General features: G+C 35.8%; 1 protein-coding gene across 1 annotated transcript; it reads left to right on the forward strand.

The window, feature by feature from the left end:
* The first annotated feature begins 42,772 nt into the window (after positions 1-42,772).
* LOC107932184 (uncharacterized) lies at positions 42,773-47,732 on the forward strand. The gene is made up of 5 exons (XM_016864137.2): positions 42,773-43,220; positions 46,210-46,604; positions 46,728-46,921; positions 47,026-47,456; positions 47,531-47,732. Exons 1-4 carry the CDS (start codon positions 42,928-42,930, stop codon positions 47,422-47,424), a joined length of 1,281 nt encoding a protein of 426 aa, XP_016719626.1. The 5' UTR covers positions 42,773-42,927; the 3' UTR covers positions 47,425-47,456; positions 47,531-47,732.
* The last annotated feature ends 24,357 nt before the right edge of the window (positions 47,733-72,089 follow it).

Genomic DNA, 72,089 nt, shown 5'->3' on the forward strand with positions numbered 1-72,089 from the left:
GGCTAGGAGACATGCACGTGCCTTAGGTTGTGTAGACATTCGATTTGAGGCACACGGTTGTGTCCCAGCCTATGTCCAATTTAGGATGCTTACTAACTTGGGTCACACAGCCAAGCTACACGCCCCTGTGCTATGTGCAAAAACCTAGTTATTGTGTTTCTCAATTTTAAAGATGTAGGGGCACACAGTCGAAAAACACGCCTGTGTCTCTGCCCGTGTGGACGAAAATAGTTCATTTTAAGGATACTTTTCTCACCCATTTTGATATCAACCTATACACAACATTTTAATATATGAATATATCCCAAACAAGCAATCAACACAAGCCAAAATCATGTTTTAAGCATGACATAATATCACAAATTTTCAAATACTTAAACTTACCTATTTAATCCATCTCATTCATTTATTAAATTCTACTACTAATTACATACATACAAGCATATATCATTCACAACCACATTTCAATTCATTTCATTTCCAAACCAGCCCTATACATGCCATATAAACCATAATATACATTGCAAAAAGTACCAAACTGAGTTGGATAGCGTGGCTTGATGTGTTCATCCGATCTCCCTACCTCAAGTTAATCTACAAGAACATTAAACAACACAAATAAGCTTAATGAAGCTTAGTAAGTTTGATAGGTTAAACATAAATCTTACCGAACTTAATATAAAATTTAAATAGTAAATTATTCATGCACTCTCCCTGTCAAATCACAACATAAATCAATAAACACACTTCTTTCAAATCAATATCAATAATAAACGATAAATATTTCAATTTCAATCACATAAGTCATTTAACAAATCTTACCGAATCAAAGAACGACTTACAAATATAAGTACATCATTTTCAGAAGTCCGAAGACTAAACAGAAGCATATAAGTGCTAAACAGAAACCCATAAGGGTTGAACGGAAGCTCATAAGAGCTAAACAGAAACCCATAAAGGTTAAACAAAAGCTCAAAAGAGCTGAACGAAAACCCATTAGGGTTGAACTGAAACTCATATAAGTTAAGCAGAAGCTCATGAGAGTTAAATGGAAAGTAAACACGAAAGTTCGGAACAAATGCTGAACCTCAATTTACTTGGGTAATTTTCCGTCAATTTTTCCTTTGCTGTCTTTCGCCACACAATGATTATACTCAATCCCGCGTTCCATTTAAATCGGATATTCACTTCAAATTTATAATATAAAAATATTTCATTGTTCAACAATATACTAAATACATAATATCATTCATCAATTCAATATAATTATTGAAGTTTAACTGTACAACTTACCTGGGTTAAATTGTAAAATTTGTAGAAGTTCAGAGACTATTCTTAATTTCCCTTTTTCACGATTGTCTACTGGCTCTTGATCTAAAATATAAAATTATTCATTAATTAGCATATATTTCAGTTTCAATTCACTTCACAATTAATACCCTTAAATTTTTGAAATTACATATTTACCCTAACTTTTTCAATTTTTACAATTTAGTCCCTTACTAATTAATCTATCAAATGAGATAAATTTTCTCAATTGACAATTTATCTAAGTATCCTAGGCTATCTTGCAGCCCTTGATGCATAAAAATTTAATAGCAAACCCTAACTCTTTAATTCTTCACAATTTAGTCCTAAAATCAATATCTATCAAATTCTCTTTATAAAATTGTCATATAACAAAATTAAAGTTCTAAAACCATGTTATTTCATCAAAATCATCTAGCATTCATCAATGGTAACTTTCAAAATTTCCAATAAAATCAAAAACTAATGAAATAAATAGTCGAACCTAATTGTTAAAGTCTTAAAAACACAAGAATTATAAGAAAAAGCAAGAATTAAACTTACATGAAGCTAATATATGAAAAACCAGCTTAAGAAACTCTTTTATGGCTGTTTTTGGCTGAAGATTGTTGAAGAAATGTCTAGAAAATATTTTAATTGCTATTTTATTTGTTTAATTTTACAAAATTTACCATTTTGCCCTTAGTTCACACTAATTTTGTTATTTCTTCTACGCTTATGCCACCCCAGCCAATTTAATTAGGCTAAATTACTCCTTAAGTCCTCCCTATTTACCCATTAAGTCATTTAATTACTATTTCTTTTAATTAGAAAGTTTTACACCTTTTTCAATTTAGTCCTTTTTAATTAATTAACTATCAAAACGTTAAAATTTTCTGACAAAAATTTCATACTAACTTAATGGAAGTCCGTAAATATTTATAAAAATATTTACGGCTCAGTTTATAAAATTGAGGTCTCGATACCTCGTTTTTTGAATCATTTAACCTAATAAATCATTATAACACAAAAATTACTAATTCAAAAATTCTTCTAAAATCACATTTGGCTTATACTAAATAATAAAATTTATGAGCTCACTTGTCGGATTTGGTGGTCTGGAACCACTGTTTTCGACATCACTAAAAATCAGACTGTTACAGGAATATTGTGGTCGAGCCACCAAATAATTGCAAATATACTGCTAGATACAGAATATTGCTTGTATACTGCTAATTGAGCCATCTCGAGTTGCCAGAAAATGATGACCTGCCACCCCAGGTTGCCAAGCAACGATGGCTTACTAATATCAATATGTAGTTAAATTGCCAGATACTTCCTTCGTACACATTATCCCAACCCTATGCATGTGATATGATATTAAAATAGATTTTCAGTAGGCATACTTTACATGCGAATCAAATTTCATTACGGTTTAACATAGTGGCATGCTTAACATGTGAACTAGAATCAGAAATAATGGCATGCTTAACATGCAAGTCAAAATCAGAAGAATAGCATGCTTAACTTGCGAATCAGAATAAAAAATATTAACATATTTAATATGCAAATCAAAATATCGATAACTCAATATCATGTTTATTATTCATACATAATCAGATCGCCATATATCACATTATTATCACATTTAACAGAAAAATCACCAAATCACATATCAATCAACATAGATCTGAAATTTTGGAAACTCTTACTTGGAATCCTCTTTTATCGAATTTTACCAATCCTTATGAATACATAACGTATTCGCCCAATATCACATTTTAGAATCTTATTTAAACATCAATTAAATATTTCTTAAATATAAACATTTTATGATGATTAATTATATTTTTATTTAGTTAAATCAATTAGGTCCCCACATCTTATAGATTTGATTGCACAAATCTCATTCCACTTTGAAAGGGGAGAGTTTGATTCTTGAGTCACTACGATTTCAACCAACACATGTGTTAGTATGGATTAATAAATAAATAATCCTTGATTTAAAGATTCGGCGAAGTGCTTATACTATTATTCGTCAGAACGCACCCTTTTAAAAATCGGAATACGATTTCAGGATTTTGAATAACACTTCATGAAGTTACGATAAACAAATCATTAGAATCATATTAACCAAAATAATAATACGAAAGAGAGAGTTATGAACAAAGGATTTTCCAAGAGTAATGAAGGAAGGATTTTCCATACTTACGTATTAACAAAGAAAAAGGGTTCGACAATATGTCCTAAAAAGTCGACTATAGTGGAGGATTTGACACTGAAATAATAAATTAAAGTTAGAAAAATTGGTTGGGAATAATCCCTAAAACAAATATGAAAAATCAGATTTGGGATGAAGAGTAATTGATTATGAGAAGAGAAAAAGAAAAGAAGAAAAATCAGAGTTTTGGGTGATGACTGGTGGCGGTGATGTGGTGGCATGATGGCGGCGGTGTGGCAGCAATGGGAAGAAGTGGTGGTACGATGATGGTGCGGTGGTCTTGTGTGGTGGAGGAGTGGAAAAGAAATGAGGAGAAATGTGTGTCTTAGATGGTGAAATGGAAGAATAATGAGAAAAAGGGGGGAAGAGCAAGGTGGTAGATAGTAAGAGAGTAGATGAGAGAAAAAATGAAAAAAAAATTAAAAAGTGAAGAATATGTTTAGATACATGACTGGCCAAAGTAAGGTAAGGAGGAGGTTTTGGCAAGTTGAGGGGAAAATAGCACCAAAAGTGGATCATGGGAGTGAAAATGGGAGAACTTTGGTAAGGTTGACCTTGTAATCAAGGAAAGAATCTTCCCTAGTATGGCAACAAATGGTGGACGGAAAGGGTGTTCACACTAGCTTAAAATTGTCAAAATTTTAATTAAAAAGATGTGCATGTGGGGGCTTGAACTTGGAACACTATAAAAATAATTAACACACTTAACCACTAGGCTACTAACTCCCTTATGTCATAAACTTGTACACAATAATAAATAAAAATTAGTGCGTGACAACTCTACCCCCCTTAAAATAAATTTTGTGCTTAAAATTTACCTGATCCAAACAAGTGAGGGTATTGGCAATGCATCGACTCTTCAGGTTCCCAAGTGGCTTCACTAACACCATAATTCTTTTACAAGACTTTCACAAGTGGAATCTGTTTCTTCCTCAATCTCTTTACTTCACAGTCCAAAATCTGTATTGGCTCTTACTCATAATTTAAATTGGCACATTGACCTCTTCTATCAGAATCACAAGAGATAGATCAGGCTGATATCTCCTCAATATAAAAACATGGAACACATCATGAATGCGATCCAGTTCCTGAGGTAACTCTGACAGGTAAGCCACTAGTCTAACCCTCTTAAGAACTCTTTATGGCCCAATGTAACTCAGGCTCAACTTGCCGTTGTGTCCAAACCTCAATAATTTCTTCCTCGGTGAAACTTTTTGGAAGACTTGATCCCAAATATTGAACTCAATATCTCTTCGCCTTAAGTCAGTGTAAGACTTCTGTCAATCAGCTATTGCTCTCAATCAATCTTGAATCAGTTTTATGACATTCTTTGTTTCTTACACCAAATCTGGACCAAATACTTTATTTTCCTCTAACCTAGTCCAACATAGAGGTGTATGACATTTACGACCAAATTTTGCTTCATATGGAGCCATTTGGATGCTTGATTGAAAACTATTGTTGTATGAAAATTCGGCTAATGGCAAGTTTTCCTCCCAACTACCACTGAAGTTAATTACATAACATCTGAACATGCCCTCCAAAATTTGTATATCTCGCCCAGATTGCCCATCAGACTATGGGTGAAAAGTTGTACTAAAGTGCAATCAAGTTCCAAAAGCCTCGTGCAACATTTTCCAAAACTGAGATGTAAACCGGGGGCCTCGATCGAAAATGATGGACAACAGTACACCATGAAGTCTTACAATCTCAGAAATGTACAATCTCGCCAACTTTTGCAATGAATAATCAGTACAGACAGGTAGAAAATGTGCTGGCTTGGTCAGTCAATCCACAATAACCCAGACTATATCTTTCTTAGTAGGTGTGACACCCTAAACCCGACCAGAATGGACTGACCCGAATTTGAAGTATTACATTAGCCACCTAAGTGAATCTCCAGCTAACGACCACTTAAGACACACCCCAACCTTATAACACCTCAATCTTATCTAATTATTAGTTATTTATTAATGCGGAAACAAATTATGAGCCAATTTTAAACTTTTCCTAGGTAATTTAACCTAAGGGCATTTTCGACATTTTACCACCTATGGTAAACTAACCCAATTTTAAATCTAAGTGTTTACAGACCTTTTTTAGTCAAATTATGCAAGCCTAAAAATTTCAAGTTCATTTGAGTTCGTTTACTATGTCTAATTAAACTTTTATTATTATGGGCTAAATTGTAACTTAAACAAATTAGAATACCAATTTAAAGAGACAAAAATTCAAACTTCAAAACCCACATAGCTGTGTCGCCCAGACCGTGTGTCATTAAACAACCGTGCTTACATCATGAAAAGCTTTTAGATTGATCGCACATGCTCGTATAGAAATCTCACATGCCCGTGTGTGATAACTCCAGTCTCCACACGCTCGTGTCATTTACCCACACGCTCGTATGCAACCATTCACATACTTGTGTGGACAAGCAAACACCCGTGTGAAAATCACTGCACCTATTTTTGCAAAAAAACTCATTTTAAACCCGATTTTGCATATTTTAATGGCCAATTGAACTTGATTTAACTACGATTAATTAACATACATATACATACACCTTCAATTGAATTTATTGACATCAATAAAGCCTTAATTATATAGAATCAGATAATCAATTTCATACATAACAAACACCGAATAAATCAAACAAGTGGTGTACCTTAGTTGCTAGTAAACCATTCTATAGAAGCTTCATTTAAACAATCGTTAGTACAAATTCCATACCTCACACACCGTGTTATCAATCATCGTGTTATCAAGAAATAATTCATCGTAAATCATTAAACAATTAAACTTAAACATGCCTCAAAATCATTATAAAACCATCCAAAATAAAATTTCCAATGTCCAATTACAAGCAAAATTAAACTAATTCTTGGGAGTTCCACAATGCCCTATTATAGTCTCTAAAACATGTAATAAAGTCTCTACCAAGCCTAAATCTCTTGAAACTCTTTTGCTCGACTCTTCAGCTCCTCAAGCCTAATAATTATCTGCACAAATTGTGAGGGTGTGAGCTTTAAAAAGCTCAGTGAATGTTAATAAAAACAGCTAGTAAATCAACATCTAATCATACTTAAATCACATCCAATCAATCACCAATTATCAGCCATAATAATGAAACATTTCAATTTAATTTCCATATACTTTATGAATATCACCAAGGAACTCGTTGGTCATCTCCATACTTAAAAGGGTTGGGAATCCTGATGACCAACATACCATCCTATATGGCCTTTGAGGTAGAATAGGGGTTTTCTTTCCATATATGATGGTGACAAGTTTCACGTTTAATGTGTTTATCTCATTGGTCTTAACACCCTCCCATATCTCAAGCTGGAAAGAATCCAAGAGACATTGTATATGTTCCCTAAATGTTGGGCAAACTTGGATAGAATGTCCTTAAGCTCCTTAGTGGAATTTGTAAGTTTGATCCATATCAATTCCTATTATATATCTGGGTAGCTCGGCGTGAATAAGATTTGACTTTCTCAAGATGTCGAAAAGTCATTTGAGTGGCGTTGTAATTTCTTCCACTTTTCTCCTTTGAAGGCTATTTTATTTAGTTATAACATTAATTGTTTGGTCGTGGTTTGGTAACGGATTCGTGTTAACATCCAGTGTATTCTTTCACTAGAAATTTATCTTTCTCGCCCTTATATTTTAGCGCTAAGTAGTTCTCGATGGTATGACCTAGATTGCCAGAGTGATACTCACATCGAGCATTGGCATCATACCGCTTTGAAAATGGTGGTTGCGTTGGTTCCTTATGTACAGGTATAGAGAGGTGCTTCTTCAATAGAATCGAAAAAAGTTCCGTGTAAGAGATGGGAATTGGATCAAACATAAGCCTCTCCCGTGGTGGCATTATTAAAGGTTGGGTCTATGGGGACCAAGTTGGCATAGTTAACATGGGGGATTTGTAACGGGTATAGGTGGACAATACATAAACAATAAAGTATTGGTAGCATTTACATCTGGGTATTAGGGGCATGGAGGTATTGGGCTCGGGTACAAAAAGTAAGAGTATGGGAATTCGCTCGGTAGGATTGTTTGCATTTTTGTTTCCATTTTCTTCCCAACGACACATCACTTTGTGCTTAAAAGGTCATCTATTTTTCCTGACTTCAATGCATTCTCTATCATCTCTCCAAATAATACCATATACACGAAAGTCTTAGAGGCATTTCCTACCATCCTGTCATAGTATAGGCCTTTTAGCGTACCAACGAACAAAACAATGGTCTCATTTTTCTGTGAGAGAGGGTTGTACTTGCGATGCCAAGTCCCTCCACTGTTGTGCGCATTCCTTAAAACTCTTATTTGACCTTTTTTTATGTTCTGTAGAGTCAGGCGGTCTAGGGCCATGTCTATAATATGTTTGTATTGAGCAATAAATGCGTACGAGCTCTCTCTAAGTTCGAATTTGGCTCTTGTCCAACTTTACATACCAGCAAGCCGTAGATCTGATCAAACTGTCTTGAAATATGTGCATTAGCAATTTCTCATCTTTGGAGTAAGCAACCATTTTCCTACAATACATGGCGATGTGTGTAATGGATCAATTACTACCATTGAATTTTTCAAAGTTAGGAACTTTTCATTTTGGTGGGACGACCACATCGAGTACCAAACATAGGTCTTCTGCTTCTACAAATCCAAAGGTGTCTAATCTTTCGGTGGCTTTCAAGTGTTCCTCAAATAGGTTGAATTTATGAACTTCTTCATTCATTATTGACTTTCCCTTGTCCATTTCTCTCGGGTCCTTGCTTGCAGGTAACTCGTTTACTCCTGGGATTTGAATGGTCACACCTAGCGCTTGAAGCGGTAAATCTTCACGATATACCCCTGTATCATCATAAAGAGGGATTGGATTGTCCAAAGTGCCGCTTCCTTCTCCTACCTTGGCCTTTCCTTCGACCATTGTAGTCATCATTTTTATCATCTGTTCCATATGTTCCTCAAGTTTGGCCATGCATGTTAATTCTTCTTTCATCATCTTCTTGGCTTTTAAGTGGGTGTTATACCAGTGAGCTATCATTGGTCCTTTTTCAAATGGCATTTATTTCCAAATTTAAAAATTATTTGGATTTTTAATTAAAAATGTTCTTCTTTTCTTTTTCTTTTTTAAATAATATTCCTAAATAAACAAATGAGTGAATGAATAGATGAATGAATGATTGAAATTAGAGCATATTGTCGTAAATATACTCAAATATAAGCATTTTATTTCATGGAAGGTTTAAAAACTGTTCGGCTTACAAAGGTTTTTCCCTTTTTTTATTCACACTTAAAGAAAATCCTAATCGATCCTATTGCCATAGGGCAAATCTCTACTCATTGCTCTTCTTCCTCCTCCTCATGAGCTTGATGAACTTTTGGTAATGTGCTTGAGCCACCTCCAGAAGTTTCATTACAGGGTCGTTCCTAGTCACATAAGGGGCAGTTTCTTTTTTGAGTTCTTCAATATGTTCACATATGTCTCCGGTTTGCGGAGCGAAAACTTGACCTTCCCTATGCATTGTTGCAAACACCTCTTGTCAGCTTACATCCATTTGTTCCACTGCAATAAAATGCTTCGCAAGCTCTGTATATTCTCTTACGACCTATTTGTTTTGCTCTTCTTTTTTCTTTAATTCTTTAGTTAGACGAAAGTTTCCTCTTCTATCACTTCTATTTCAATAGTTTTCTTGTAACGCCTCGTACTTTATAAATTTGTTTTGTAATTATTTGACACAACTGCGTATCTACTTTAGTGGTTAAGTGTTCTGGGTGTGTGTGTGAGGTCCCAAGTTCAAGCCTTAGCTTGGAAAAAATTTTGGTTTTTATTTGAATAAAGCATTACCTTTGGTTAGTAGACTTATAAGTATTGGTTTATTAAAATATGCAAGAATAGGCCTGCTGGTCTAGTGGTTAAGTGGAGTGTTAAGTGCCTGAAGGTCTGGAGTTCGACTCTCTGCACGAGCAAGGGATTTATTTTACTGCTTGTACCGTGTGAGAGTTTGAGATGGACTAAAATTCTGATAGTGAAGAGGTTGAGGGAGAAAATTAAGGAGACTGGGATAGGGAGGTTATCAAATTTTTAGTTCTTTTTCCTATTCCTAAAAAGTTTTAATCTAAATTATTGATCAGAGGTTCTTTATATTGTTGACAGCAAGGGATCGGTTGGAGTAGGCTTTCCCATCAGTGAAATTTTAGTCTAATGCGTCGAGGTTTCAAGGTAAGTGTTGTTTGCGCGAAATTGAGGTATTGACGGTTTTAAGGTTTATGTGAATCATGGATTAAGGATAATATTGAGGTTTAACTGTTCAATCTTTAGGTTCTGATCATCTTGGGAGTGCGAACCAAGTGTGTACTCCGAACGCACTGAAAATGAGAATCGGTAAAAGTCGAAAATGATTTTATCGATGCTACACGAGCGTATGGTCACCTGTGTGGTAGGCCATGTGGTAGCACATGGGCGTGTGGTTGAAAACCAAGCCGTGCGCTCGTGACACGGGTGCGACAAACACGACCGTGTGATGGCTGGCGAGGCCGTGTACGAGACATAGGCTTGGCCAATTGGGCTGTGTAGGCCACACGGGCATGTAAAAATTTAAGCCAGGCTGTGTGATGTACACAGCCAAGGCCAATTTGAGTGGTGTGGGCCACACGGACAGGCCACATTGGCGTGTGAGCCTATTTTTCTGAAATGTATTGTAAGGTTGCACGAGTCACCCAAGATGATAAGAATTACTTAGACCCTTATTCTGCAATATGATATTGTGATGTGTGAGATAAGATGTTATACTTGGTATGTAAATATATGTTCTGTCCTGATTATGAGTATATGTCTATTAATCTGCATTATAGCATGTCATTCTTGGATGATGTATTGCATCAGGGTGGGTTTGATAAAGTGAATGAAGTATTAAAGAGCTTCATAAGCCCGTTATCTGGCAGCTAAGCTTCATATTTATGATATGTGCCGCATTACGAAACTCTACGGGTTGATTTTATCCCCATATTTGGTGTGTAGGGATGGGTGGGTCAATTTTATCCCCACATGGTGTGTTGGGTTGGACGGAGTTGCTGTGCAGGGTTGGTGGGCATGTTTCTGTTATTCTGATATGTTATGCATGCTACATCTGAGATGGGCTAAGGTCCTAAGTTGTAACTGGTTCTGTTTCTGAGTTGGCTAAGGCCTACATCGATTCTATAAGGGCTCAGGCCCGAACTATGATTGTAATCTGTTATCTATTTGTATGCATTGCTGGACTGTGGGGTTGTACACACTGAGTTGCGAAAACTCACCCCTTTATTTGATTATCTGTTCAGGTAATCCCCAGCAGTAGGCGGATCGGTGCAGTGGAAGACTCGACGGTGACCACGACCACATATGTTCTGGTTTATGAACTTTCTACTTTTACTTATTCTTTACTTGTTTGGTAATTTTGATGTGATTTTGGACTCGGACTTTTGGTTTTTAATTTGGGTTTTTGAACTGTGAACATGGATTATAAATGGTAACGTCAAATTGTAGTTTTCCTTAAATAAGCTAAAAGTTTTTCAAAAATAGAAACGGTTTCTTAAAATGTTAACAATAAATGGGTTTTAAAAGCTTTCGCGATAAGGAAATGTTTTCAAAACAATTCGACTATTTCACATTTTTAGACTAAGTAAAAGATAACAATTGGAGCGGGTTTATGAAGCGATACTATTTGTTTAAAAACTCTCTCATGTGATATCGTCAGATTCAGACATAACGTCCAAGATGGGTTTGGAGTGTTACATTTAGTGGTATCAGAGTCAGGTTGTAAAACTCAACTGTGGATTTGGGTTTCTTCTAAAACTTAGAATTTTCAAAAAGAACTATTCCAAATGATTTGGAGGTATTGAAATGTTTTTATTGAATATGTGGTACCTGAGTCTCCGCGCCGATCCTGTAAGTTCTCTTTGAAAATTGTATTTTGATTTTGACTGAAACTGCTATAGGTAGGATTGCTGAGACTACTGTAGGTAGTATACTGTACTGTAAACTCTATAGTAGTGTTCACTGAAACTGTAGTAAAACCTGTAGACACCGACAGACACTGCGTTGTGCGGAAATAAAACTCTATACTTTTGATACAGTCTCCATAAAATATCTGTTAATAAACAACTAGAACTGTAAACTGATTTGTATAAAAATTTTAATACAGATTAATTCGAAATTACAATGAGCTCATGTGATACTCGTGGACGGGGTACTAGAGGTCGAGGTAGAGGTTGTAGAAGGCCTCGAGCTGAGTCCTTAGCATCAGATACGATTTTGAATCTAGATACTAGCAAGACACCGGTACTGCCCGCTATATAGATTGGGCCAGGGTCTCATGATCATATGGCTGGGACGACGCACTGTCCCAAGCTATGTTACGAATTTTAGAGAGGGTCGCTGGGCCCAAAACTAGTTTAGGGGGCCGTGGGTCGGTTACAGAATGACTCCGGGCCAATAGGGCTGAGGTATTTAGGGGCATCGCTGGAGTTGCCCCTAATGTGGCCGAGTATTGGATGGAGGCCATAGAACACATTACGGACGATCTAGATTTTCTGTTAAGTAGAAGCTCAAGGGGGCTGTTTCACTACTTCGCGATAAAACGTACCAGTGGTGGTTGATGGTTAAGGAGGGCACTCAGCCCGACAGACTGACATGGGATCTATTTAAGATGGCTTTCCAAAGCAAATATGTAGGGGCTAGTTATATCGATGCTAGGAGGCGTGAGTTCCTGAATCTCACCCAAGGTGATTATTCGGTGGCCGAGTATGAGGCCGAGTTCTTGAGGTTGAGCCGTTATGAGTGAGGCATGGTGACGACAGAGTATGAGTACTGTGTTCGTTTTTTGGATGGCCTTAGGGATAACTTAAGGGTGTTGATAGCTCAATAAAGGAAGCGTGAGTTTGCTGTGTTGGTCGAGAAGGCCAAGATTGTTGAAGAAGTAAAGCGTGATGAGCGCCAAAATTGAGACAGGGTGAAGGCTAAGAGGGATGCAGAGCCTTTGAACTATGGGATGAGGCCTAGGAAAAAGGCCAGGTCTAATGGACCCGTGAGAGTTGGGCCTACTGTTGCACTTACTACGGTGATAATTTGTCAGCACTGTAATAGACACCATCCGGACGAGTGTTGGAGGGCTACTGGAGCCTATCTTAGATGTGGATCTATTGAGCACCATGTCAAGGACTGTTCAATGAGGAGTAATCAAATGTAAGCTCTGACTATTGAGACTACACAACAGCTGAGGCTAGTCCAGCAGCCACCTAGGGGCCGAGGTCAGGCTAGGGGTGGTAACGGTATGGGCCGAGGGCAGAGAACAACGGGTAGAGGTGCTGGATCGAATTAGGCGAGGCAGCCTGCATTGGTTTATGTTGCACATTATTGTGATGACCGAGATGCTCCAGATATCATCACGGGTACATTCTTCATTTTTAATGTACCTTACTTTGCATTGATAAATATAGGCTCTATACATTCTTACGTAGCTAGTACGGTGTCTAAGACCTTAGGGTTACCGTTTGAGAGCACTTCTAGTGAAATAACAGTGATGAACCCGTTGGGGCAGTCAGTTGCAATTAATAAACTATTTAGAGACGTACCGTTAGAGGTCCAAGGGATTGTATTTCTGGCTAATCTGATAGAGCTTCCATTTGGGGAGTTCGATCTGATTTTGGGTATGGACTAGTTGGTTAAACACTGAGTGAGTCTGGATTGTGCTACAAAAAAGATTGTTCTGAGAATCGAGGAGGGTATTGTGGTAGTGGTAATTTGGGAACGGCGAGATTATCTAACTAATGTGATATCTGCATTAGTGGCAGAGAAGTTAGTAAGGAAGGGGTGTGAGGCATACTTGGCTTATATTAGTATTACTGATTCTGGGGACTCTTCGGTTAAGGACATCCAAATGATGATGGACTTTTCAGATGTTTTTCGAGAGGAACTACTAGGGTTACCTCTGAATCGTGACATAGAATTTGGGATTGAGTTGTTTCCGAGCACAGCTCTGGTGTCTATAGCCCCTTATCGAATGTCACCGAAAAACCTGACTAAACTCAAGGCTTAGATTCAGGAGTAGTTGGATCGGGGATTCATTCTCCCTAGTGTGCCTCCGTGGGGAGCACGTGTTCTGTTCGTAAAGAAGAAGGATAGTACAATAAGGATGTGTATCGACTATCTTTAGTTGAACAAGTTGACGATCAAGAATAAGTACTCACTTTCGAGGATAGACAACTTGTTTGATTAGTTCAGAGAGTCTTCAGTATTCTCTAAGATCGATTTGCGATCAAGATATCATCAGTTGAGAGTAAAAGAGGCTGATGTGCATAAGATGTCATTTAGGACTCGTTATGGACATTACAAGTTCCTAGTTATGCCCTTTGGCTTGACTAATGCACCAGCGGCATTTATGGACTTGATGAATCGCGTGTTTTAGCCCTACTTAGATCAGTTTGTGGTGGTTTTCATCGATGATATCTTGGTGTATTCTAAGACAGAGGATTAGCACGATGAGCATTTAAGAGTGGTTTTACAAATTCTTCGTGAGAAACAGTTGTATGGAAAGTTCAGTAAGTGTGAGTTCTGGCTTCGCGAAGTGAGATTTCTGGGTCATGTAGTTTCTGCAGAGGGGATTCAAGTGGATCCTCGTAAGATTGAGGCTGTGTTGGATTGGAAACAGCCAAAAAGTGTATCGAAAATCAGCAGTTTTCTAGGGTTAGCAGGATATTATCGACGTTTTGTAGAGGGGTTCTCTTTGATTGCTACCCGATGACTAAGTAACTACGTAAGGGACTTCCTTTTATGTGGACTGATGCATAGCAGGAGAGCTTTGAGAAGCTCAAGACCGTGTTAACTCAAGCACCTATTCTGGTTTAGCTTGAACCTGGTAAAGACTTCGTAGTATACAGTAATACGTCTCATATGGGTTTGGATTATGTTCTGGTACAAGATGGTAAGGTTTTTGCGTATGCGTCTCGTCAACTTAAGACTCCTGAGGTTAATTATCCGACGCATGATTTGGAGTTGGCTGCAGTAGTCTTTTCTCTTAAGATCTGGAGGCATTATTTGTATGGAGAGAAGTGTACTATTTACACTGATCACAGAAGCCTCAACTATCTCCTCACCCAGAAGGATTTAAACCTTAAGCAGCATCGATGGGTTGAACTGCTTAAGGATTATGACTGCAGTATTGAGTACCATCCTGGTAAGGCCAATGCAGTGGTCGATGCGTTAAGCCGTAGGTCTATGACCGATCTGAGAGCGATGTTCACTCGACTGAGTCTTTTTGATGATGGGAGTCTCTTGGAAGAACTTCAGGTTAAACCAACATAGATTGATTAGATCAGAGATAAGAAGAAAGAAGATAAGTCTCTAGAGTTGCGTTTCTGTCAAGTAGAGGATGGTGTTACGACTAATTTTGGAATTAATAGTGATGGGGTATTATGTTTCCGTGGCCAAATTTATTTACCAAATGATGAAGATTTGAGACAGTCGACTTTGAGGGAGGTGCATAGTAGCTCTTATGCTATGCATCCCAGTAGGAACAAGATGTACCGAGATCTTCGAGAGTTGTACTGATGGCCAGGGTTGAAACGTGAGGTCACCGACTTCATTGCTAATTGTTTGACTTGTCAGCAGGTTAAGGCTGAGCATCAGTTACCTTCGAGTCTGCTGCAGCCGGTTAAGATACCGATGTAGAAATGTGAGCGAGTAACGATGGACTTCTCCTTACAGACTTCACACTTCATTCTTGTTAGGTAGACTTCTCCCTACAGAAGTTGGCCAAACTTTACATTTCTGAGATTGTGAGGCTACATTAGGTACCTGTCTCGATAATTTCTGATAGGGATCCTCATTTTACGTCTCAGTTCTAGTAGAAACTTCGTGAGGCTTTAGGGTCGAGGTTAGACTTCAGTACTGTATTCCATCCGCAGACATATGGTCAGGCAGAAAGGTGATTCAGATACTGGAGGACATGTTGAGGAGTTGTGTAATAGACTTCCGAGGCAATTGGGAAGAGTACTTGCCATTGGCAGAGTTCACTTACAACAATAGCTATCAGTCTAGTTTACAGATGGCACCTTACTAGGCACTATATGGTTGTAAGTGTCGTACTCCCTTATGCTGGACTGAGTTGGGTAAGCGACGAGTTTTGGGTCCGAAGTTGGTATTAGAAACTGAGCTTGATTCGAGATCAACTGAAAGCAGCTTCGGACAGACAGAAGTCCTATGCTGATTTGAAGAGGAAGGACATCGAGTATTCTGTGAGGGATATGGTTTTCCTTAAGGTCTCACCTTGGAAGAAGATTTTGAGATTCGTCGCAAGGGTAAGCTGAGCCCTTGGTTTATTGGGCCGTATCAGATTCTAAAACGAGTAGAGCCAGTCGCATATCAGTTGGAGCTACCTTCAGAGTTAGATCGTATTTATGATATGTTTTACGTCTCGATGTTGAAACGCTATCGCTCTGATCCCACGTACATTGTGCATGTGGAGGAGATTAAGGTTAGACCAGATCTAACTTTTAAGGAGGAGCATGTTCAGATCCTAGATCGTGATGTTAAGGTTCTGCGTAGGAAATCTACCCCTTTAGTGAAGGTGTTGTGGTGGAATCATAGCACTGAGGAGGCCACTTGGGAACCGGAGGATTCGATGCGTTAGCAGTATACTCACCTTTTTTGATCAGGTAAAATTTTGAGCACAAAAGTTTCTTTAAGGGGTTAGAGTTGTAACGCCCCACATTTTATAAATTTGTTTCCGTAATTATTTGACACAACTGCGTATCTGCTTCAGTGGTTAAGTGTTCTGGGTGTGTCTGTGAGGTCCCAAGTTCAAGCCTTAGCTTGGGAAAAATTTTGGTTTTTATTTGAATAAAGTCTTACCTTTGGTTAGTAGACTTATAAGTATTGGTTTATTAAAATATGCAAGAATGGTCCTGCTAGTCTAGTGGTTGAGTGAAGTGTTAAGTGACTGGAGGTCTGGAGTACGAATCCCTGCGTGAGCAAGGGATTTATTTTGCTGCTTGTGCCATGTGAAAGTTTGAGATTGACTAAAATTCTGACAGTGAAGAGGTTGAAGGAGAAAATTAAGGAGACTGGGATAGGGAGGTGATCAGATTTTCAGTTCTTTTTCTTGTTCCCAAAAATTTTTGACTCTCTGCCGAATTTTCTTCCTTCCTGCCCCTTTTGTTGCCATTTTTTCTTTCTCTTTTTACCTCTTTGCAAATTCGGCTACTCCTCCTTTTCAGTTTCTTTGTTTTTTCTTTATGGAATCGCACTCGGCTCTGTTGCTTTGGTAAGTGTGTTAAGCATGATTGTAGCTTTGGTCCTAAATTATTGATCCGAGGTTCTTTATGTTGTTGACAGCAAGGGATCGGTTGGAGTAGGCTTTCCCTTCGGTGAAATTTTAGTCTAGTGCGTTGGGGTTTCAAGGTAAGTGTTGTTTGCACGAAATTGAGGTATTGATGTTTTTAAGGTTTACGTGAATCATGGATTAAGGCTAATAATGAGGTTTGACTGTTCAATCTTTAGGTTCTGATTGTCTCGGGAGTACGGACTAGGTGTGTACTCCGAACGCACTAAAAACGAGAATCAGCGAAAGTCGAAAACAATTTTGTTGATGTTACACGGTATGTGGTCGCTCGTGTGGTAGGCCATGTGGCAACACAAGGGCGTGTGGTCGATGAACCAGGCTGTGCGCGCGTGACACATGCGCGACGGACAAGACCGTATGATGGCTAGCGAGGTCGAGTGCAAGACACAGGCTTGGCCAATTGGGTCGTGTGGGCCCACACGGGTGAACCACGCAGGCATTTGGAAATTTAGGCCAGGGCGTGTGGTCCACACGGCCAAGGCCAATTTAGGCCGTGTAGGCCACACGGGCATGTGAGCCCACACAGGCAAGACACATGGGCGTGTTAGCCCATTTTTCTGAAATGTACTGTTTGGTTGCACGGGTCACCCAAGACGACTGTAACCTATCGTAGGGTCAGTAAGCATTACTTAGACCCCAATTCTGCGATATGATATTGTGATGTGTGAGATAACATGTTATACTTGGTATGTAAATATATGTTCTATTCTGATTATGAGTATATGTCTGTTAATCTGCATTATAGCATGTGATTCTTGGATGATGCATTGCATTGGGGTGGGTTTGATGAAGTGAAGGAAGTACTAAAGGGCTTCATAAGCCCGTTATCTGGCAGCTAAGCTGAATATTTCTGATATGTGCTGCATTACGGTACTCTATGGTGTGTAGGGTTGGATGGGTTGATTTTATCCCCATATTTGGTGTGTAGGGATGGGTGGGTCGATTTTATCCCCACATGGTGTGTTGGGTTGGACGAAGTTGGTGTGCAGGGTTGGTGGGCATGTTTCTGTTATTCTGATGTGTTATGCACGCTACATCTGAGATGGGCTAAGGCCCTAAGTTGTAACTGGTTCTGTTTCTGAGTAGGCTAAGGCCCACATCGATTCTTTAAGGCCTCAGGGCTGAACTATATGCATTCTGAACTGTGGGGATGTACACACTGAGTTGCAAAAACTTACCCCTTTTATTTGTTTATCTGTTCAGGTAATCCCCAGCAGTAGGCGGATTGGTACAGTAGAGGACTCGACGGTGACCACGACCACATATGTTCTAGTTTATGAACTTTCTACTTTTGCTTATTCTTTACTTGTTTGGGAATTTTAATGTAATTTTGGACTTGGACTTCTGGTTTTTAATTTGGGTTTTTGAGCTGTGAACATGGATTATAAACTGCAACATCAAATTATAGTTTTCCTTAAATAAGCTAAGAGTTTTTCAAAAATAGAAACAATTTCTTAAAATGATAACAGTAAATAGGTTTTAAAAGCTTTCGCGATAAAGAAATGCTTTCAAAACAATTTGACTATTTCACGTTTTTCGACTAAGTAAAAGATAACAATTGGAACGGTTTTATGAATCGATACAGTTTGTTTAAAAACACTCTCATGTGACATCGTCAGATTCGGCCTTAATATTCAGGCCGGGTTTGGGGTGTTACATTTCTCATTCGACACCCTCCTCCAAGTTTGCTCTTGTTCTTGCACTTTCTAACGTTCATTAGCCCCCAGACTTAGATTTGCGTCCAACCTCTGAATCTGAGTGAACAAGTTAGATCTTTCTCATTAGTGTCGTTCTAACTGTATTCTTAGTTCTTCCTTTCTTCCCTTCATGTTTGATCGGTGTTGCTGTTATTGTCTCATAATTTCTTCCACATTTTCCTTTACATATGATTGATGCTACTCTCACTGCCATTTGGCCTCTTTATCTCTCCCCTTTAGACGCAGATCTAAATCAAATATCTTTTTTATTAGTTCAGCTATGTTATTTGGGACCTTCCTCTTTCCCTTGAATTACACTGACACAGAGATTTTGCTTCTTTTTAGGCGCCACTAGATATACGTTTCCAAGGGTGAATGGTTGAAAAAGGTTCCTGATTGAAAGCTCAAGGTTTGACCCCACTTGATTCATATCTCTTCCAATTTCTTCCAAAATCCTGGTTCTTGAACTGAAGCTTCCACCCTGTTTAAACCAACTATAGCAGGTACGTATTGATCATACCCGTATTGGCTCAGAATCATCAACAAGGAATAACTGAATGCTCCTCATATGCCAATTAAGGGAACTGATAAATATATTAATTTACATGATTCTTGTGCTTAATTTGGTTTATTTCTGAATTGATCCCTGCTTAATTGGTGTTCTTATGATTTAATCTTGTCAAGGATGCAATTAGTCAAAAAGGAGCAAAAATGGTCCAAATTGAAAGACAATTTGTTGAATTGGGGCCAAATTAAAAGGATGGAGAATGCTAAGGATTTATTATATATTTTGACTTTGTAAAAAGCTAAAAATAGGATGATATTATTTTATTTTATTATTTATCTTTATCTTTATCTTTATTTTATTTTATTTTATTAATTTAGGTTAGGCTATTTTTAGTAAACCCCATGTATATAAATAGGGGTTTTTAGTTCTTAGGAAATCATCCCTTGTCTTTACATTCCTATTTCATTTTGGAATTGAATTACTTTCCTTCTTGTATTTCCTTTTCAATTTGGAGTTGGAATATCATTTTTTTCTCTTCAATTTGACGTTGCATTTTGTAGCTTTGTCTCCAATTTTTGCTTTTTTTCCATAATTGGGCGAATTGCTCTCCAAGTCCTTACCATTCATTTCTTCACCAGAACCATCAACCTTCTTTCTAAGCTCACAAAGCATGAACAATTTCATGCTTAACTAAATTCCATCTTAGCTTTAGGTCGGTGTTCTTTCCAGTCAAGAATCGGAAGATACGAATTTGTGCTAAAAATTCATCCCATCGGTATTTATTTTTTTCCTAAGTATCGGGAGAGACCAATCATCCCTTAAAGTTAAATTCGATTTCAAGTCAAAGTGCACATTGGGTTGGAGTCGTGTTTTCTTACAGTTGGATATTCGAGTCAGTCGTGCTATATTTGGATTTTTGAGAACAAATCGAGGAAGAAGTGATCGGGTTTAAACGACCCACGCGGTTGAGGCCGTTAATTCGAGTTGGGTTCTTCAGAATGCAAGGCTGCCAGAATCTTGAATCGGGAACACGTGTATCCCGGTTAGATAATCGTTAAGGGTTGGTTTGCAGGTCGTACCGGAACCAACTACTAGAGGAAGAATTGGTGGTTAGGACGTTCTTAACTGCTATAACCAGCTTATCGATTGGAGGAGAAGATTAATTTTTGAGGATCGATTCTTGATACGAAATTACCGAGTCTAAGGCTAAGGCTTATTTTATCTATTACGAAATTCTGAATTTATTTTCTAATTTATTTAATTTATGCTATTTTAATTATCTCAATTCTAAACATTTCAAAAATCCCTAATTTACTTTAATTTCTAATTTTTGCAGGTACGATTGGAGTCGTGGGCATGACTATTGCCACGACCTTTGACACGACAGACAATCTGATTATAAGCTATACACGGAAGTTGATTATCACATCCAATCCTTGTGAACTCGACCCTACTACCACTCTACTACTAATTAGAGTTATTTTGTAGGAATTATATTTGGTGGATTCGACGCCCATCAGGAACCCACAAATGACCACAACACCTGATGAGTACTGTGCTCTGAATAATCCATGGAGCCCTCTATTCTATTTCTTAGTATGTCAATGTACTAAGGTTCTGAACTCACTCCTCAATCGATTGATTTGGAGGCCATTCACTTTCCAGAAATTTCTCTATAAGCCTGGTCGAAGGAACAAACACCTAAGGAAAGTGCTTATAGAGACACCTAAAATGGCTTTTCATCCATACAAACAACAACTATACGCATCCTAAGAAATGTCTATCTTCTTTCCTTTTGATTAAATTGAGTGAAATGATGGTTTCAGCTAAGACTGTTGGAGTAGGATTCACCCTTTTTTTCAATCTAAAATAGAAAGTCAGCTAGCTCGACACTCACATATCCCAAATCATTTGGGAACACAATCAACCCGTATACAAAAAACGCGAATTGTGCCAAACGTTTATCACTGCTGGCCTTTCCTATAGCATCCCTAATGTTAGACCAGGAAATGCAGAGACCATTTTTATCTTTTAATCTTGCTTTCACCATATCTACAGGTATCCATCAGATTGGTTAAAGGTCCCCAAAAATCGACGTTCTGCTTCCAATATATCCTGAGTGGATCTCTAAAGTCATAGTGGAAAAAGGTAGAATATTCATCGATAGTCGGTATCATATCCACTTCATTGAACGTAAAACACCTATAAGTGGGATCCCAAAAACGTACCATGGCCTTCAACAGGGCATCATTTGGTTTAAAGAACAGAAGTTGTGCTACATTGCCATACTTGTCCCGAAAGTGCATTTTCTTAGCTTTGTCCCATGATTGACATATTCCCTTTAACTCATCTTTGCGATTCCTCCTACAATCCATGCGGGTTATCTGAGGCAAGCTCGAGTCAAAACTAGCTATCTGGCAATCGCCTTCTTTACTCTAAGTATCTTTAGACATTCTCACTATTATCCCTATATTTTCTACCCCATGCCGCATAACTAGATCTTCTCGAAGTGTGTTCATGTCAAATATAGATGCGACACTGTGCCCTAAATATTTAAATGATGCATGAATTATGCCATGAAGAGACACAGACACAAGAAAAACAAAGTCAGTAAAAAAACAATTAAGTCAAATGAAAAAAATATGAAATTCAATCATAAAACATTACAAACTAATTCAAATACAAAACATATGAATAAATGCTTATGAGGTCCTATAGAATATTGTTATAAGGGGTAAGAAATGGCTTTTATGTCTAGGCTTCACATTTAAAATGGTCATTACATGCTGGCTTACGGCTGACTCTAATGCACAGGGAACCCAAGGCTTAAATATGACATCCATAGGGATACGTTCCCCTTTAAAAAGGGTTGGACCTTGGGTGGTAAGACTTTCATAGTGTACATGGTAGCATTTACTACACGAACATCTATGTACATCTTAACCATGGAGTAGTCCTTAAACTTATACGGTGACATATTGCCATAAGAAAGCCTAAGGTTACTCTTCCTAAACGGGATGGGCCCCGACATAGGATAGAAAGCAAGAAGCAACATGAATGACAATTATAGCTGCCCCACGATGGTAGAGTCGGCATACACATTAATCAATTTCATCGATGAAAGAATAAACAAACACATTATTATAGATATCAAAATAGGATAAATAAATTAAATGAACAAATAAATCAATATTTAACACATATTCAACAATTTAAAACGACATTAGACAATTAAATAAATTAATGCATGAATAAATAAATCTAATATGCACAAATACTAAAAAACTAGCTCTTAAACCTAAGTAAGTGGACTCACTAAAGTCCCTAGTGGATTCGCCAAGCTGTCATAACGTTGCCTACATAAGAGTACGGGGGCCTAGTAAGCAAAGCTAGACACGGAGGGCCTAAATTAACGTAGAGTCTCCACTAACCAATTAGGACTAGATTGGTTAGCCACCTATCATCTAGAAGTCTAGAATTAATACTATGAAAAAATCCTAAAAGTCTAGATTTGATCTCATTACAAAATTTTGGGTTCGGGAGTACGTTTACGTGTTGGGAAGGTTATAGCACCCCCACAATGCTTATCCAAGGATAGTCCTACGGAGTCTTAGGAGCTAGGTTTTTTCCATTTAAGCATATTAATGTCTTAATATAGGCTAAAATCTTATAAAAATTTAAAATAAAAACTCTAAAGAAAATGTCTACGATTTACTTGTAACTCGATTAAGATGTGTTCACCAAACTTATCTAATTTGAAACTTAAATTAGAGATTTTTACTTTCAACGGGAACCTTAAAGAATACCTAAATAATTCTAGTAAAATACCTTAAATTCCTAAAATTAATTATATTTTAGAATTCTAAAAAAAACCTAGAAATTACCAATGAATTAAGATAAATATTAAAATACATCTACAACCTATTTAATCTTTTATTATTATTATTTAAAATATTTAATTAATAATGTCGAACTTATCAAGATCTTACGAAAGTAGCCTATGCTGGGTTTATGATTTTATCTTACTTTAAAATTCTTGACCTAATGTTTATATTCGTTAAAATCCTAAAATAATATATCTTAAATAATATTTATTAACTTTATTAAAAAGTTTCTAAAATAAAATACTTAGAAAGACCTACTCATTATTTACAATTTACCTACAACAATCTTTAGTTTTAATCTTAAACAAAGTTCTAAAAAATATTTACATATTAATTTAAGATTCTAAAGATGAATCCTATACTATATTTAAAATTAGTTTAAGACCCTAAAAAAAATCCTACATATTATTTATAATTGTCTAGGGTAAATGATAGATAAGATCTTAAAGACTAACCTAAATTCAAATGTAAAAACCTTATGGTTTTATTAAAATGTAACACCTACTTAACTAACTTCATGCCAATATTTTTAGGATGGAAAAATGACCTAAAATTCCCTATTTTAAAACGAATAGTAATAAAATAGGAAAATTAATTAAATTGATTAAAGTTAATGAAAAGTTAAAACACTTTAAAAAAGCGCAATAATAAAAAGAAAACTTAAATAAATGAAATAAATAAGACCTTGACATGATGATGATAATAATAATAACAATAATACACCTTATTCATAATACAATAAAAGAACCAAAACAACATAAACAAATAATAAAATGTATGTAAGGGAAATGTGTAAAAAATAAATATAAATATAAATAGACATGAAAATAAATAAAGACGAAATAAGAGTGAATAAAAAACTATACAAGTGTGAATAAATATAAAACATTAAAAATAAAGTGCATATTTAGCATTAAATATATAAGGTATAAATGCAAATGAAAGGGAAAATATAAGTGTAAATAATTTATTAAAGATGAAAACAAAATGACATAGTTTGATTTTGGGACTAAAAGATAAAAAATGTGGAAGAAGAGGACTGATGTAAAAAATGATTTTCTTTTAATTTTCAAATTTTGGATTAAATCGAAGATTTGAATAAACAAAAGGGTTACGGGTATAAATAAGCCAGACAGTGAGAGTGGTGCTACAAAAAATGGGGTATTTTTTTGTAAATTTAAAAAGTAAGGGGGTGGGAATAAATTATCCATTTTGACACCTATAAATAGGAGAAATCTATTCATTCTTTCATTTTAACCTCATTTTTTTTCAAACAAAAAAATTACTTCCTCATTCTCTTCGTCCTTCTATGTTGGCCATGACTCCATCACCGGAGAGTCCAACGGCTCTCTGGCTTCTGGTGGTGGACCCGCCAAATACGGTAGCCGGAAAAATATATATATTTTTTGCAAAATCAAAGTTTTCTTTAAAAAAATTTACTACTTTTCTTAAAAATTAAAACTTTATTTTGAAATAGTTGAAAAATATCAAAACTTTGTTTTAAAATTTTAAATTTTTTCCTTTAAAATGACTAAAAAACAAATTTTTATTTTTAAAAATCTAAACTTTCTCACTCTCTTTTTTTTCTTTTAAAAAATCACTATTTTTTTTATTAAAGATCAAAGTTTTTATTTCAAAATAGTTGAAAAAAAAATCAAAACTTTATTTTAAAAATTTAAACTTTCCTTTAAAATGACTAAAATAATATATTTTTATTTTAAAAAAATATAACCTTTCTCTTTTTTTTCTTTTAAAAAAAATACTACTTTTCTTAAAGATCAAAGGTTTTATTTTGAAATAGTTGAAAACAAAACCAAAAAATTTGTTTTAAAAATTAAAAATTTCCTTTAGAATGACTAAAAAAACATATTTTCATTTTTAAAAATCTAAAAGATCAAGCCTTTTTTTAAACAAAAAAAAAACCTTTATTTTAGAATGGAGAAGGGAAAAAACGAAATTTTTGGGGCGTCTACGGGCAGAAAATCGATGGTTCAATGATGTCCCCTTCATCGGAACCCAAAATTCAATTCCTCATGATATGTCTATGGCAAAAAAGAAAAAAACAAGAAATAGCATGCTGCTTTTTATTTTTTACCTTTTTAAAAAAAATACAAAATATGAAAAGCCTCCTCTCTCTTTTTTTTTCTTTCATTTCATTTTATGTATATATACTGTTTTTCAATCTGGTTTATATGTAAAAAAAAGATAATAATAATATTTAATAATAATAATAGTAGTAATAATGATAATAATAATTTGAGCCCTTAAGCTTAAAAAGAAAAAAAAATAAAGGCTTTCAATTGACTAAAATTGAGTGGGCTTCAAACGAGCCCAAAAGAGAACAAAAATTTAAAAGAAACAAATGGGCCTCTAATTGAGCTCGGGCAAAAAATAATATCTACAAATTGAACTAAATTTATAAAAATGTAATAAAATTTAGTTAAAATACTTATGTTTAAGCTCATAAAATATAAAAACTACTTTAATCAACTACACTGAATTACTACAAATCAATTATTTATTAGACACACATCCTTTATAAATTACAGATAGAAAAAGTATGATGTAATTAGAGTTAGTTGATTCTTAGGCACTTTTCCATTCCAAAGAAAAAAAAACAATTATTTGAAATAATGTAAATAATTTAATAATTAAATTAAATAATTCAAAATTTTGAAAATTAAGAAAACGTGGCTTTACCCACAAAACAGGGTCTCTCCAAAGGAATTGCGGTTTAGGTGAGAGATATTAGTCAATAAATATTAATTTTGTTTTTGATTTTTACAATATTATTGTATATTAATCAGTCACAGATTCTTAGGGAAAAAAAACTTGCATTTGTAACTAAGACTTGAGAATAAAACTTAATACTTTATAAAATAATACGATAAAATATTGAGATTTTATTTGATTCTTCTTTTGAATTTGTAAATAAAAAGCATTATCGTATAAAAGAAAAACATGACAATTAACAATGTAACCCTTGAGATATTTGTTGTAGGCCAATTTTAGCTCATTTACATCAAAACCCAATTTAGCCTTACCTAACCCACTAAAATTAAACCCAAAACCCAAAATCTTAACTACCCAAAGCCAAATTTACATCAAAACCCCAATGGCCCAAACCCTAAGCCCAAATCAAAATAAAAAAACCTAGCCCACAACTTAAACTTTTCTCAACTAGCCACTCCTTTTCCACCACCAACTCCACTAGCCACACATTTTCCACCACCAACTCCACTAGCCACTCTTTTTCCACCACCAACTCCACTAGCCACACCTTCTCCACCACCACTTGTACCTACAAATGAAGACATAAACAATAAAAAAATATTTTGTAAATGGCTATATAAGCCTTCTCATATTTTGTATATGAGGGGAGATTTTTTTAGAGAGTTTTTGGGAGAGAAAGTTATTGTAAAGGATTTTTGGAGAGGTTTCTTTTTAAAGTAATTAAGGAGAAGAGTTATTGTGAAGGCTAGTTTTTGGAGAAGCTAGTTTTTTTTAAGATTAATCAAAGATCAAAGCAAAAGAGGTTTCTTTGTCTATTCTCATTTTAAGTTCTTTGTTTACTTATTGTTTTCCTTTCAATCTTATTTTGTTTCTTTTATACAAAAGTAAAAAAAAAATAAAAGGAGGAAGCTTACCCATTTTTACCGAAAAAGTTTTTTGAGGTCCGGCTGCCGTGTACGGTGGCGCCGGCGGCGGTCCGGCGACCGGACGATGGCTGACCTTGTGGCCGAAAATCATCCACCCTCTCCCTCTCTCTCCTTTTTTGTTATTATTATATTTCTTAATATTATATTATATATATTCTTTTAATATATTAGGTACATTTTAAATTCTATATTACGTGTATATATATATTTTATACTATTTTATGTATATATCTTTAATATTATATTATTTATATATATATATATTTTTTTTACATGTTATCTTATGTATATATCTTAACTATATTATGTATGTATTTTTAACACTATATTATGTACATATTTTTAATATTATCACGTATTTATTTTTTATATATGTACATATTGATGTAGTATTATTAATAGTATTGATTTTTAAACATCATTATTATTTCTAATATATATTATGTACATTTTTTATTTCTATTTTATTTTTTATTTGTCAATATTAATTATTATTATTCTAATATTTTGATGTTTTAATATTTTATATTTTATATATTTTATTATTCACATCATTATTCGCATTTTTTTGACAATAATATTCTTGGATTTTTTTTACTATCATTTTAAAAACTTTTTACATTTTAATTTTAAGAATAAGGCAATGTACCGATTTTAACATTAAGTCATCGATTTCATCGCTATGTTGGGTGAAATATATCGGCTCGTGTTAAAAACGGGACGTCCTAAAAAACAAAAAAACTTGCAACTTCTCATTTCCTTCAATCAGATCACACTTAAATGTCAAATTGAATTCGTATTTTTGAAAATCAAGACAACATGTGTTTAATAAGATACCAATTTTGGGCGTCGCGAGGGTGCTAATACCTTCCTCGCGCGTAGCCGACTCCCGAACTCTAAATTTTCTCTGGATTTTAACGTAGACCTAAACTTAGCCTTTTATTTGTTTTAATAAGAGATCTAATAGGTGTCCGATCACACCTAGGAAAAAGGATCGGTGGCGACTCCCTGTTTATTTCAAAAATCAAACGTCAAATTTCAAACTTTTTTCAATAAATCACCACAATTAGCGACCAAGCTAAGCAAAAATTTTTACGTCGCTACAGCTGGCGACTCCGCTGGGAAAAGCCTTTTTGAGAGTCGTGTCTGGAATTAAACACGTTTTGTCAAAATTTTCAAATTTCCTTGTTCAAAGTAAATATTTGGTCGTGATCCAAAAATCTCGTTTTCAAAATTCATGCATTTGTATCGTGCTGTAAATATTTCTTCTAACTTGCTTATTTGGTTGTTTTTCAGTTTTCAATTTTTATGGTTTTAATTTTGGTTTAGTTTCTTTAAGTGAAACGTAAAGGTTTATGAGTTGTTCCCCACACACCGTGCACTTGCATTCTCGCATAACATGAGCTCTCTACCCAGGCTCCGTCCGTTTAAGTGAAAGTAAACGCTACGCCTTCGTGAGTTAACTCGTCCCTCCGCACAGGCTAGTGAATACTTTCGGGTTACATATGACTTATGCTTTCGTGAGTTAACTTGTCCCTCCGCATAGGCATAAGTAAATGTAATCCCTCGAATTGAACTCGTGAGCCTGTGATAGGCTATGACCGAGGCTCTGTGTTAATCTTAGCAGATGATAGTACATGCAATTCGAGTACCTATCTAGAACCAAAATCGCATATAATGAACCATACGAGCCACATAACTAGAGCCATGCCGAACCTCCGCTCGTTTAGTAGTCACCGAAATAAGTACACGGGAAAAGCACATCTTACCTTCTATTTCTTTTACATTTGTGCTTTCTAAGCAAGGGAATCGAGTCCACTGAACTAAGTAGCTTAATTTGTTAGATTTTCTACAGTTTTTCTGTAACACCCCGAACCCGAGACCGACACCGGAGTCGAACGCGAGATGTTAACAGACTTTAAACCCTTTATAAAAATATTTCTCAGACACTGCCAATCTGCGTACTAGTCGGTTTAAAAATCATATCTTGAGTTTCACAACTCGAAAATCAGTTTCGTGATTTTTCCCTGAAACTAGACTCATATGCCCATCTACATATTTTTTCTAGAATTTTTGGTCGGGCCAATTAGTACAGTTTATTAGTCAAAGTCTCCCATGTTACAGGGATCGACTACACTGAACTTTGTGCATTACGACCTGGATATCTCCCTGCACAGAGCTTAAATACTGATGTCGTTTGTTTCTATAGAAACTAGACTCAGAGAGGAATCTATCCATATATGGTATGACTCCTAATTGTCTCTGGTTAATTTATAATGAATTTCCAAAGTCGGAACAGGGAATCCAGAAACCGTTCTGGCCCTGTCTCACGCGAACCTGAATATCTCTTAACATACTGTCCATATGATCTTTTCGTTGCTTCTATATGAAAATAGACTCATCGAGCTTCGAATACATAATTTATTCATCAATTTATTCCACTCCTACTATTTTTAGTGATTTTTCAATCTCACGTCACTGCTGCTGCCAGCATCTGTTACGAAAGCAACTATGCCCATTTCGTGATTTCTCCTTGATCTAACTAGTAATTCGTCATACATATCACAAATTATGATCATGACTAGCCATGCCAAAGGCTAATCATTGTCAAACATCCCCCTACTACACTATTGCCATATCATGAATTTTAACACCAAAATAATCAACCATGACATATGGCATAAAAAGGTCGAATTATCAAGATTTACGACCTAACGTTATGAAACCAAACCCAACCGAACATTTATGCCATTTTCGCATGGCTAAAAGTTTACATACCAAAGTTCAAACACAACATAATAGCCTATACATGCCGAAATGTTCTCCTAAGCCGACTAAGAAGAAAGTACCAAAACTTGCTAGCCGGTGTGATGACTTCGACGACGGCACGATCACGCAAAAAGAGACGAGTCCAAGAAACCTAGAATAGGTGACAAGCAAACACCGAATGAGTATATAACTCAGTAAGCCATAAGCATTCCACAACCATCCATTAATAAAATTATCACAACAGGAAACAATGAAATGAGGTTAAGTACTCCATCCATACCAAACTATACCATAGTTCCTTAAACCCTATGGTTCAATCTCATACCAAGTCCTACATTGGCCTTTCATACATCATTTTATTTTCGTTATAATCATACAATTAAACGAACTTTCACCTATTCCACAATGAACCTTATGTACGTGACTTCAACTATAATCGTCACATAGGTTCAAAACTTACCAAGCTCAACTCCAAATATAAACATAACGCCTATTAGCCATGAACTCAAGGTACTTACCTTTTCCGCTATCCAAAATTGACTCGGTAAAGTCGCACCCTTCATGTAAATAATTTATAGAAAATATATATTGGGTTCGCACACATAGTGCTTAATAATCAACCGCGCACACTTAGTGCCATGTACTTTAAACTCACACACTTAGTGCCATGCATTTCAAGTTCGCACACTTACCTTTTCCGCTGTCCAAAATCGACTCGGTAAGGTCGCACCCTTAATGTAAATAATTTATATAAAATATATATTGGGTTCGCACACATAGTGCTTAATAATCAACCACGCACACTTAGTGCCATGTACTTTAAACTCACACACTTAGTGCCATGCATTTCAAGTTCGCACACTTACCTTTTCCGCTGTCCAAAATCGACTCGGTAAAGTCGCACCCTTAATGTAAATAATTTATAGAAAATATATATTGAGTTCGCACACATAGTGCTTAATAATCAACCGCGCACACTTAGTGCCATGTACTTTAAACTCACACACTTAGTGCTGTACAATTTAAACCCGCACACTTAGTGCCAATCTCATGACCGTAAACACTTATTGCCCGCACACTTAGTGCCGAAAACCAGCCACTCAATAGGCTTCACTTCCTTTTTACATTCGACAAATTTCATCTCTACTTACATATACATTTGTATACATTTCATCTCATTAAACACAATGGTATAGGTATTACGATCCTTTAAATCAATACCAAAGATATGCTTAATGACTTACTTGTGTTGGGTAAGATGGTTCCAACTCGGCTACTCGATGATCTTTTCTTTGCCTTTGCTCGATTCTCCTCCTTTAACTCCTTGAGCTTAATCAATAAATCAACTAGTTTAACCGCCTTGCTAAATATTTACAATCCAATTACACATGCATATGTATGTTAGTATATTCGGCAATCACTCTTACTAATCACCCACTTGATCAATTATAGAGAATCAAAGTTAATATCACAATGTGTACCCTATATGGCCCATTATACATAATCAAATTTAACATCATCTATATATTTACTCATATGGCCGAATATACCTAATCATACATACACCTAACCAAAAATAATTTCTAAAATCTTTATATCATTTATACACTAGTAAAGCATCCTCTCCCTTTCCATCAATTTAGCACATGCATTACTCATTAACCTACAAAAATTATATTCGGCCTTAGCACACAACTTGCTAGCCGATTCTTCCCCATCTAGCAACCAATGCACATATGTGCTCACTCAAAAATGCTAAAAAAAAAGAGATTCAAGAATCATCAATCCACCATCACATGCATCATTAACAAGCTTCATATTTAGCATGCAATGGCATTAACGCAAACTCCACCTAGGCCGAATCTTAACTCATCTTCATGCCTCATCACCACAACATCAAACATCAAAATACCAACCAAGAATGTAACATGCATGGCCGAATATCATCTCTATCATTTAACAAAGTTTGAACCATGGCTAGGTAGATTTCAAACTTACAACTTAAAATATACATGAATCTCAAAGAATAATATCAAACATACCTCAATCTAGTTACATGCATGGCCAAACTTCCTCCTAATTCTCTTCCAAACCAAACATGAAGCAAGAACTCCTTCCTCCTCCCTTAGAATTTTCGGTCAAAAGAGGATGAAAAAGGATGAACAAGTTTTTCTTTTCCTTTCTTTAGCTCACGGCAATGGGGGGGGAAACAACCACTCATTTTTTGTTTTTCCTTTCTTTATTACCCATACTCCTTATTTTATTTTTTTCCTACATACCTCACTAGGCCAACATGTTCCCAACATGTTTCCACCCATAGCATGGCCAACCACTAGCTCAAATTTTGGGTAATTTGACATGCAAACCCATCATTTTCACAACATGCATTAATAGACCATTTTAAATTAGCCTATCATATTTTCACCATGTCTCATATCGATCCCTATTTAATAATTTCTCATGCAATTGGCAAAATTGGAGAATGAAACTTCCACATACTCATGTACACACATAATAAGCATAGAATATGGAAATTAATTATTTTTATGACTCGGTTTTGTGGTCCCGAAACCACTTCCTGACTAGGGTCAATTTTGGGCTGTTACATTTTCTCTGTTTATATGTGTTGCGCTAACCAAGGTCGTTTGTCTGTATTTTTATTTTTCATCATGCATCGAAGGCATCTTGTTAGGAAGGTGTTGATTAGAGATTGGTTGCCAAAAACGGATTTCTAATGGAGGAGTCAATTATACGAGTGACTGAAACGTTGTGTAATACTCCTTTGATTAAGGAAATGCCTAAATAGGGGCTATCTTGAAATCAACACCAATTTTTTGCATTCCTTGCATAACTAACATTTTGACATTCATGCATTCATTCATGCATTCATTCATACATTGCATATCTCATACTCGGTCACTGAAGATAAAATATATAATTCGCAGTTGTAATACCACAAGACTGGAACCACGTCATCCGTATAAAACGCGCCGACAAGCTAGAGTAATGGAGGCTGAATTCAATGAGAGAATTGAAAGGATGGAAAGGGCTCAAAAGGAATTACAAGAGCAACTGGCCAAATCGCAACAAGAGACGAGAGATCTAATGGTGAGATCTCGAGAGGAATCACTCGAGCAAAGAGATCAGATGGCCAAAATGATGGAGATGATGACAACTTTGGTCAAAGGAAAAATGCAGAACCCCGATGTTATGGAACCTCGGTCAAGAATTCACCATGATCAGGATCCACTCTATCCCCCGGGATTCACTCCACCGCCCACATATACAATACAAAGAGGGTATACTCAAGAGGAACCCACTGGCTTGGAACATCGACCTATACCACCTACTCCACCCACTAATTTGGGGCAAGGAATGTTAGCGTCGAACCCAGGGGCTAGTTTTGCTAATCCACTAGTTCCAGATCTGGATGACCCAGCAGAGGTAGCCAAGTTGAAATTGGATAACCATGACGCAAAATATAGGAGTCTAGAGGAAAGACTCAAAGCAATAGAAGGCACTGAAGTCTTCTCCGCACTAGGTGCTAAGGAACTCAGTTTGGTACCTGATCTAATTTTGCCTTCGAAGTTCAAAGTGCCTGATTTTGAGAAGTATGATGGGACAAGGTGCCCGAAAGCACATCTCATTATGTTCTGTCGAAAAATGACTGGTTATGTGAACGAGGATAAACTACTCATACATTGCTTTCAAGATAGTCTAACAGGGTCAGCTCTTCGGTGGTACAATCAACTTAGTAGAGAAAAGATTCGATCCTGGAAGGACTTGGCGTCAGCATTTTGCGAATAGTACAAGCATGTATCGGATATGGTGCCAGACCATATGACCTTGCAAATGATGGAGAAAAAGCCATCAGAGACCTTTAGACAGTATGCGCAGAGATTGAGAGACGTCTCAGCTCAAGTGGAGCCCCCACTAACAAAAACGGAGATAACCGTTCTCTTTATCAACACCTTAAAGGCGTCGTTTTATGACAAACTAGTGGGAAGTGCCACGAAGGAGTTTGCGGATATTGTAATATCTGGTGAGCTCATAGAGAATGCCGTCAAGAGCGGTAGAATGGAAGGTTCAGAAGGTTCAAAAAGGGCAGCGCCTATGAAGAAGAAAGAACCAGAAGCCCATATGGTGGGAATGGAAAACCGTTATGCCCCTAATCCATATCCAAATCAACCCCGACCTCGAAATTATCCACCTCCAAATTTCTATTATCCTCCTCAAACCCCTTACTACCAAGCACCACATCCGTCCTACCCCGTATACGCCATGAACAACCAAAAACCCGTCACCACTTTTTCACAAAACACTGCACCAGTTCAAAACCAACCCAGAAACGAACCAAGACCAACAAGGCCCAACCCCGAGAGGCCACAATTTACTCCTATCCCTGTGTCGTATGGGGAATTGTACCCAAAACTCTTGGAGAAACAATTGATATCTCCCCATTACATGGCCCCCCTTAAACCTTCATACCCGAAATGGTACGATCCAAACGCTAGTTGTGCATACCATGCGGGGAACCAGGGGCATTCTACTGAGAACTGTCTTGCTTTCAAAAGGAGAGTTCAAGGGCTCATCGATGCGGGCATTTTGCGATTTAATGGTACTGGTAGTACGACCAGGAATCCATTCCCAAACCACACCGAAGGGAATGTGAGCACAGTAGGAGAGGAAAATGAACGGCAAAGTAGAAGATGGGTTTCTGAAATAAGAACACCTCTGCAGAAATTCTGGGAGGTACTAGTTGAAAAAGAGTTACTCTATCGTCTTGACGGAGTATTCGGAGGAAAAGATGCAAAAGGTCACAGTTTTTGTGAGTTCCATGGCGTTGAAGGGCACGACATTCAGTCCTGCGATGAGTTCAGAGGATTACTGCAAAGTATGATGGATAACAAGGAGATTGGGATCTTTTATAAAAGCGAGGAGGCCGATAGAGGAAAAATATGCGCTTCTGACAATCAATCATCGGGTTTCCTATATAACGCCGACGGTGCCATTCTAAAGAAATTGAACCGGTAAAGAAAAGTAGTGACTCGAAGCAAAAAGGGAAAGCAGTGATGCACGAAGTCGAAGTCGAGCAAGAAATTCCACCCGTGCAAGAAACTAAAAAGCCTGTGAACGAGGAAGACGCTCAGGAATTCTTGAAATTTATCAAGCACAGTGAGTATAGTGTGGTGGAACAATTAAGCAAGCAGCCAGCAAGAATTTCAGTTTTATCTCTACTCTTAAATTCAGAGCCACATCGGAACGCTTTGCTGAAAGTGTTAAATCAAGCTTACGTAGCTAACAACATATCCGTTGAGAAGCTTGATAGATGGGTAAACAATCTGAATGCGGACAATTTCATCTCTTTTAGTGATGATGAGATACCGCTAAATGGTAGAGGCTCGATGAAAGCGCTGCATATCACGACCCGCTGCAAGGGCTACATAATACCGAACGTACTCATCGATAATGGGTCAGCGATAAATGTTATGCCATTGGCTACGCTTTCCAGAATACCGATGGATTTGTCCTACTTAAAGCCCTGTCATTCCACGGTAAGGGCATTCGACGGGACGAGGCGCGAAGTCATGGGAAAGATCGAAATCTCTTTGGAAGTGGGTCCCTACATCTATGAGGTCGAATTCCAAGTCATGGACATTACACCCTCTTATAACTGCCTTTTGGGAAGACCTTGGATTCATTCTGCTGGAGCAGTCCCATCATCCCTCCATCAAAAGGTGAAATTCATCATGGATGGCTGTTTGGTCACAGTCGAGGGCGAAGAAGACATCGTCGCATCTATCTCTGCTGATGCGCCATACCTGGAAGTAAGCAAGGACGCAATGGAATGTTCTTTTCGATCCCTTGAATTCATCAATGCCACTTTCGTCGCTGAGGGAAATAGAATTCCGATGCCAAAACTGTCGAGAAATACCAGAATGGGTGTCAAGTTGACCGTAGGAAGGGGAGCTCGTGCGAGAAGAGGTTTAGGGAGACATCTGCAAGGAATAGTGAGGGCTTTAAAGCCAGTGCAGCACAAGGCCCGATACGGTTTGGGGTTCCAGCCTGACATGCGCCAAAGAAGAAGACAGTGGAAGAAGGATCAAGAGAAAAGAATTGCAAGAACTTTGGGCCGAGAACCAGAATGGGAACCAATAGAGTACCCTCCTTTGTCAAAAACATTTACATCTGCGGGAATGATGTACCCTGGACAAGATGATCCACGAAACATGCTGGGATTAATTGAAAGGGATTTTCAGAATGTCAGTATAAATGTCATTGACAAAGAAGCTGGTGCAAGTAAAGATGTCTCGAGGATACGCCCTTGCCCTCCTGGTTTCATGTTGAACAATTGGATTGCTGAGGAGCTTCTTGTAGTTTATAAGCCTTCAGAGTAATGCTAAACATCAACCTTCTATTGTGTCCTTAGATATAATAGAATTCTTTTGTAAGAGTTTGCATTCGCCCTTTATCATTTAAATGAATATCAATGAAGATGCATTTTGTCACAATTTTTCGCATTATCACTAATTTCATAATCATTTTCTCATCCTTACATTTGCCTCATTGCCATGACATAACATTTGTTTGTTGTTTCCAATACTTGGATGTCCCCCTATAGCTTCCTTTTCCATTCAACTTTCAGGTGCTCAGATATTGATGACATGAATAAGCCCGTTACGAATCTTGAAATTGATTTTGAGAAGGCTGTTTGCTTAGGAGAATTTGAAGCCGAAGAAAATGCTGAAGATTATGTCTCGTCTCCTAAATTGTTAAGGATGGTGGAACAAGAGGATAAACAGGTTCTGCCTCATGAAGAATCTGTGGAAACAATAAATTTGGGCACTAAAGAGAGGAAACAAGAAGTGAAGATTGGGACTTCTATTTCAGAAAGTACCAGGCATAGTTTGATCACTTTACTCCGCGAATACAAAGATGTTTTCGCGTGGTCATACCAGGACATGCCAGGGCTAGATGAAGATTTAGTGGTCCATAAGCTTCCATTAAAGCCAGAATACAAGCCCATCCAACAAAAATTAAGACGGATGAGGCCCGAAATGCTGTTGAAAATAAAAGAGGAAGTCAAGAAGCAATTTGACGCTGGCTTCCTACAAGCCTCCAAATATCCAGAATGGGTGGCTAACATAGTCCCGGTACCAAAGAAAGATGGAAAAGTACGAATGTGCGTGGATTACCGTGACCTGAATCGAGCAAGCCCAAAAGATAATTTTCCCTTGCCACATATTGACACGTTGGTGGACAACACAGCAAAACATTCATTGTTTTCTTTCATGGATGGATTCTCGGGGTATAATCAGATCAAGATGGCCCCTGAGGATATGGAGAAAACTACCTTCATAACAATGTGGGGAACGTTCTGCTACAAGGTGATGTCATTCGGGTTAAAGAATGCTGGGGCAACATATCAGAGGGCTATGGTGACATTATTCCATGACATGATGCATAAGGAAATAGAGGTCTACGTCGATGATATGATTGCTAAATCTCGAGGAGAAGAAGAACATGTGATGAACCTCAAGAAGTTGTTCGAAAGGCTGAGAAAGTTTCAGCTAAAGCTTAATCCAGCCAAATGTACATTCGGGGCTACCTCGGGAAAATTGCTAGGCTTCATTGTTAGTGAAAGAGGTATCGAAGTTGATCTAGATAAAATAAAAGCCATCCAAGAATTACCTCCCCCGCGCACACAAAAGGAAGTCAGGGGATTTTTAGGGAGGTTGAATCACATTGCTCGATTCATTGCTCAACTTACCAATCAGTGCGACCCAATTTTTTGACTCCTTCGAAAACATAACCCGGGAGAATGGAACGAGGAGTGCCAAGTGGCCTTCGATAAGATAAAACGGTATTTGTCTAATCCTCCTGTGCTAGTACCACCGACCCCTGAAAAACCCTTAATTTTGTACCTGACCGTGTTTGAAAACTCAATGGGTTGCGTACTGGGGCAACATGATGAGTCAGGGAGAAAAGAAAAGGCGATCTACTACCTCAGCAAAAAGTTCACTGAATATGAGGCAAAATATTTGTCCATTGAGAAATATTGTTGCGCTCTAGTTTGGGTAGCTCGGAGACTCAGACAATATATGTTGTATCACACGACATGGCAATTTCAAAGCTGGACCCAATAAAATACATGATGGAATCGCCGGCACTATCAGGAAGAATGGCACGATGGCAGCTCCTCCTTTCGGAATATGACATTGCCTATGTAAGTCAGAAGTCAATAAAAGGGAACGCAATAGCTGACTTCTTAGCAACTCGAACGACAGAGGAATATGAGCCTTTAAGATTCGATTTCCCAGACGAAGACTTAATGTGCATCACAAAAATAGAATCCGAGTCATCAAAAGAGAAGTCATGGAAGATGTGCTTTGATGGTGCGTCAAATGCTTTAGGGCATGGAATTGGAGCAATCCTGGTATCACCAGACGGGAATCATTATCCGTTCACTGCAAGACTGAACTTCTTCTGTACCAATAATATCGCAGAATATGAGGCCTGTATCATGGGGCTTCGTGCAGCTATCGAACGAAACATCGAGATCTTGGAGGTGTACGGGGACTCAGCCCTAGTGATTTACCAAATCCGTGGAGAATGGGAAGTGAGGGACTCAAAATTGATTAAGTATAGCGATTTAGTGGCTGGATTGATCAAGGAATTCAAAGAAATAACTTTTCATTACTTCCCACGAGAAGAGAACCAACTGGCTGATGCCCTAGCCACTTTGGCTTCAATGTTCAAAGCAAGTAGAGAAGCAGAAATAATGCCCCTCAAAATGAGCATATACGAGGTCCCTGCACACTGTTGTAGCATTGAGAAAGAAGTAGATGGACGGCCTTGGTTTTATGATATCTTAGAATATATCAAGAATCAAAGGTATCCCGAACAAGCGAATGAGAACGATAAAAGAACAATTAGAAGAATGGCAGCGGGATTTGTTCTTGATGGGGATATCCTGTATAAAAGAGGAAAGGATCAGATGCTTTTGAGATGTGTGGATGATGTTGAAGCCAGAAAAATACTTGAAGATGTCCATGAGGGAATTTGCGGAACGCATGCCAATGGTTTCAATATGGCTAGAAAGATCATGAGACTCGGTTATTATTGGCTGACAATGGAAAATGACTGCATCAATTTTGCCAGAAAATGCCACAAATGTCAAATCTACGGCGATAAAATTCATGTAGCCCCTTCACCCCTTCATGTCATGACTTCCCCGTGGCCTTTTTCTATGTGGGGCATGGATGTCATAGGGCCAATTTCTCCAAAAGCTTCAAATGGACATCGATTCATTTTTGTGGTTATCGATTACTTCACAAAATGGATTGAAGCCGCTTCGTTTGCCAACGTGACGAAGACTGCAGTGTGCAAGTTTTTGAAAAAGGAAATCATTTGCCGATATGGTTTGCCTGAAAGAATCATCTCAGATAATGCCACGAATCTGAACAATAAGATGATGAAAGAAGTGTGCGAGCAGTTCCAAATAAAGCATCATAATTCCTCGCCCTATCGCCCAAAGATGAACGGGGCTGTTGAAGCAGCTAACAAGAACATTAAGAGGATCATTAGGAAAATGACTGAGACATATAAAGATTGGCACGAGAAACTTCCATTTGCTTTGTTTGCATATCGCACATCTGTGCGAACATCTACGGGAGCAACTCCTTTCTCTCTAGTCTATGGAATGGAAGCTGTGCTACCTATCGAGGTTGAGATCCCCTCTCTGCGAGTATTGATGGAATCAAAGTTAGAAGAAGCAGAATGGGTTCGAGCTCGATATGATCAGTTGAACCTCATTGAAGAAAAACGTCTAAGGGCAATTTGTCATGGGCAAATGTACCAAAAGAGAATGATCGCAGCCCATGACAAGAAGGTACGACCAAAAGAGTTCCATGAAGGAGAACTTGTTCTGAGAAAGATTCTCCCAATACAAAAAGACCTGCGAGGAAAATGGGCACCAAATTGGGAAGGACCATACGTTGTAAAAAAGGCATTCTCAGGAGGAGCTTTAATCCTTACCGAGATGGATGGGAAGGAGTTACCGAATTCGATGAATTCAGATACGGTGAAGAAATATTATGCTTAAGATGAAAACCTGAAAAGGGCATCTTAAAAAAAAGGATCAGGGCGAAAACCCGAAAAGGGCGTCTTGATTAGTACAAAAAGATTAGGATGAAAACCCGAGAGGGCGTCCTAATGAAACAAACGTGGCGGTCGAACGATAGGTCAAGTAGTGAGACTACAGTATTTGAAGCACTTCTGAAAGCTCGAAATTTTCTACGCAAGAAGCCATGCTCGAAAAGATTATTGATTGAGGAACGTGGAAGAGTTCATGTGTTGAATATCTAGAGCATTTGTATCCGTTGAATACGACCTTTTCTTTCTTTTTGACATTTTTACTCTCATTGGTTAACTTTCTTTGTTTGCCACATTTGAAATAAAGGAATATGAGATATCCTTTTTATCCCTACCTGACCATTTTCATGCATCTCATTATGTGTTTATTTAATGATAAATAGTGAAATGACATACTCTAAACAAAAGAAATGTCAAGCATTACCCGGATAAGAATTCGATAAGTGGAAGATCTTCAAAGCAAGAACAAAGTTTAACCAAGGGCAAAAGGGTGATATCTGAGAAACGTCGATTACTCGTAAAGCTCGAAGACAGGTATGAGGCCTGAAGAGAAGGTCGAGAATCAAAGCAATGAACGCAGATCCTCAACAATCATGGCGAAAATGACATACGACCAATATGCTTAAGGAGCACTGCATAATCATGTAGGCATAAAGGCATTTAAGACAAACATGTGCATATCATGATGACATCATGCATGGCATATACAGGTAATCCAGTAAAGCAAGAAATCTTGAATGAGAGTCGCACTGAATCAAAGGAAAAGATACCCGAGTTCTACCAAAGGACTGGTTTTGGTATTTTGATGTTTAATATTCATGCTTTCCAAGGAAAATCAACTCATATTGCGAGAGATGAGTTGAGCCTCAAGACACGTTGAGGTATTTTTAATTTTTTTTTTAAAAATCAACTCATATTGCGAGAAGTGAGTTGAGCCTCGGGGCACGCCGAGGTATTTTTAGTTTATGTTTTAAATTGACTCATATTGCGAGAGGTGAGTTAAGCCTTTTAATTTTTGTTTTTCAAAATCAACTCATATTGCTAGAGGTGAGTTGAGCCTCAGGACACGCTGAGGTAATTTCAATTTCTGTTGTTAAAAAAAATCAACTCATATTGCGAGAAATGAGTTGAGCCTCAGGACACGCTGAGGTAATTTCAATTTCTGTTTTCAAAATTCAACTTATATTGCGAGAAATGAGTTGAGCCTCAAGACACGTTGAGGTATTTTCAATTTCTGTTTTCAAAAAAAATTGACTCATATTGCGAGAGGTGAGTTAAGCCTTTTAATTTTTGTTTTTCAAAATCAACTCATATTGCTAGAGGTGAGTTGAGCCTCAGGACACGCTGAGGTAATTTCAATTTCTGTTGTTAAGAAAAAATCAACTCATATTGCGAGAAATGAGTTGAGCCTCAGGAAACGCTGAGGTAATTTCAATTTCTGTTTTCAAAATTCAATTTATATTGCGAGAAATGAGTTGAGCCTCAGGACACGCTGAGGTAATTTCAATTTCTGTTTTCAAAATTCAACTTATATTGCGAGAAATGAGTTGAGCCTCAAGACACGTTGAGGTATTTTCAATTTCTGTTTTCAAAAAAAAAAAAATTCAACTTATATTGCGAGAAATGAGTTGAGCCTCAAGACACGTTGAGGTATTTTCAATTTCTGTTTTCAAAAAAAAATCAACTTATATTGCGAGAGGTGAGTTGAGCCTCGGTTCACATGCTGAGGTATTTTCAATTTCTGTTTTTAAAAAAATCAACTCATATTGCGAGAAGTGAGTTGAGCTTCAGATTACACACTGTGGTATTTTTTTCAATTCATATTGCGAGAGGTGAATTGAGCCTCAGGACACGCTGAGCTATTTTCAATTTCTGCTTTTCAAAAAAATCAACTCATATTGCGAGAGGTGAGTTGAGCCTCGGGTCACACGCTGAGGCGTTTTCAATTTCTACTTTTCAAAAATCAACTCATATTGCGAGATGTGAGTTGAGCCTTGGGTTTACATGTCGAGGTATTTTCAAAATCTACTTTTGCGAGAGGTGAGTTGAGCCTTGGCTCACGTGCTGAGCTATTTTCAATTTCTGTTTTTAATGTCTAGTTTTACAGAGTCAATTCATATTGCGAGAAATGAGTTGAGCTCAGGATCACATGCCGAGTAAAGAATCAATATTAGAGCTGATTGAAGACACCATATTTTGTCTCCCTGAAGTTGCAGTGGAGTTAATCGAGGATATCAGATCTTGCCTTTCTGAAGTGGCAGAGAGAAGACCCAAAACCTTATCTCACTAAAGCGATAGAAGAGCATATTGAATTACATTGGAACAGATTGAAGCTACAAGGCATATCTCCGAATTTGCAGTGGATTGAACCAAAGCTACAAGATGCGATGGACTGGAAAGAGACTACCTGGATGAGAAGAGCACCAAAGAAGTCCATACTTAGCAAGACCGGGCAAAATTGGCCTTTCTTTATATCTTTGCTCTATTCTCGTTACACGATAATAAGCAAAGAGGGGCAGCTGTTGTAGGCCAATTTTAGCCCATTTACATCAAAACCCAATTTAGCCTTACCTAACCCACTAAAATTAAACCCAAAACCCAAAATCTTAACTACCCAAAGCCAAATTTACATCAAAACCCCAATGGCCCAAACCCTAAGCCCAAATCAAAATAAAAAAACCTAGCCCACAACTTAAACTTTTCTCAACTAGCCACTCCTTTTCCACCACCAACTCCACTAGCCACACCTTTTTCACCACCAACTCCACTAGCCACTCTTTTTCCACCACCAACTCCACTAGCCACACCTTTTCCACCACCAACTCCACTAGCCACTCTTTTTCCACCACCAACTCCACTAGCCACACCTTCTCCACCACCACTTGTACCTACAAATGAAGATATAAACAATAAAAAATATTTTGTAAATGGCTATATAAGCCTTCTCATATTTTGTATATGGGGGGAGATTTTTTTAGAGAGTTTTTGGGAGAGAAAGTTACTGTAAAGGATTTTTGGAGATGTTTCTTTTTAAAGTAATTAAGGAGAAGAGTTATTGTGAATGCTAGTTTTTGGAGAAGCTATATGAAAATCTATTTCCGAAAGTTATATGAAAAAAAAATCATTTTGTTCTATATTCCAAAAAAAATGGTAATTATAATAATTAGTTAATAATTAATTAACTCAAACAAGAAGATTAACACTTATTAATTGAGATCATCAGCTTACTTTATTATGTCTGACTAACACTAGGATTCAAAATCCAAGATCCGACATTCTTGTATCGCAATCTCTGGGACGGATCAAGCCAAACTGAAACCAGCACTGCCGAAGAAACGCTACTCTTCACTACAGCCGTCAACACCATGCGGTGGCCGGCGGTGAAAAGTGGGGGGCTGGGGGTGGTTGCGATGACATACGTGGCGGTAGACTATTTACGCATCCTATCCCCAACGTGGCACGAGCGTCTTCAACCCGTACTCTGGTCTTTACTAGCCCTCGTCGCCGTCACGCGCATCCCCTTTTACCGTCACTGGAGCGCCGAGTTTCGAGCTGCCATCTCTTTCCTTGCTTCGATGATATTTATGCTCTCAGCTCTTCTTTTTGAAGCCTGCACAGTTCGTTTCGTTACCGTTGTTCTTGGACTCAATTGGCACAAGTAAGGTTACTTGCTTCTTGTTCGCGTTCAAATTGGAATAGGCCTAAATGTTGAATCACCTTAAGTTCGATCTGATTTGTGCATTTTCTTCGCATTTTATTACGTGGGTTGTGTTTATTTCGCTGTTGTTTGTTGGGTTCAGTTTCAGTTTCATCGATATGATTAGTGCCTGTGATTTGATTTAGTTTTAATACATATTAAGTAGTTTGGATCACAATTCAGATTTATTGCTTGCAATGAGAGTCTCAAATGCTGATCATGAAGAGATATATGATTGGCAATAATAATAAGTTCTGTTTTATCAAATCAATAGAAGTTTAGTGTTAAGAGCGACCAGCTTTGCTCCAGATGTTTCAGGCTTGGACATTGTTTCTTGCCTTTATAAACTTGTCAGCTTACAATTTGAATCCTGCTAATGATAATTTGCAGTTTGAGAAGCGTTTTCCAATCTATCTTGAGCTTTAATTGGATGACGTTTATGATCCATTTTACTTGATTTTTATGTGCCTTTATGAATGATTTTTCATAGATTTTTCTTTCCAAAATGAATCCAATCTTTACATGACAGTAATAAATGAGCTTGAGATGCCACTTGCTAAACCAGATTGCCTTATGTCACATCATCGGTTACCCTTGTCTTACACCGTTTGGTGATTTCTAGTTAAGAATGTTTTAAACTAAAACAAATGATAAAATAGATAGAAGGATCCAGTAGTGAAGAAGTTTATTTACGGAGATCTCTGACTCTGTTTTCTGTCAATACAACCATGCAGCATAGTACGGAATTAGGAAATTGAAACTTGGGTCCATTTCAATTTCCATTCCAGAAACTTCTTCATACCTGCATCTTTTTTGTATTCTTCAAAGTCCACCGCTTTGTGGAATTTTTGAGGAGAAACACACTTGTCACTGACTGTTTTATAGGTAATTTGTTTAATCTCATTTGATTGTTGAAAAGGTCTTGTATGAATAGAGTTCTTACATATGTATTTAGAGGGTTTCCAATCATGCTTTGATTTCTACTTTTCGGCTATCACATTTGTGCTTGTCATCTGCCTGCACCAAATTGATCTAAAATGGTATGCCCGTATTCAACTGATGATGTTCGTTCTCACTCATTATTGTGAAAACTATCCCTTTGTTCTCACTCATTATTGTGAAAACTATCCCTTTATAGAATCGAGCAGTGATTCTCTGGGTTTCTAAGGCTGCCTTTGGAATCCACTGAACCTACCTTTCGGGGTGATTTGCTTGAATTTTGGTGCAATTGCACCACAATAGTCTTTGCATAACAATTTTGGAATCCTTCATTCACGCCACACCTTATATTTTCCACTGAACCCTTTAGGTTCCAAGTTGCTGGACTGCTAGTCCATTAAATAAAAAGATTTTATGTAATTAATTATATAAAAATAAATGGGAATAAATAGATAAGTGCAAACATGTAGATTTCAGGGATAATTAATTACTAGATTATGGCTCACCCACAATGTGGGGGAAAAAAATTTATATAGTAAATATATTTATAAAAAGTTAATGTAAAAAACAAGTAAGACTTTAGTTGAAATGCTAAAATAAAAATATTGAAAACCATGGTTCTTTTAGGTTAAAGTGTCATTGCATTTTTCTAAATTTTAAATAAAATATAAAATGATATCAATACCCTCTCGTAATGTTTTTTATTTTATAAAAAGAATGTGCTTTCATTAGTTTTTCAACTGAGTTGAGACCTGGTTAATGGGTGTCACCAACTCAATCAACCAAATAGTATAGATATAAAAATAAATTGATGAAATATTTATATGAATACAAATGATACATCACTATTTAAATAAAATATAAATATTATATCAATAATAAAAATAATAAAAAATATTATACATCTATTATTTTATTAATGAAATTAAAATTATATATGTTCTTAATAATCCCATAAATATCAAATAACTAATTTTATGGCCACCATTATTTTTAGTTTCACCGGAACTTATCTCACCATCCATCCAATTAGACCCTAAGAGGAGTTTGTATAATTTCTTCCAGGTCTCAAGTCTTAACTCTCCTCTTTGAAGTTCTTCCTTTTTGCTCAAAGGCAACTGCCATGTGTTTTATAATCTATTATAGAAGCTGGATATAGATAGCAACATTAACGTATGGATGGTAACATTTTATTTCTCACTTTATAAACAGTGAAGTTTAACAGAGGAAATAGAAGAAGAATTCTATCTCTGTTATTCTTTTCCTGAATTTGATTTGAGAAACATCACGTGGGATTAGAAAGTTGAATCTGGACAAGATTTCAAATCTGAGACACCTAGCTCTCCTGAGAAGAGGGCAATTTACGACTGAGCTTTTTCAAGTGATAGTTTACTTCTATCTGACATTATTTTTTTGAAAACATCGATCACACAAGACACGTAGTTGTTGTAACTTTTTACACATGCCTTCCAGGTATATCTACTTAGAAGATCAATATCACCAAATCATAAAATTAGTTTCTTTTGAATAGTTCATTGTATGGACAAAAGTGAGAATTCAACTGTAACTTCTTCTTTGGCTCTTTAATTGAGCTCTTTCCCATAAGTTATTTGAATTGCTAGGTAACTGACAACCAATGCACTTGGAATGCTGTGTTTTATGCAGCTTATTTACAATGTGATAGCAATTAGGTATAGTTACAAGGATAGGATCTAACAAAAAGTTAACAGGGACTATGCGAATGAATCTTATTTTAACTTCATAGTTGTTACATACAGATGAACTTAAATAATTAAACATTTTTAATGAGGATCTTTGTCATTGTGTAATGATTTGAAATGCGTACATGATATATAAATCAGAGTTGATAGTAGCTTAAGATGTTAAATTTCTGCATGATTTGTTTTCTCTAGGAAATAAAACAAAACCTTTCTTTTCCTAAATTGCTTCATTTGTAACTATAAAATCAAACTTTAATGGGACCATTTCTCAAATTTGTAATATTTAACAGTGGTAGGCCTCCTCTTCCTGATACTGGTCAATGGTTGCTCCTGGCACTAAATGAGAAACTTCCTGAAGCAGTTGTTGAGATACTAAGGGCTCACATCATTGGCTTGCACCATTACTTGATGTTATTTATAATGTTGGCCTTCTCTGTACTATTTGAGTCTGTAAAAGCTCCTGGTCTTGGATTAGGTGCACGATACATGTTTACCATGGCAGTCGGCCGTCTTCTACGTGCAATAACTTTTGCGTCTACAATTCTGCCATCAGCCCGCCCATGGTGTGCTTCATCTCGCTATAGTATCCCTGGACATCCTCATCGTTGGGCTCAGAAATATTATGTTCCTTATGCTTCTGATGCTAATGCCATTCGTCAAGTAATAGAATGGGATATAGCATATGGTAATTAATATGTTTATATTTCTAGGTCTATATTCTTAGCAGGTGTTTTATTGTTTTTAGTGTATCTATTTGTTACTTCCCTGTCTCCAGAAGTATGTCTTAAAGTTCTCCTATTCTTTGCAGTTGATACTGTCAATTACACTGCAGACTACCGTCCAGATTGGGGTTTAATGAGCTTCCTAATAGATTTTTTGCGACCCAATACATCAGAAGGATCTTCATGGTACAGTCTGCTTAAAAAGGCTGGGGGCGGCTGCAATGACCTTGTATACAGTGGCCACATGTTTGTTGCTGTGCTGACTGCAATGGCATGGATGGTATTGTTTTAATACATTCAGAACATGGTCTTTCATTCTTGTTATGGCTGTTGTCAATTCATAAATGACCAGTGTCATTGACCTTTTAACATCTTAACTTGCAGGAGGCTTATGGAGGGTTTAGCTCAGTTCTTATATGGCTGCTTGTTATGCACAGTGCTCAGCGGGAAGTACGAGAGCGCCACCATTATTCTGTAGATTGTGTTGTTGCCATCTATGTGGGTATTCTTCTTTGGAAGATGACTGGTTTTATCTGGTCGGCTAAGGGTGGAACTGGAGATAGCAGACTCACTAAGCTTGGGAAAATTCAAGGTAGACTGCTCCAAGCGGCCAAGGATTCCGACATGGATGAAGTAAGGGAGCTTCTCAAAGATGTTGAGTTGGGGAATCAAGAGAGCCCGAAACAAGGGCCGAGCAAGGTCATGTGGTTGTTTGCTAGCGGAACTATTTTCTTCTCACTTACCATTGTTATTTTGGCCTTCACATGGACAAGCGATGGCTAACTTCTCCAGCATAATATTACCACGGTGCCGAGGTTAGAGATGACATTGGGTATGTATAATTTAGTTTCCCTTTTGACTGAGGGCTTATGTAGTTGTATTTGTTCAGGTTCTTTACTCTGTTACGACACAAGAAAGGCTTCATCTTGGACAGTGTTCACATGGGATGAGGAGAGTTTTACAGTTACATGTGAAACTTGGTTGTAGCTTTTGGTTAAGGAAGTCAATGTTTAGCTAGACTTGAGCTTACATTATCTTGTTCTAAGAGCTGTTGCCTTCACTTTCCATAGATTTATGATTTTTTTTTCGTACCTTTTTGCGATGAATCTTGCTTGTTTTGGCATTTTAAATTTTAATGTTGGAGGACAGAATTTGGGATCGACAAGATCTAAAGATATTATGGACGAGTAGAGACAACAATGTGGAGGCTTATATAAGCTTGCCAAATTCTCTGTTTCTTTTAACGATACTTCATTCTTAGATGTTTTAACTGATTCTAATTGATCTATGAATAAAAGCAAGCTTTTCTTTCAAAAAATAAAGAAAAAAAAATATTAGAAGTGGAAAGCCGATTTGAACCGGGAATTGAATTTTGAAATTTATATTAATCAGAAATAATAAATACGGAAAGGAAAGTATTGCTCCGTTGCATTGAAAGTTGGGATGCATTATTAATTGCAAGGTTCAAGCTCGGATCGAAATTATTTTTTTCTGGCCATTCCCCACAACTTAAAAAAAAAAAAATTAATTTAGACACTAATATTCGAGTTTATTTTGATAACAGACCTTTTTTTAACAATACTTACTTTATCAATTTGATCTAATTTTAAATAATTTAATAAATTTAATATTTTATGTTTACAAATCCTATCAATTTGATCCTCAAACGTCTTAATCAAAGCTTCTAACTTTTAAAAAGAGGCATTCCACATATATAAACTTGTAAAACTTAAAAAAGAAAAAAAAATTCTCTCAACTACGAGTAATTTTCTAAGCCAATTCCTGATGCCATTGAGTTTATCTTAAACCTTGTTTTCTTTTCTATTTTTCATTAATTTTCTTCTAAATATAATATTTTATAACCCTTTGATTGATAAAATTTTGGTTAAAGAAAATTAGAAAAAAATAAAAAAAATATTTTAGATTTACTCTTGTCGTTAACAATATAATATTTCCTTTAAGGTACATAGAAATATTATTCAAAGTTGGTTCTTAAAATTGGAAATCAATTCCAAAGTTAAAAAAATATGGCTTTGAAAAATCCAATTGTTCAATTAATAATTATATAGTAAAAAAATTATGAACATTTAATTTTTCATAAGAAAAAAATGTGAAAGAATTAATTTAATTTCCTTTTATTACATTGATAATGATTTTTTTTAAAAAAAAATTATAAACTAGTTATATTGATAATGCTTTTTTAAAAAAAAATTATAAACCGGTTAAGAGATTATTACGTGTTCTATTTATTTTTAATTATTTTTAAAATTTTTAAATCCAAAATAAGCAATATGTATCACTAATAATATGATTTAGTGTCAAATCATTTACAGAATTAATTAAAATCCAAAATTATGCTACTCAAACTGAAAATTTATTTTTCACAAATATTAAATTATTTATATAATTTTATTATTTATTATATTTTTAAATTTTTTGTTTTCTATTATTTTTAATGGTGTTTAATTAATTTCTAGCACTAATTTCTTAAAAAAATATAAACAAAAAGAGTTATTTATCAAATTGGATAATTTCAACCATAAATGGAACAATTAATAGATGTCGAATGCCTCTGTTTTAAAAGTTGAAAACTTTGATTAGGAAGTTTGAGGATCAAATTGATAGAATTTGTAAATGTGAAGGGTTAAATTTATTGAATCAATCAAAATTTGGATCAAAATGATAGAATAAGTAAGTATTGAGGGTTAAATGTGTTATAATTTTAGTTAAAAAAAGACTTTTTATCAATTTAACAGCGGGTGACCAAAGCAAGAACGAATTCAGACATTAGTGCTTGAATAAAAAAATTTAAAATTGGTTGACCAAAACAGAAATTCGGACATAGTTGAGTGACTATTTATATAGTTTATCCTAAAATCTATTAATTTGGATGAGGAAAAAAAACATTTTTGTAATACATCATGATTTGTTAGGAATTGATTACTGATAGCCGTGGTTAATTTTCTCATCACGAAAACTCTTCGAAAAGGTAAACCACTAATCATAATTTTATTGTCATGAGCGAGGATCAAACACACATCATCGAATTTAAATCTTTATTTTAGATTAAGGTCTTACATATATCTATTGGATGGATCAAACTAGAATAGGTTTTAAAATTTTTGGATTATTTTCAAACTTTTAAGTTTGAAAAAGGGCCTCACATATTTTGTCGAGTTGATTTTGGGTTAGAACAATCTAAATCAGGTTAAACCATGTTTTAAAATTATTGGATTATTGCATGTCGTTTATTTTTACGTTTAGGAGATTTCAATTTTAGGGTTTTTTTAGATCATTCAAGTTCAAGGTTTTAAAATTTTAGGTTATCATTTTAGTTTGGATGCTTTGATGTTTAGTAATCCATATTTAATTTACTATGAATTATTTTTAATCAAATTATTTTAGATTTAAGTTACATTTTTTTTGTCAATAAGCCCTTGGCTTGTTGGCAAAAGTGGAGGTCTCGAGTTTTGAATACTCAAGTTTGAAACACATCATGTCTAATTATTTGTGTGGGTTTTAAAGTCTCACTATGTTTTATAATGTGCTGATGCCAAGTGTGGATCTTAATCTGAGTTAGTTGGTTTTGTTTGGATTTTTCTAGTTTTTAATCCAATTGTGTTGTGATAATTTGGTTCTAATTGTTCGAACATTTTTATACCTATTTGTGTTGTAATAGTTCGATTCTATTAGTTTCGGATTTCTATTTGTACCATTAGTTTAAACTTTCAAAAAAGTTATTGTGACAGCCCTAATTATACCCTAGTTGGAATGTGGTTTCGGGACCACAAAATCGAGTCATAAAAATTTAATTTAAATTTAACTACGTATATTCTATGTGTGGTGGTGTATGTGTGCAAATTTGATGTATTAATTTAGTCTAAGAAATGTAAATTTTCATAGTAGGACTTAGTTGAGAAACTTAGAAAATTATGATAGGTAATTGAAAGGATTAAATAATTACAAAGTGTGAAAGTTTGGATTTGCATGTTAAATTGCCCAAAATTCAAGTAATGGCCGGCCAAGTAATGATGCTTCTTCCACTAAGTTGAATTTGTTATAATTTTCTATTAGCTAATGGTTAAAATAAATTAAATAAAAGAAATAAATTAATAGGAAAAGATGAATAAAATAAGAAAGGAGAGAGTGTGGTCATCTTCTTCCTCTTGCAAGTGCCGTAACTAGGGGAAAGAAGGAGGAAATTTTTTAGGACATTCGGCCTTCCTAAGGGGTTGATTAAGGTAAGGTTCTTGTTAATTCTATTAAATTTTTATTGAAAATCTAGTTAGTAGTCAATGTCTTGTTATAACCCATATGTTGATATTCTACTTAAATAGGTGATTAAATGGGCATACAGTTAGATGGAGTAAATGCTAAGGGGATAGTGTTTTTGGTGTTGTGAATGGAAATAGTAGAAAGGTGAAAGAAAATTTAGCTAAATATATAGATATATGTGGATTTATATGATGATATAAATTGATGTGAGCTATGCTAGTTTAGGAGAATTCGGTCAAAAGGTTCATAAGATGAAGCTATGTGTTTAAATGAAATAAAAATGATATTATAAATAAAATTGTATATTCGGCCATCTAATTAAGTACATAGGTGATGTTGAATTTGATCTTGCACATTCGGTTATATAGGTATGCACATTTGTGATATTATCTTTGATTATATATAATCGATCAAATAAGTGAGGTTGGTTATAAATTGAGTTTGATTCATGATTATATATATTTACTTTGTGAACATATTTGAGAAAAGGTTATATTGGAAGGTGATAATGCATTCGGCCTTGAGGCATTAGATGAATATGTGACAGCCCAAAATTGAGTCGGGAAGTGGTTTCGGGACCGCTAAACTGAGTCACCGAAAGGTTTGAATGTGATGTTTATTATCTAGAATATGTAATCATGAATGTGTGAAAATTTCAAGCTTCGATTTAGTCGATTGCATGTGAATTTAGTCAATAGGACTAATATGAGAAAATTTTAAAATGTGATAGGTCAATGCATGAGGACCTATTAGTGCATGTGGAAGAAAAAGGGGACTTGCATGTCAAATTCCCCCTCCCTAATATGTAGTGGCCGGCCATGCTATGGGTGGAAACATGTCACCAACATGTTGTGTTAGTGATGTATGGTAAGGAAAATAAAATATTAAGCATGATAATTAAAATAAATTAAAGAAAGGAATTAAACAATGAAAAGGAAGGGTGATGAAAAAAGAAAATGGTCTCATCCATACCCCCCCCCTTGTTGCCGTGAGTTGAGGAAAGAAAACAAAAAAAAATGTGTGTTCATCCTTGAACACCTTTGGCCGAATAGAGGAAAGAAAGGAAGGGGAAGAGCTTGAGAAAATCGGCTATGGTGGTTTGCTAGACTAAGGTATGTTTGATGTTGTTCTTGAGTTGCATGCATGTTTTAGTAGTTGACTTGAGTTCTAAAAACCCATGGTTCAATTTTGTGGATTGATGATGATTTTGTGTTTTGCCATTGATGAGTGCTTGAGCTTTTTGATAGTTGTTGATGAAAAGTGAAAGATATGTTAAAGATTAATATGTTTTGTGTTGAAGTTTTTGGTGATTTTGAGTAGTTGGGGCTAAATTACAAAAACAAATTTTTGAAGGACTCAAAGGTGAAATAAATGAGATGTATGGACTTATATGGGCACTAGGAAGATTCGGCCCTTAAGGAGTGTGACCAAACTTTGTGTATTTTGTGTTTTGTGGAATAAAGACTAAATTGTGAAAGTGCGAAATATTAGGGGTAAAAATGTAATTTACCCATTTATGCGTTATTAGACCAAATTGAATGAAAATATGTTAAATTAAGGCTTGGCAAGCTAGCTATTAAGGTGAAATGCTAATGTTAGTATTTGATTCGGTAATAATCTGTTTGGGGACAGCAGCAGTAAGGTGATTTTGGAAAATCGCCATAATTTGTAGGAGTTGAATTAGAAGCTGAGTGAATTATGCCATTAAAGCTTGAAGAGTCTATTTTCTTACAAAAGAAACTATGAAAACAAAAGAGTTACCGATCTTGAGATATTTGAAGTATTGTGGGGCTGAGTCAAAATGACTACTAGATTCCCTGTTCTGTTTTTAGAAAATCATTATAAATTGTACAAAAATGATTATAAGATAAAATTTATATGCTTAGACTCCTTAATGAGTCTAGTTTCAAATGAGATCAAATACAACACATTTTGAATTCTGTAAAATGAGAAATTTGATTCGTAGTGAAGAGTGGTCAGAATAGTCAAACAGTGAAACAGGGGAAACTTTAAGAAAAATCTGGTATTGATTGGCCAAGCCAAAAATTCTGAAAATTTTATGGATGGAAGATATACGAGTCTATATTCAGGGAAAATTAACGGCTAGTGATTTGGAGTTTTGTAGCTCCAGTTATAAACAATTTAGCGACTACTGCTCAGGAAAACAGCTCGTAGTGAATATGTGATTTTGTTGTAAACATTAATGAAAATTTGCCAATGAGTTATTTATTGACTATTATAAAGCTTACTATAAGCTATGTGTGTGAAAGTCAAATCAATATATATATTATTCTGAAAGTAATACTTGAATAGTCGATTAATGACTATTTTAAATTATTGATTTGGCTCAAGGAGTTAAAGGAGGTGAATCGAGCAAAGGCAAAGAAAAGGGTTATCGAGTAGTCGAGTTGGAACCGTCTTACCCAACACGAGGTAAGTCATTAAGCATGTAGTTGGTATTATTTCAATGGTCATAATGTTTATGTATTGATGCTGAATGGAATGAATAAATATACATATATATATATGTGCATGTACGTATGTGATGATGAAATTGTTGAAAGAAAGAAAAGAGGTAAGATGTACTGAGTTGTTGATCTCGGCACTAAACGTGCGGGATAACCATTTATGACCATGAGATTGGCGCTAAGTGCGCGGGATTAAATTGTACAGCACTAAGTGTGCGATTTGACTATGTTGCACTAAGTGTGCGAAATGAATATGATGCACTAAGTGTGCGAACTGACCATGCGGCACTAAGTGTGCGAGTTTGACTATGTAGCACTAAGTGTGCGATTTGATTACGTAGCACTAAGTGTGCGAGTTGATTATATAGCACTGAGTGTGCGGACTCAATATACATTCGTGAATCATTATGGACACTATGTGTGCGACACTATTGAGTCGATCGCGGACAGCGGATCGGGTAAGTGTCTTGAGTACATGGCTAATAGGTGCTATGCTTATACTTGGTGTTGAGCTCGGTAAGTTTGAACCTATGTGACAAATATACTTGAAGTCACGTACATAAAATTTATCGTAGGATGGGTGAAAGGCCGTTTAGTCGTTTGATTGTAACAAAAATAAATTGATTTATGAAAATGCTTCAATGTCCTATTGATGAGTATATGGAATGTGAATGCATGAATTGATATGAAATTGAATTGATAGGTTGGAGGAACTATGGTATGGTTCGGAATGGATGGAGTAATTAGCCTCGTTCCATTTTGTTTTCTCTTGTGATAACGTTATTGATGGATGGTAGTGCATAGCTTATGACTTACTGAGTTATAAACTCACTCGGTGTTTCCTTGTCACCCATTATAGGTTGCTTGGACTCATCTATTTTTGCGTGGTCGGGCCGTCATCGAAGTCATCACACCGGATAGCAAGTTTTGGTACTTTCTTCTTAGTTGGCTTAGAAGAACATTTTGGCATGTATAAGCTATTACGTTGTGTTTGAACTTTGGCATGTAAACTTTAAGCCATGCGAAAATGGCACGAATGTTCGATTGAGTTGGATCAAGGGTAGGCATGAAATGAACCTAGTTACTTTCGTAACAGATGCTGGCAGCAGCAGTGTCATGAGATTGAAAAATCACTAAAAAATAGTAGGAGTGGAATTAATTGATGAATAAATTATGTAAGCGAAGCTCGATGAGTCTGTTTTCATGAGGAAGTAACGAAAAGATCATATGGGCAGTATATTAGGAGATAATCAGATTTTTGTGGGACAGGGCCAGAACGGTTTCTGGATTCCCTGCTCCGACTTTGGAAATTCATTACAAATTAACCAGAGATAATTAGGGGTCGTACCATATATGTACAGATTCCTCTCTGAGTCTAGTTTTCATAGAAACAAACGGCATCAGTATTGAAGCCCCGTGCAGGGAGATATTCAAGTCGTAATGGGCAAAGGTCAGTGTAGTCGACCCCTGCAACTTGGGAGATTTTGACTAATAAACTGTACTAATTGGCCCAACCAAAAATTCTAGAAAAAAATACATAGATGGGCACATGAGTCTAGTTTCTGGGAAAAATTACGAAACTGATTTTCGATTACGAAACTCAAGATATGATTTTTAAAACGACTAGTACACAGATTGGGCAGTGTCTGGAAAATAAATTTTATAAGGGGTTAAAGTCAGTTAACACCTCGTGTTCGACTCCGGTGTCGGTTTCGGGTTCGGGGTGTTACATTTTATTGGTATCAGAGCTATGGTTTAGTCGGTTCTAGGACTACCATAGCGCGTATGAGTCTAGCTATACATGCCGAATGTTAATGTTTAAATGTGTGATGACTTCCGACGGTTGAAATGTTTTTGTTTTGATTAGTAAATGGACCCCGGTGAAGAAAGAACCCTAGCGGATGACGTTGAGAGCGTAGCGGCTGCTCCTGCACAAGGGACGCCGCCTGTTGAACCTCAGTCATCTGCGAATAATCAAGGTGAGGGGGCTAAACAAGCCTTCTTTACCATGATGAATGAGTGGGTCGCGCAATATGCCCGAACCAACCCGGCTGTCCAACAATTCCCGAATTTGAATAATCCACCCCAAGAGCCTGTAATGCCATCAGTCGCTGATCCTGTAAGGCTGAGTAAGCCACCTGTAGACTTGATTAGGAAGCGTGGGGCCGAGGAGTTCAAGGCCATAGTAACTGATGATGCCGAAAGGGCCGAGTTCTGGCTAGATAACACCATTCGGGTGTTCGATGAATTGTCATGCACACCCGACGAATGTCTAAAATGTGCTGTATCTTTGTTGCGAGACTCAGCCTACTATTGGTGGAGGACCTTGATTTCCATAGTCCCGAACGAGCGAGTAACTTGGGACTTCTTTCAAATGGAATTCCGGAAGAAATTTATTAGCCAACGGTTCATTGATCAGAAACGTAAGGAGTTCTTGGAACTCAAGCAAGGCCGTATGACTGTATCTGAATACGAACATGAATTCGTAAGACTCAGTAGGTATGCCCGGGAGTGTGTAGCTGACGAGGTTGCTATGTGCAAAAGATTCGAGGAAGGATTGAATGAAGATTTAAAGCTACTAATGGGTATTTTGGAAATAAAAGAATTCGTAACACTAGTCGAACGAGCCTGCAAGGCGGAAGAACTTGGAAAGGAGAAGAGGAAGGCTGAATTTGAAGCTAGGGATTATCGTAAGAGATCGACGGGAAAAGCTCCGTTCTCAGCTGTAAAGAAGTTCAGGGAGGACATTAAGAAGTCGAGGGCGACTGCGGGAATTTCCATCAGGGCAAGACCATCGATGGGCTCCCGAGCTACTTCGGTAGCTAGTGTGGGCAATAATCGTCACGAGAAACCTGAATGTCCCCAATGTGGAAGACGACACCTAGGTGAATGTTGGGGCAAGTCTACTAGCAGGGTCTGTTACGGATGCGGTTCGAAGGACCACTTCATTAGAGATTGCACGGAGCTGGATGAGAAGAATAAGATTCAAGGTGCAAGACCTAGTGGAGTGACATCTAGAGGTAGACCACCGAGAATTTTAGGAGGCAGGGGTGGTAGTCAGAGGGGGGCCTCTGATACGGCCGATCGAGCCGAGAACCGTATTCCTGCTAGAGCATATGCCATTCGCGCACGAGAGGAGGCATCCTCCCCCGACGTCAGCACTGGTACCTTCACTCTCTTTGATACTAATGTGATTGCATTGATTGACCCTGGTTCTACTCATTCATATGTATGCGAAACCTTAGCAACCAGTAAGACTCTACCTGTCGAGTCTACTGAGCTCGTAATTCGAGTATCAAACCCTTTGGGTCAATGCGTACTTGTTGATAAAGTGTGTAAGAGATGCCCTCTAATAATCCGAGAATCCTGTTTTCTGGCCGATTTGATGCTTTTGCTGTTCGACGAGTTTGATGTTATTTTTGGTTTGGATTGGTTAACCGCGCATGATGCGGTTGTGAATTGCAAAAGCAAGACTATCGATTAGAGGTGCGCAAATAACGAAATAATCCGAGTTGAGTCTGCGGACTTAAGGGGGTTGCCAGCTGTAATATCAGCAATGTTGGCCCAGAAATATGTAAGGAAAGGGTGCGAAACGTACCTCGCGTATGTACTTGATGACAAGGAGTTAGAAAAGAAACCCGAATCGGTGCCGGTGGTTTGTGAATACCCGGATGTTTTTCCTGAAGAGTTACCGGGTTTGCCACCTGTTCGGGAGGTAGAGTTTGGTATTGAGCTTGTACCTGGAACTACGCCAATTTCGATCGCTCCGTATCGTATGGCACTAACCGAGTTAAAAAAGTTGAAAGCTCAGTTGCAAGAATTGACGGATAGAGGTTTCGCTCGACCGAGTTTCTCACCTTGGGGTGCACCAGTATTGTTCGTGAAAAAGAAGGACGGAACCATGAGGTTGTGCATTGACTATCGTCAACTGAATAAAGTGACGATAAAGAATAAGTATCCGTTACCGCGTATTGATGATTTGTTCGACCAACTGAAGGGAGCCTCAATGTTCTCAAAAATAGATCTGAGATCGGGCTATTATCAGTTGCGAATTCGAGAATCGGACATACCCAAAACTGCCTTCAGGACGAGATATGGTCACTACGAGTTCTTAGTGATGCCGTTTGGGCTCACTAATGCCCCTGCGGTGTTTATGGATTTGATGAATCGGATCTTCAGGCCGTATTTGGATCGGTTCGTAGTTGTGTTTATTGATGACATCTTGGTCTATTCAAGAGATGAGACCGAACATGCTGAGCATCTGAGGCAAGTGTTGCAAATTTTGCGGGATAAGCAGTTATATGCTAAGTTCAGTAAGTGTGAGTTCTGGTTAAGAGAGGTTAGCTTCTTGGGTCATGTGGTGTCCGCATCGGGTATTCGAGTTGACCCGAGCAAAATTTCAGTCATACTTAACTAGAAGCCTCCGAGAAGTGTTACCGAAGTCCGGAGCTTTCTAGGGCTCGCCGGTTATTACCGACGATTTGTCAAAGGTTTCTCGATGATAGCCACACCAATGACGAAGTTACTTCAAAAGGATGTTAAGTTCGAATGGACGGAGAAATGTCAGAAAAGCTTCGATCAACTGAAAACTCATTTGACTGAAGCTCCAATTTTGGTGCAACCCGAATCGGGTAAAGAGTTTGTCATTTATAGTGATGCATCCCTACTTGGGTTGGGTTGCGTATTGATGCAAGAAGGTCGAGTTGTGGCCTATGCGTCGAGACAATTGAAGCCACACGAGAGAAATTATCTGACCCATGATCTCGAACTAGCCGCCATTGTGTTTGCATTGAAAATATGGCGACATTATTTGTTTGGTGAGAAGTGCCATGTGTTTTCGGATCACAAAAGTCTCAATATTTGATGACTCAACGAGACTTGAATCTGCGACAAAGACGTTGGCTTGAGTTGTTGAAAGATTACGAGCTTGTCATTGATTACCACCCGGGAAAGGCTAATGTGGTTGCGGACGCCTTAAGCCGGAAATCACTGTTTGCTTTGCGAGCGATGAATGTACACTTGTCTGTTCTACCTGACAATGTGTTAGTAGCTGAATTAAAAGCCAAACCATTATTGACTCATCAAATTCGTGAAGCTCAGAAAGTCGATGATGAATTGGTTGCAAAACGAGCTGAGTGTGTTCCGAACAAGGAATCGGAGTTTCAGATTGATGATGATGGTTGTTTGAGGTTTAGAAGTCGTTTGTGTGTTCCAAGGAATTCGGAACTCATTCCGATGATTCTGAACGAAGCCTATTGTAGCCGAATGTCAATTCACCCGGGGAGCACGAAAATGTACAACGACTTGAAACGTCGGTTTTGGTGGCATGGTATGAAACGAGACATCTCCGACTTTGTTTCGAGATGTTTAATATGTCAACAAGTGGAAGCGGAACATTAAGTGCCTTCAGGGTTACTTTAGCCGATCATGATACCCGAGTGGAAATGGGACCGAGTCACAATGGACTTTGTGTCCGGACTGCCATTGTCCGCAAGTAAGAAGGATGCGATTTGGGTTGTTGTTGATAGGCTGACTAAGTCGGCTCACTTTATCCTCGTGCGTACGGATCTTTCATTGGATAAACTAGCCGAATTGTATGTCTCTCAGATTGTGAGATTACATGGAGTACCTATTTCTATCGTGTCGGATAGAGATCCGAGATTTACCTCACGATTTTGGAAGAAATTGCAAGAAGCTTTGGGTACCAAGCTGCATTTTAGCACCGCTTTTCACCCCTAAACCGATGGTCAATCCGAGCGGATAATTCAGATGCTTGAGGATATGTTGAGATGTTGCATCCTCGAGTTTAGTAGTTCATGGGAACGATATTTACCTTTGATTGAATTCGCTTACAACAATAGTTTTCAATCAAGTATTAAGATGGCACCTTACGAGGCTTTGTACGGGCGTAAATGCCGCACACCATTGTTTTGGACTGAGCTTGGTGAAAGTAAAATTTTCGGAGTTGATTTGATTAAAGATGCCGAACAGAAAGTAAAGGTGTTATGGCTCGAACACGGGATCGAGGAAGCTACTTGGGAAACCGAGAGCTCGATGAAAGAACGATATCCAAACCTATTTACCGGTAAGATTTTCGGGGACGAAAATTTCTTAAGTGGGGGAGAGTTGTGACAGCCCAAAATTGACCCTAGTCGGGAAGTGGTTTCGGGACCGCTAAACCGAGTCACCGAAAGGTTTGAATGTGACGTTTATTATCTAGAATATGTAATCATGAATGTGTGAAAATTTCAAGCTTCGATTTAGTCGATTGCATGTGAATTTAGTCAATAGGACTAATATGAGAAAATTTTAAAATGTGATAGGTCAATGCATGAGGACCTATTAGTGCATGTGGAAGAAAAAGGGGACTTGCATGTCAAATTCCCCCTCCCTAATATGTAGTGGCCGGCCATGCTATGGGTGGAAACATGTCACCAACATGTTGTGTTAGTGATGTATGGTAAGGAAAATAAAATATTAAGCATGATAATTAAAATAAATTAAAGAAAGGAATTAAACAATGAAAAGGAAGGGTGATGAAAAAAGAAAATGGTCTCATCCATACCCCCCCCCTTGTTGCCGTGAGTTGAGGAAAGAAAACAAAAAAAATGTGTGTTCATCCTTGAACACCTTTGGCCGAATAGAGGAAAGAAAGGAAGGGGAAGAGCTTGAGAAAATCGGCTATGGTGGTTTGCTAGACTAAGGTATGTTTGATGTTGTTCTTGAGTTGCATGCATGTTTTAGTAGTTGACTTGAGTTCTAAAAACCCATGGTTCAATTTTGTGGATTGATGATGATTTTGTGTTTTGCCATTGATGAGTGCTTGAGCTTTTTGATAGTTGTTGATGAAAAGTGAAAGATATGTTAAAGATTAATATGTTTTGTGTTGAAGTTTTTGGTGATTTTGAGTAGTTGGGGCTAAATTACAAAAACAAATTTTTGAAGGACTCGAAGGTGAAATAAATGAGATGTATGGACTTATATGGGCACTAGGAAGATTCGGCCCTTAAGGAGTGTGACCAAACTTTGTGTATTTTGTGTTTTGTGGAATAAAGACTAAATTGTGAAAGTGCGAAATATTAGGGGTAAAAATGTAATTTACCCATTTATGCGTTATTAGACCAAATTGAATGAAAATATGTTAAATTAAGGCTTGGCAAGCTAGCTATTAAGGTGAAATGCTAATGTTAGTATTTGATTCGGTAATAATCTGTTTGGGGACAGCAGCAGTAAGGTGATTTTGGAAAATCGCCATAATTTGTAGGAGTTGAATTAGAAGCTGAGTGAATTATGCCATTAAAGCTTGAAGAGTCTATTTTCTTACAAAAGAAACTATGAAAACAAAAGAGTTACCGATCTTGAGATATTTGAAGTATTGTGGGGCTGAGTCAAAATGACTACTAGATTCCCTGTTCTGTTTTTAGAAAATCATTATAAATTGTACAAAAATGATTATAAGATAAAATTTATATGCTTAGACTCCTTAATGAGTCTAGTTTCAAATGAGATCAAATACAACACATTTTGAATTCTGTAAAATGAGAAATTTGATTCGTAGTGAAGAGTGGTCAGAATAGTCAAACAGTGAAACAGGGGAAACTTTAAGAAAAATCTGGTATTGATTGGCCAAGCCAAAAATTCTGAAAATTTTATGGATGGAAGATATACGAGTCTATATTCAGGGAAAATTAACGGCTAGTGATTTGGAGTTTTGTAGCTCCAGTTATAAACAATTTAGCGACTACTGCTCAGGAAAACAGCTCGTAGTGAATATGTGATTTTGTTGTAAACATTAATGAAAATTTGCCAATGAGTTATTTATTGACTATTATAAAGCTTACTATAAGCTATGTGTGTGAAAGTCAAATCAATATATATATTATTCTGAAAGTAATACTTGAATAGTCGATTAATGACTATTTTAAATTATTGATTTGGCTCAAGGAGTTAAAGGAGGTGAATCGAGCAAAGGCAAAGAAAAGGGTTATCGAGTAGTCGAGTTGGAACCGTCTTACCCAACACGAGGTAAGTCATTAAGCATGTAGTTGGTATTATTTCAATGGTCATAATGTTTATGTATTGATGCTGAATGGAATGAATAAATATACATATATATATATGTGCATGTACGTATGTGATGATGAAATTGTTGAAAGAAAGAAAAGAGGTAAGATGTACTGAGTTGTTGATCTCGGCACTAAACGTGCGGGATAACCATTTATGACCATGAGATTGGCGCTAAGTGCGCGGGATTAAATTGTACAGCACTAAGTGTGCGATTTGACTATGTTGCACTAAGTGTGCGAAATGAATATGATGCACTAAGTGTGCGAACTGACCATGCGGCACTAAGTGTGCGAGTTTGACTATGTAGCACTAAGTGTGCGATTTGATTACGTAGCACTAAGTGTGCGAGTTGATTATATAGCACTGAGTGTGCGGACTCAATATACATTCGTGAATCATTATGGACACTATGTGTGCGACACTATTGAGTCGATCGCGGACAGCGGATCGGGTAAGTGTCTTGAGTACATGGCTAATAGGTGCTATGCTTATACTTGGTGTTGAGCTCGGTAAGTTTGAACCTATGTGACAAATATACTTGAAGTCACGTACATAAAATTTATCGTAGGATGGGTGAAAGGCCGTTTAGTCGTTTGATTGTAACAAAAATAAATTGATTTATGAAAATGCTTCAATGTCCTATTGATGAGTATATGGAATGTGAATGCATGAATTGATATGAAATTGAATTGATAGGTTGGAGGAACTATGGTATGGTTCGGAATGGATGGAGTAATTAGCCTCGTTCCATTTTGTTTTCTCTTGTGATAACGTTATTGATGGATGGTAGTGCATAGCTTATGACTTACTGAGTTATAAACTCACTCGGTGTTTCCTTGTCACCCATTATAGGTTGCTTGGACTCATCTATTTTTGCGTGGTCGGGCCGTCATCGAAGTCATCACACCGGATAGCAAGTTTTGGTACTTTCTTCTTAGTTGGCTTAGAAGAACATTTTGGCATGTATAAGCTATTACGTTGTGTTTGAACTTTGGCATGTAAACTTTAAGCCATGCGAAAATGGCACGAATGTTCGATTGAGTTGGATCAAGGGTAGGCATGAAATGAACCTAGTTACTTTCGTAACAGATGCTGGCAGCAGCAGTGTCATGAGATTGAAAAATCACTAAAAAATAGTAGGAGTGGAATTAATTGATGAATAAATTATGTAAGCGAAGCTCGATGAGTCTGTTTTCATGAGGAAGTAACGAAAAGATCATATGGGCAGTATATTAGGAGATAATCAGATTTTTGTGGGACAGGGCCAGAACGGTTTCTGGATTCCCTGCTCCGACTTTGGAAATTCATTACAAATTAACCAGAGATAATTAGGGGTCGTACCATATATGTACAGATTCCTCTCTGAGTCTAGTTTTCATAGAAACAAACGGCATCAGTATTGAAGCCCCGTGCAGGGAGATATTCAAGTCGTAATGGGCAAAGGTCAGTGTAGTCGACCCCTGCAACTTGGGAGATTTTGACTAATAAACTGTACTAATTGGCCCAACCAAAAATTCTAGAAAAAATACATAGATGGGCACATGAGTCTAGTTTCTGGGAAAAATTACAAAACTGATTTTCGAGTTACGAAACTCAAGATATGATTTTTAAAACGACTAGTACACAGATTGGGCAGTGTCTGGAAAATAAATTTTATAAGGGTTAAAGTCAGTTAACACCTCGTGTTCGACTCCGGTGTCGGTTTCGGGTTCGGGGTGTTACAGAATAGGTGTGGAAGTTTTAATGTCTTGATCAATTATGGTTATAAAGTGTTGTGAAAATCATTAAACTATATATGTGAGAAATTAGCAAGGGTAGTTGCTGTATATACAAATATATATATATGTGTGTTATATATGTATGTGTAATGGAAATATTGATTTGATTATTGATAGTAATATGATATTATGTGGTTATTAGCCGAATAGCTCAAAAGCATAAAGTAGAAAGGAATCAAATTTTACCATGTGTTTCTCATGATATAAAAATCATTTTTTTTTATTTGGATACAAATAACTAGCAAGGTGGTTAAACTAGTTAACTTATTTTGATTAAGCTCAAGAACTTAAAGGAGGGGAATCAAGCAAGGGCAAAGCGAAAAACATCGAGTAGCCGATTGAAACTATTTTTATCCAACAAGAGGTAAGTCTATAAGCAATTGAAGTTGGCTATTCTATACATAATTGGTATATACATGTCATAAAGGAATTACTCACGTTCATGTATTCTTGATTGAAAGATTTGTGGCTAGTTATATTTAGTTAATTGAATCAATCATTTATTTATAACGAAATGACTTTGGTTACTAGATATGCGGATTTAAGTGGCACTATGTGTGCGTATTTGTATGGCACTATGTGAGCGTATTTGTATGGCACTATGTGTGCGTATATAATGGCTCTACACCTTATATCAAACAAGGTGAACCTCAAATCTCCGCCACCCTCTTCACCTTTGCCTAAATTCACCACTAACAAAATTTATTAAATTAAAATTTTCCTTTCATTTGTTTTTTATTCTTATTGGTTTTGAAATCATAAAAGGATTTTTTTTATTGATTTTTATTTTAGTTTTTTTATCTACTTTTAATTATCCAAAGAAAAATTAGATTATATAAATGTTATAATATCAAATTTTTAGATTAAACAAATGTTTTAACAATAACAACATTTTAGATTTAATGAGGTGTTGTTTGATAACTCATTGAAAAAAATCAATAAAAAATTAATAATTTTAATGATTTAATTTTTTTATTCAAGTTTAATCTATAATAAAAATCAAATGATAGAAAATTTTTAATGAAAAAAGTATGGAAAATAATAAGTTGGTAAGGAACTAATTATCACTTATATAGATTTTTCAAATATTTTTATTTTATTTTATATTTTAACATTATCCTTTAAATATTTTACGTTTAAATTTTTAAAATTTTCATTAATTAAATAATTTGATTATATATTGTACTTAATTTTAAAAATTATACTAAACATGTCAACACTTTATTTGTAAGTATTTAATTTTTTAGTTTCTCAAACAATACATAAAAGTTATTAATAATAAAATCTATATAATGGAAATTTTAAAAGAAACTAAATCCTAGTAACATTAAAAACTTTCATATTATAGGTTAGTTAATTTAAATTTAATAATAATTTATTTTATTTCAAAATTTATTTATTTTGATCATTAATTTTATAATAAATTTAAATCAAATAAATAATTTTTTTAATGTTGATCTAATTTTATTTTAAAAATTAAATAAATTTAACCTTATCGACTCTAATTACCAAACAAAAAATATGAGTAAAAAATATAAATAAATTCTTTTTAAAAGTTTACATTAATGGTACAATTAAAGTATAAAAACAAATCTGAAACTAATAGAATCAAATTATTACAACAATTATCAAACCAAAAAAAGAGAGTAAAACATATAAATAACTGTAACACCCCTAATTCGTATCCGACGTCGGAATGGGGTTACGAGGCATTTCCTAACATAACACAACTCAAAATAATATTCATTACATTTCATACTTCGTAACTCAATCTCATGACAAAACTTATCTTTTAAAACTTAGACATAATCAAACAGGTATTAGCAACTAACAAAAACTTATGCATGTGATAAAATATACCATTTCATGATTGATACATTTACTGTAACACCATATACTTTCCTTATTCATACATAGCCGAAACACATCATTAATCATCATCAAATTTAATCAAAACAAATAAATATGTATTAAACTTATAATAACCCTATCATACGATTTGATCCAAACAATCCAAAATACTAGTTCAAATTATATACTATAATCATATATAGAATACCAATTTACAGTTAATCACTTATATATATATGCATATACTACATATAACTTCCATTCAAACAAATGATATGATAATTTGAAAGAACTTAAACATTGTCCAAAACGTATAACACTAATCATATACCATTCATTAATAACATATAGCATTATATCCAAAACGAATTAAACCATGACTACACATAACCAAATTCAAACTTAGTAGTTAAGCCATATTCGCATGGCTGAAGTTTTACATATTAAGGTTCGAACAAAAATACATATTTTCCTATACATGCCATAATGTTAAATTAATATTTACTAAAAAGGGTACCAAAACGTTGCAGGTAGGTGTGATGACTTCGACGATGGTTCCAAGTACGCAAAATGGGTCGAAGGAAAATCTAAATAAGAGACAAGTAAAACAACCAAATGAATTTTCAACTCAGTAGTCGTAAGCAATAAAATGCAATAATTGACTCAGATAGTGTCGAAATAGAATTAAAAAGGTTCATATATTACCTAAACCATTAATTCAATACTAGTCAACTACCACTAGTAAATCAAAATATTACATAACCGATTTCTCACATGTAAGGCTCAATTAAGAAAATTTGCACTCATAGTACCATGCTAACTCGCACACAAAGTGCTTTAGAAATCCACACGTGAATCTACGATTCAACTCCGCACACATAGTGCCATTTTGAAGAGAAGGTGTAACACCTTGTACCCATCCTAAGGGCCGCTATAGATGGAAGATGTCACCAGACTACTTTTTTTGTAAAAAAAATCGAATTTATTTAAGAAAATAATTAAGAAAGTACTTTTATAAAATAATGGAAAATAGATCAAATGAAAATTTTGTTTTAAAACCATTTTGAATCGATTTAAGGGTGTTCAGAGGTGTCTGGGACCACATATGAGCCTTGAAGGGCTCATTTTCCACAAAACAGTGCAATAGCATTATCAGGACCTCAGGGATCGATACCTGAGGTCTTGAGGTCTTAACCTAGGTCACTATACTATCTAGCAGCGCATTTGGGAAAACAAGGGTGCTATACCTGTGATAGAGGTATTGGGCCCTAGGCCCTTAAAGTTGAAAATTGATTAAAGAACACCTTAAAACATGCTTAAACAAAATCACATCAATTCATCATGAACAAAAATTTTTTAAACAAAATTTAATATCATTTTGGCCCAAATACATAGCATAAAAAAACATTCAAAAGTGGCATGGCTTAAACAAGGACTTAAGAAAATTCAAAATAATTTAAACTTTTCGTTCAACATTTCATTATCATTCTTCAATCTAAGTTGTTATATGCATGCCAATAAATCAACACTAATGATATTCATACACTTGAAATACAACATTAAAAGTTCGATGGGTGATGTGATGGTTCTAAACTAAGACCATGGCTTCTCAACAAGTCCAAAACCTACATGTTTAAACAACTAACGCGGGAGCTTAAAAAGCTTAGTAAGTACTCAAGGATAAACCTATTTATCCTATCCTAATATTAATGTTGAGTTCCTTAGCAAGAATTGTTTAAGGTTCAAAGTCATCATATCACCCCATTTTAATGGGTTCAAATTTGATTATGAATTAAGAAGATCAACTTACTGATTAATGGTTCTTTAATGATTCTTATTGAGAATTCACGTTTGAAATTCTCATTAAAGGTACTAGTATTGTCCAAACTAAAGTTTATACCCTTTTTTTTTACTTAACTTTCTTAAATTATACCCATATGAGTTCCACTTATGGCTTTGAATTTATTATTATACCTATAGTTTTTTAAGTTGTTAATCCTTAACATCTTCCACTTTAGAATATATTTTAAAATTTTAGTCATAGGCACATCTTATTGTAATATCTCGAAAATTTTTACACTAATATATTATTTTTGATATAGTAAAATAAGGAAATAAAGTGAAAAAAAGGGAAAATTCTAAGTTATGTTAACATTGGGAAGTATATTATGATATATTAATTCAAGAAAGGACTAAATTGTAAAAATGAGAAAAATTTTTGTTGCACAAGAGTAAATACTCAAAATTTGAGGGGTTAAAGTGTAAAAATAAAAAATTTGAAGGACTAATAGTGCAAATATTTTAAGGGTGGAATGATCTAGAAACTAAGGAAAATGGATGAATTAGGACTAAATTGAATAGAAAAATAATTATGAGGGACTAAATTATAATTTTACCAAATTATGCGATGATTCAATGATGGAATTTAGAAGATCACAAAGGGAAAACTGTCAATTAGAAGAGAGAAATCTAAAAAGTAATGATGATGTTGATGATATTTTATAATTATTAATTAGATAAATATTATTTTATTAATATTTTAATAAGATATTTTAATAAGATATTTTATTATTTTATTATTATTTATTAAGTATAAAAGGAAGGAAAGATGAAGAATTGTCATCATCTTTCCCATGCAAACCAACGTGAGAAGAAGAGAGAAAGAAAGAAAGTTTTACTTTCTTTACAATTTAGTCCTTTCATAAAAAATCCACCATTTTCACCTAGAAATCAAAAGAATTTCTATAGCCATCAAGAGAGAAAGATCACAAGGAGACTATGGAGAGCTAGAATATTAAGTTAGATTCAAGAAATAAAAGCTGGAGGAGAGAGAAAATTAAGTTAAAGATTGAAATCAATGGGACAAAGTAAGAACATCAAGATTTCAATATATTTTTAAGATTAATATTATTGAAAAAGCATGGAATTGATGTTAATGTAGAGTTTTCTTATATATATGGTCTTATTTTTTTGATATGTTAGTGAAGAGAAAATTAGAGAAAGTGATGAGAAATAGTGTAGAAAAAGAAAATAAGGGTGTTATAAATATGATAAATAAACATCTTGCACTAAAACAATTTTGGACAGCAGCAGTAAGCTAACTTTGAAAAATCACCATAAATTGTGGACATCGAATTAGAGGATGAAAAAAATATGAAATTAAAGCTTATTGAGTCTAGTTTCTTATAGAAGAAAATATGTAAGAAATTAAAATTTTAATTGTGAGATATAATAAATTTAGTGAGACAAGGTCAAAATGATTTTGGGTTCCCCTGTTCTGAATTTGGAAAATCTTCAAAAATTGGAGAAAAATAATTAAGGGGTTAAATTTATATATTTAAAATACTTGGTGAGTATATTTTCAAGAGAAATAAGTAGGAACATCATCTGAATCTCATACGATGAGATAATTAATTCTTAGTGAAGAAGGGTTAGAACTATCAGATAGCAGAATAGGGGTAATTTTAAAGAATAAACTGTACTTATTGGCTAAACCAAAAATTCTGAAAATTTTATGGTAAGAAGATATGCAAGTCTAGTTTCAGAAAAAAATTAGCAGATCTTAATTTTTAGTTCTGTATCTTAAGGTGAAAATAATTTAGTGACTATGACATGGATGGATAGCTTTGAATACACATATAAGTCAATAGTGAAATTATAGATAATGTTACTTATGAGCATGATATATACATCAAGGATGTGGAATGGAGAGGATGAGGAGAAATATATATATATGAATATTCAGCTAGCATGGCTAATTTGCATGTTTTAGGCCTAGGGACTAAATTGAATAAAAGTAAAACTTTATGGGAAATTTTGTAAAAATGTCAAAAGTGACCAAATTGCATGAAATGAATTATATTATTATTTAAATTACAACATTGAATGAAATTATTAATTTAGATCAAGATTGGGTGAAAACATGTTTTAGGGATTAAATTGAAAAGTGTTGAAATTATGGAAAAATTTGTTATTTTATAGAATTCATGGGCTGTTATCAATATATAAGAATAATCAGGCTCAAAACAAGATTAAATTACAAAAACTTTATTTTTCTGAGCTTAAGGATAAAATCGTCATTAATCAAAAGTTCAGCCGTAAAGTAGTAATCTTGCCTAGAGCATTAGTTGAACGTATCAGTATATGAAATAAATAAAAATGATGATCAAATTTATTTATAAAGATCCAGGCGGCTCAAATATGAGATTGAACGTGGAAAAGAAAAGTTTTTGGATTAGTGAAATTATAAACACGAACAAGCAACGAATTAAGTTCGTGCAGCTTGAATTGAATTATTGAATGTTTGAATTGTATATTTATGTGACATGAATGTGAATTGAATGTTTAATGTATATTTTGGGCTTCGAGGGCCCAATTGAAGGACGTTATGATTATTTTCAAATATATGAATAATAAATGATTCGGAATTATCTGAAAATGTTCAGTAAACTCCGGTAATGCCTCGTACCCTATTCCGGAAACAGATACGGGTAGGAGATGTTACACTTATTATCAAGATTTTAGTTTAATTAGCCCAAAGTAAACATTAACAAAATGACTTAAATACACTGGACCCACCCCACACAACAACATTGCACATAAGTGCATCCATCTTTACACAACCAAACTGCACATAAGTGCATCCATCCTTACACAACCAATCTGCATCGAAGTGTTAAGCCTGAATGCACAAATCTTTGTATACAAAAATAAAGGTACCAAACTCCAGGCAAAAATTAGAATACATATATATCCCTATTGGCATACCAATCGTATACTACTGTTTCACTAAGTTTGTTATGGCACAATATAGCCATAATTAACTTAACAAATCAAGGCCAATAACACATTTACTATTTATTCATAGATAGATTTCAAAGTTTCAGAAGTTCAAAGATTTGCTAAAGAACTAATTGTCTAGCTACACATCTAGGCATTTTGAAAGCCTTGCTTATACACAGTTCACGTGTCATAATAGCAAATATTCGAGAATGGTCATTATGACCTCATTTACAAATTCAAATTTTCATTTATAAACCAGGTGGTGATAAAAACATACTGTCAATAAATTTTTTGATAATGACTTATCAACACATTTCTCCTTATTTGCAACCATGTGTTGGCTTTATCAATCATTTTGCAATATTTACATGTTAATCACATTTTTATCACATTAACATTATATTTCATAAATTGCACATATTTCAATCACATTTTGTAGCCATTCAATGGAAACTAAACTCTCATAGCACCTTATTAGCAATTTTGACACTTCAGATTCAAAGTTCATTAAATTGTAACTTTCCCAATACACTTTAATTCATAAAATTTGCACACATACATTTTAATATCATTTTCGTGTTTATTCTACAATCCATTAAACTTTCCTAAGCATATTAGCATAAGATAATTATGAGTATTCAAGGTACTTACCTTTGGATGCTCTAAAACACCAATTCAAGCTACCATAACTTGAATCTATGCTCAAATTAACTTGGAAACTTCTTGCTCCACAAACCCCTATTTCCATAAACAAAAAACCAACCAAAATATTAATCAAACCCTTTCTGAACTTTCTCATAATCATCAAACTCAAATATCATTCTAGGAGAGTTAGAAAAACACCATTCTTATCTTTATGAAGCTTTCTCTCTCTAACTTCCATTTTCGCTCTCAAGAACCACTAAAAATCCTTGCTGAAATTAATACTTTTAAGAGAGTATTCAAGCTCATGGAAGTGTTTTCTAGATGAATTTTGACAAAATCTTAAGGTAGATGTCAAAATCTTTGAAAAGATTTAAAGAAAAATGCAAAGAAAATGGGAGGAGGAGATAAGGATCTCTATAGAGATGTGGTCGACTGTTGTTGGCTAGTTCTACACCCTTCTATCCTTAAAATTTTTTTCAAGTAGGCCTGGGCCTCAAATCCACTATACAAGCCCAAGCCTTAAAATAATTATGGCTCTCTTCTTTAAATATTAATCCAATAGCCCAATAAATTTTCATATACCAGTCATATCATCAAATTAATATTTCCAATATAAAACACTTGAGAAATGACCAAATTACCTTTTTATGGAAGAATTACCATTTTACCCCTTTTGACTCTTTGTACAATTTCTTCTCAATAATAGGCCATTATCACAATGAAATATAAAAAAAATCACTCATAATTTTTAATATGGTGATAAATTGTAATTTATACATATTTTTACCCCATGCTTAGCACATTTATGGATGAATTCTCCTTAGATTTGGTGAATTCAATGCTCCTAGTTCTTTAATTTCATGTTTTATACTTAGGTGAGCATAGGAGAGTAAAAAGAGCGAGAAATGGGTCGAAAATGGAGAAAATGAACCCACATGGGAAATCAACACGGCCTAGACTTCCTCACACGGGTGTCACACGACCGTGTCAATTTGGTAGGATCGAAGCATGACTTACACAGGTAGACTACACGCCCGTGCCTATTCAATAGCCTTGACCACGGGTTGGAGTAGTAGCACACGGGTGTGCCCTTGCCGAGCCAAAGTATAGTCCTATTCGGAAAAGGCCACTTTTGAGGACTCTTAGGCATTCTAAAGCCTATTTAAACACCGGAGGAGGCACTTAGAAGACACACGGAGTAGGAGGCAAGGAATTGCTCAAGGGAAGTCGATTGATCCATCTTAGAAGCTGGATTCATCGTCAAGACTGAAGATCTCCCTTCAATTTCCATTCAGGAGTTTTGGGTTTTCTTTATGTTTTGTATTCATTATTCTTCTGAGATGTTTTCTTTTATAATTATAAACTAAACTCCCTAAATACCTAAGGGGAATGAAACCTAAGAACGGATCTTGTTATTATTATCTGAATTATATGATAAATATTTGACTTGTTCTTAATTATGTGTTCTTAATTCTTGTTTTAATATTTCAAGATATTGATTCAAGTTAATGCTCTTATTCAGAGGAGGAATAGACCCTGTCTAAGAATAAATTTGTCATAATTAAGCAGAGTTGATTGCACG

The sequence above is a fragment of the Gossypium hirsutum genome, chromosome A02 (genome assembly GCF_007990345.1).
Source record: "Gossypium hirsutum isolate 1008001.06 chromosome A02, Gossypium_hirsutum_v2.1, whole genome shotgun sequence".
Lineage (NCBI taxonomy): Eukaryota > Viridiplantae > Streptophyta > Magnoliopsida > Malvales > Malvaceae > Gossypium > Gossypium hirsutum.

What these genes read in the sequence shown, in the direction of transcription:
- LOC107932184 (XM_016864137.2), top strand. Translation starts at nt 42,928, where the DNA reads ATGCGGTGGCCGGCGGTGAAAAGTGGGGGGCTGGGGGTGGTTGCGATG. An exon ending in CTTGGACTCAATTGGCACAA is followed by an intron (nt 43,221 to 46,209) that starts GTAAGGTTACTT and finishes AATATTTAACAG; the next exon opens with TGGTAGGCCTCCTCTTCCTG. An exon ending in TGACTGCAATGGCATGGATG is followed by an intron (nt 46,922 to 47,025) that starts GTATTGTTTTAA and finishes CTTAACTTGCAG; the next exon opens with GAGGCTTATGGAGGGTTTAG.